We start from the raw sequence: 72,089 nt of genomic DNA on the forward strand, positions 1-72,089 counted from the left end.
TGTTCTGTATCACAAGTGTATGCATTTTGGAAAACAGAGAAAACACTATCAATATTTATACCTGCTTTTATATGGATACTTTGCTCCAATGGGAAAAATGTTTAATTCTACTTAGTGATAAGCATGTTGAAGTACTGGGGGAAGTGTGCAGATGTCTATTACAAACATATTAATATAATAAGATGATAATGGATAGAGAAATGGCTGGATAGATATGTGGTAAGGTGAGTATAATGATATGCAAAATTGGTATAACACTAGATGGATGTTTAATATGAAATTCCTTCAATTTTATTGTGTTTGATATTTTTATAATAAAATATCAGAGGAAAGGATGGAGGATGCAAGTGATTTAGGTTTGATATGCAGGTTTGTAAGACTTTTTTTCTGGGTAAAATGTCCTAGTAAATCTTCCACTACCATTCTTTAATAATCTGAGTAAGACAAGAATACCAAGCACCCACTGGATGCCCTCTACATGCTCGGCCTCCGTCAGGTGCATGGTACATACAATTATAAGATGAAGTGGTTACAGTCTTGCTTATCAATCAAGACCATTCAGTACCATAGCTTCTCTAACAGAGGGGAGGCCACGGTGCTATGGTAACAGAGAATGGCATTGTAGCCAAACTAATGAGTTTTATTTTGGACTGTGGTGTGAAGAATAAAAAAGAATTAAACTGGATGGGGAAGCAGACAGGAGAACAATTAGGAAAGAAAAGTCATTCCAGAGGAATAGTATGTGAGGAAGCATGAATTGTGTAAATGTGGAACAATGGAACGTGCAAAAACTTAAGATGATTTGGGACGATTGCTGAGAAATGGGATTTGAAGGGTAGGAAATGACCATATGGTTAAAGACTCACAGAAAGACAATGACATTTGCGTTTTCAGGAAGACATTGGTGAATGTCAAGAAAGATCACATGTGAATCACCTATTGCTTGAAGATTGCCAATATTCAGTAGCGTAAGGTAGCTGACCTCTTTCTTTGATAAATAAAGAAGGGAAAGCCTTCTCTATGGGGAGAGAAAAGTTTTAAAAAGCATGTGAATCCTTCCCACACATGAACTTTATTTTCATGAATTTCAAAGAAGTGGGGTGGTTGTACCACAGGCATAAGATATCATTTTGATGTATGAAACCTTGCTTCAAAGAAAATCACATCAGACTGCAAAACATGAGCAACCTGAAGTTGTATGTGTGAAGTCTCACAGATCCAAAACTCCCGTCTGAAGGAGAGATACTCGTTGCATTACCTCTCTATCAAGATTTGCTGAGTTGAGCAATTGAATGTTTTATTTGAATAAACATTCTAGTAATGTCAAGATGATCAATTTTAGATCAATCAGAGATGAAAATCAGAGAAAAATTTTAATACTAAGACTATAGGGAAACTTTTTTCCTCTCTACATTCTAGTTATGAACATCAAGTTTCATAACAAGACGAGCTGTGAAATCATGTTTTATTTTTGCTTTGTTTTTGTTGGTGGTACTACAGAAGCACTAAACCACCAGTAAATAGGCTTCCATTTGATGGATTGCCCCGTAAACTAGAGTTTACTATATTTGGAAAACATGAATAAAATCACTACAAGTAAGTTTTATGTTGTAGAATTTAAATATCTTTTTAATGCTTCTGAGAAAGAATGAAGTAATTTTAGATACATCCTGTCCCTCCCTGCCATAGTGCTTTCACTTCCTTAATGCAAGAACAGAAAACATTCTGAAAAATATATGAGCAGTTATGGTTTCCTGCATATTTAAAAGGAAACTGCTCAATCCATCAATGTATTCTTCCTAGGAGAATTGCCTGGAAGGGACAGCCCATGTCCTTTGCTTTTGAGAGAAGCCAGACTGGTTTTGTAAATTGACACTTACTTTCTAAGTCGTCTCTTTGGAAAGGAGTTTTGGTGACTTAGTGGGGACACTTAGTGGTTTTCCATTCTAGGAGGTTTTTACCTCTGATCCCACTGCTGCTTTCCTCTACTTGTCCATTCGCATCTAAATGTAATCTCATCAGCGCCAAAGGTATGATTGGTACCCTGGTCCAAATACTCTTCCATTCTCTGCTTTGAGGATCTGCCATTTCAGAAGTGAATTTCTACTATGAAAGTGACCTGATCCATCTAGACAGGTACAAATCTCCATGTGAAAGGGAGCCTTGAAACAAAAACTCCAAGAAGACTAAAGTATGAGGGATTTTTATATTCTTTAAACCACCCTATTTGCCACTATCTGAAAATCTCTAGTGAATGCAACATTCCTCCTAAAATGCAGACTCGAGAACTAGAACCCTGATATCCATGGGGGTATGAGACATGGACATTAAAATATCTATTTAAAAATTGCAAGATGGATCTGGCATGTCTTTTGAAGTCAAAAAGTAAGAAAGCGGGGGGAAAAAAACAAACAAGCAAGGATGTGGCTTGTCAAAAGGTCACAGGAACCAAAGTAGAAGAGCTCCCAATCATCAAACTAGAAATAAACTAAGAAACAAAATACTGATAGTATTTAATTAAAACTGAAAGTATAAAACCAACATTCGTGATCCCATTCTGACATAAGTAAATGATTGAATAAATAAGTATATGAAGAAGAGAAAACTCTTTCTTATAGAATTTCAATTAACAAGGAAGGAATTAAGGCAAAAGAAAATCATCATTACAACACTAGAATAATAATGGCTGAAGCAAGAGTCCCCATAAATGCTGAAATTAGTGAGAAGAAGTTTAAGGTGAAGTGGGATATTTGTAGTTTCATAGTACAGTAATCCCTAGCTCCTCCATGCACTACTTTGCTTTTTATGATTTACAAATCCTCCACAGTCAGCTTCAGTCTGGAAGCAGATGATTTTCCTTCCAATGAATCACCAGAAGGTCAGTTAGCAATGGCCTCACACTATGTCACATGCATACATCACTCAACTCCCTTTATCTCATCTCATAGGCATTTTATTATCTCATCATCAGAAGAGTGAATGCAGTACAATTAGATATTCAAAAGAGAGACCACATTCACATAACTTACATTACAATCATCATTGTAATTATTCTAGTATTAGAAGCTGCTAGTGTCCTACTATGCCTAATTTATAAATCAAACTATCATTGGTATGCACATAATTTGTCTAGTATACATAGGGCTCATTACTATGTCTGGTTTTAGGCATCCACTAGGGGTTTTTGGAATATATTCTCAGTGAATAAGGGAGGACTACTGTAACTCTCCCCAAAATTTGTTAATTATAAAAAGAAAAATAGTAACATTACAGTGGCATAACCTGAAAGATAACCCTCTCCCAACTGATCAACTTACTTAATTAGTAATAAGATGCATCAACATCATGTACCCCTCACATGATGCATCTATAAGCACATCATGGTAATGGCATATCAGCTTTGTGACATTTTCCCCCAAATCTATAACCTCAATGTAATCATGAAAAAAAATCATTTGAAACCCAATGCAGGAACATGCTATACACTATTTGATCATTCGTCTTTAACAGTGTCAAGGATTTCAAAGAAAGTTAAGGAGAGGATGAGGAACTATCACAGATTGGAGGGGATTATGGGGCATAACAACTAATTGTAATGTAAGACCCTGGATTAGAATAAGCACATTAGTGGGAAGGCTGATAGAATGGAATACAGTTCCAAGTTTAGTTAAAAATGCACCACAGTTAATTTCCTATCTCTGACAAGTGTACCACGCCCCTGGGAGACACAATAGGAAAAGCCGAGTAAAAGGTATATAGGAAGTCTTGTACTAGCTTCAAAACTTTCCGGTAAATTTAGAATTTGTTCAAAATGAAAACGTTTTTTCAAAAATTTAAAGCTCTGCCTAACACTAGGATGCTGTTTCTAACATCCATGTAACATGGATGGCTCATAATGACCTTAAAGCTAGTCATATCAACTTGGTGTTTGTTGCATGAAGAAGGCTCCTGATTCATATTTGTCAACTGTTTTTTTTTTTAAATTAAGTGCAAAAACTTTAATCAATCCTTGTTTTTAAAATACTAATTGGTTTAGTCCTCTATTTTAACCAAAACAGCTCTTTTTAAGTTCTGAGTTTATCATCCACTGTATTACTCCTTCTAACACATAAAATTAGGGAAATTTCAAATTATACCACTGGATTTTTATCTCATGAATATCATAAATATATATTATTCATGAGAATATAGTATATTATTATATGATGTGCATATTATATTGTAAATATCACATGCAGATTTTAAAACTTGGTACTTTCATTGGTTGGTTTGAGAAGGCAACACTAATGCTTACCTTGTCAGCCATTGTGTTTATGAAGCATGTTGTGATTACAGTGTTTTCACACATATTGTGTTATTTGATACAGAACTATGATATTGTGAGAGAAGCATGATAGGATGATCCACTTGAGAGCTGTGTTGGTCTAATACCATGATGGGCCTCCTAGGCATGCCCTCCAGATAAGTCCCTACATTTGTGTCCAGGAGAGCCCTGAGAAGCAACACTGCCATCATAGAATCCACACTTCTGATTGCATAAGAAAGAGTAAGCCCCTTAATTATGAAAACATCAAACTACAAATCGAGATCTGGAAGGGACCTTAATGTGGGATCCAATTTCTCACTAAGGAAAGATGAAAAGACAAAAGCATGGGATTGCTAATGAGCAGTTACTTCTGTCCATGTTTCCGCTCATGGGCAGCTCTCTGCTCCACAAGAGTCCAGATCATTTTTAACATGTCTAGCCATTGACTCAAAATGTGATTTCCTATCAGTATTACCCACTGGTTTTAAATTTCCTTTCTGGAGCTCTACAGTATGTTTAGTTCCCATTCCATGTTCAACCTTTAAGATATGAAGACAGCTAATATTTCTTCCCTTGTTTCCATATATTTCTTTTTCAGAGGGAATATCTCCAGATTCTTCAACCAATACCTTATCTGATATGGTTTCTAGACTTTTAAACTATACTACTTCACCTCTCAAAAACTCTCAAACACATGCAAAGCTTCTCTCAAAATGTGGCAGCTAGAAACAAATCTCAAAATTCTGTTTGTATTCTTATGGGCAATGTGGCTTCCCAAGACTGAAATATATTTCTATTTCCAGTAATCACATCATACTATTGAGTCAGACTGAGCTTGCAATCAACTTTATCTCCATGATCTTTTTCATAGGAATCAAGTCTTCTTCCCCTCCTTCCATACTCTTTCACTTGAACCCATGAGTTAAAAATCCATCAATATGAACTGGATTCAGTTGGATCAGTTCTCTATTGCTGTATAATAAATTGTCCTCAAATCTAGTAGCTTAAAACAATAATAAACACTTACTATTACAGTTTCTGTGGTACAGAAATTTAGAAGTGACTCAGCTAGTTAGTTATGGCTTAGCATCTTTCATAAAGTTGTAGTTAAGATGTTGCAAAGGGCTGAGTGATCTGAAGAGTGGCTGGGACTAAAAGGTCCACTTCCAAGATGGCGCCCTCACATATCTGGAAAGCTGGTATTCTACTGGTAGGAGGTGTCACCTCATCTCCCCTGTGATGCTTGAGTGTCTTCATGACATGGAAACTAGGTTTCCCCAGAGAAAATGTCCTAAGAGGATGACAGAAAAGCTGCCTAGCCATGGAAGTCCCACAGTCTCATCTTCACCATACTTTTTGTCCCACAGATCAGCCCTGTGAAAGAAGTCTGCACAACAGTATGAATAAGGGGAAGCAAGGACTGTTGGGGCCATTTTGGAAGATGGCTACCACAGTGACCCACTGAGTTCTTTTTTGAACCTATATACGTCATGAAACATACTTGTTACCTTTCTTAGACTGTTCATCAATTTGCAAATAACACAAAATTATGTATAACCTAAACTAGTGCTTTTAAAATTGTGCCCAATGAGCATCAAGGGCTATCTACAGGAATCTCCAGAGGTACTCCATGTCCACCACCAGGGAGAGGAGAAGTCAGGATACAAGCTCCAGACACAAGTGTCTGGCTCAACTTAAGCTATATTACTTCTATTCCTTTCCTATGTGAGAGTGTTATATAAAAACACGTCACCAGCAAACAGAGGTGACCTCTTTCTCTCTAATTTGGATGACTTTTATTTCTTTTCTTGCTTAATTGTTCTGTCTGGGACTTTTAGTGCTACGCTGAATAGAAGTGGCAAGAGTGAGTGAGCATCCTTGTCCTATTCCTGATCTTATAGTTTTTAACCATTGAGTATTATGTTACCTACAGGCTTCTCACTTTGTTGAGGTATATTCCTTCTATACATATTTTGTCTAGTGTTTTATCATGAAAGGATATTGGATTTTGTTAAATACTTTTTTTCTGCATCTATTGAATTGATCTTGTTCTTCATTCTGTTCATGGGATGTATCGTATTTATTGGTATGCAGATGTTGAAACAGCCTTGCATCCAGGGATAAATTCCACTTGATCATGATGTAAGATTCTTTGGGTGTGTTGTTGAATTTAGCATGCTACAGGTTTGGGGGATGCTACAGGTTTGGGGGTTTTTTTGAGGATTTTTGCATCTATGTTCATCAGGGTGACTGGCCTGTCATTTTCTTTTCTTGTCTGGCTTTGGTATCAGGGCAATGCTGGCCTTATAAGATAAATTTGGAAGTATTACCTGTTCTTAAATTACTTGGAAATGTTTGAGAAGGCCTGATGTTAATTCTTCTTTAAATGTTTGGTAGAATTCACTTGGGAAGCCATCCGGTCCTGGGCTTTACCTTGTTGAGATTTCTGATTACTGATTGAGTCATCTCAATACATTATCAGTCTATACACAATATCAATATGTTCATATTTCCTATTTCTTCATGATTCAGTCTCAGTATATTGTATATTTCTAAGAATTTATCCATTTTTTCTAAGTTATCCAATCTATTGGTGTATAAATGGTCATAGTTTTCTCTTATAATCCTTCTTATTTTTGTAGTATTGGTTATAATGTCTCCTCTTTCATTTCTAATTGTATTTGAGTCTACTTTTTTTCTTAATCTAACTATATTTTGTCAATTTTTTAAATCTTAAAAAACCAACTTCAGTTTTGCTGAACTTTTCTACTGTTGTTCTAGTTTATATTTCACTTATTTCTGCTCTAATCTTTATTACTTCCTTCCTTATACTAACTTTGGGCCTACTCTGTTTTTCTAGTTTCTTAAGGTATAAATTTAGGTTTTTGTTTTTGTTCTTTTTTTTTGAGTTGCTTGTTTCTTACTATAGGACTTTATTGCTATAAAGTTTCCTCTAAGAACTGCTTTTACTACATCCCAAAAGTTTTGGTATGTTGTGTCCATTTTCATTTGTCTCAAGGTATTTTTTGATTTCCCACTTTGTTTAGAAGAAAACCTACCGAGAAAACTTTTTGATATTGGTCTTGGCAATGATTTCTTGGATTTGATATTAAAATCAATGGCAACAAAACCCAAAATAGACAAATGGGATTACATAAAACTAGAAAGCTGCACAGCAAAGGAAACAACCTACAGAGTGAAAAGGTATTCTTATGTAATGGAAGAAAATATTTGCAAACCATCTGCTGATGAGGGATTAAAACTCAAAATATTTAATTATCTCATGATCCAATAGCAAAAACCTAAAAAACTTGGTTAATAAGCAGGCAAAGGACTTAACATATTTCTCCAAAGAACACATGCAAGTGGCTACCAGGCATATGAAAAAGTGCTCAGTATCACTAATCATCAGGGAAATACAAATCAAAAGCACAATGAGTTAGCACCTTCCACCTGTTAGGATGGCTATTAGCAAATAAATAAGTAGATAAATAAATAAACAAATAAAATAAACAAAAGTGAGTATTGTTGAGGATGTGGAGAAACTGGAATCCTTATACACTGTTGGTGAGAAGTGTCCAACTCTTGATCTTTGCTCACTCAGGTCTTGCTCTCAGGGCCATGACCCCTTCATTGGACTCCACAGTGGGAGCAGACCCTAACTTTAAAAAATGCAAAAATGAACTATAAAAGAACACAAGGAAATGTGTTGGATGGATATGTTTGGTACCTTGCTTGTGGTGATGGTATCACAGGTAACATATATGTCCAAACTCATCAATACCAATATGTATATATTGAATGTGTGTAATTTTTTGTATATCAGTTATACTTCAATAAAGCTAACAAACCACAAGAAACCCACCTTAGATTAAAGGGCCGTTATGTAAAAATCTGCCTGAGAACCACTTTTGCAAAATTGTAAAAATACTGAGGCAGAATCAGATCAAGTACAAAGTGTAGAAATATGTCACAGAGTTTAATTCAAATTGAAATTGATTTATTGAATCAAGAGTCTCCATTTTTCTACCCATATTACTAGATTAAATCCACTTCTCTACATTTTAGTCACATTTACATCTTCAGGAACTTTTCCCTATAGCTGTAATGTATTTGAATTTTAAAAGTATTTTGAGAGAAGCTGGGCTTAACTACAAATCCTAGGTATACTACTCACCTAGATGTGAGGTCATCAGCAGGTGACTTCATCTCCTTTTCACTTTGTCTATTCTGTGTAATGTATGTGATAAGCACTCACACACATGTGCCCTAATTGCTTCTTAAACCCCCTGGAGAAGCAACTAGTTGTGAAACCGGTGTGTAGTGCACAAACATACTCCTCCACCACCCATCCCTTTATGACTTTCCTGGGTCTTGGACTCCTTTCAGAATTTTACTGAGGTCATGATTGGCTTTCCACTGAAAAATGCGGCTATGCACATGCAGAAGACCTGCACTTTATTTTAGAAAGTTTGGGGATCCCTGGGTGGCGCAGCGGTTTGGTGCCTGCCTTTGGCCCAGGGCATGATCCTGGAGACCCGGGATCGAATCCCACATTGGGCTCCTGGTGCATGGAGCCTGCTTCTCCCTCTGCCTGTGTCTCTGCCTCTCTCTCTCTCTCTGTATCTGTCATAAATAAATAAAATATTAAAAAAAAAAAGAAAAGAAAGTTTGTGGGCCAACACCAATGTCTGTGCTGGGAAACCCCACAGTGTGTGTGTGTGTGAGAGAGAGAGAGAGAGAGAGAGAGGGAAGGGGCGGGGGGAATCCCTGGGTGGCTCAGCGGTTTAGCACCTGCTTTTGGCCCCGGGGCACAATCCTGGAGTCCCGGGTCAGGTTCCTGGCATGGAGCCTGCTTCTCCCTCTGCCTGTGTCTCTGCCTCTCTCTCTCTCTCTCTGTCTATCATGAATAAATAAATAAATAAATCTTTAAAAGAGAGAGAGAGAGAGAGCTATAGTGTTTTGTTTGCCATGATTTGTCCTTGGTGAATCCATTCTGCTCTTCCATCATCACATTCTCTTGAAGTGCTCACAATTTCTTAAGTAACCTGTTCCCAAACAGTATAGATGTTAGGATCTACCCTTCCCTTTTAAAAATAATCAGAACACCATCACATCCTATACCTCAGTGTCTCTCCTCTCTCAGCTGCCAGCTTGTCCGAGGAAGCTCTACCCTACCTGTCTGTCCTGCCTCAATCCCTCTCAGCGATGTGGCTGGCCATCGTCTATCTGGCTCTGATGATTCCAACTCATTTGAGGCAACCAACCAGGTGTTTTCCTACCAGCACACCGTTCATGTTTGATCTCTAATTATTTATTCTACCTTTCAGCTTGAAATCTTTCTGCTACACAGATGGAAAAGCAACGCAAAATTGAGAGTCTGGATGTCATTTGTTAACTTTACAATGTAAACATTAAGTATGTCTCCTCCCTCCCTCCCGCCCTCCTTCCTTCTCCCTCTCTTCCAAGTATTGCTTCCCATTTTCAAAATCTCACTCAGTGGAGGTTAAGGGTTGGAATGAGGTGGGTGAGGGCAGAGAGCTCAGGGTTGGGGTTGCCTGCCTTCTCTTATTACAGACTCTTTTGGCCCTTTACTAGTGCACAGGGGTCCATCTTGCAGCTTTGTGATTTCATTGCCAAACAACAACAACAACAACAAACCTTGAGAAAAAGAGACCGTCAATGCAAAAACAAAGAGACAAAAAAAGAGACTGTCAATGCAAAAACAGCAAAGAGGTTTTTGCTGTTTTTGCATCCATGGTTACATGCCATGTCAAATAAGCTGTGAAACCCCCCTCTCGCCTGCTTTACTGTCCCCCTGAGCCCCAGCCTTGAGGTGTCTCTCGGCATCCCGAAGAGCACCTCCCACGTGTTTATTCGCCAGGAGGAGCTCCTGATTCTCCACAACACAGCCTGGCTGTGCGTTCACTTCCCAGCATCTCTATCCCCAGTGCCCTGACTGAGCTGGTCCTGGACCTGCTGATGGCCCAGCCCGGCAGCTGGGGGTTCCCGTGCCCGAAAGCCACCTCAGGAGGACCCGAGTCCCTGTTCACAGACAGCTCAGCCTGGTTCCTGGACAAACCAGAAGGGTCCTGCCTCCCTGCCTGGGCCCCGGCTCTCCTGAGTGACGCTCCCTGAGGACTTGGGTTCCTGCGTCTCCTCTGTCAGCTGCTGGTTCTGCTCTTTCTCCCTCAGAAAGTTGAAAGTTTAGAAGGCCCCTGCTGTCCACGTCCCTTTGGTACTTTGTTTCCAGGGCTCCTGTCTCTGGCCTGTCAGCTGGGCCATGTCCCCACCCCCCACTTTACCTGCAAGGAGCATCTCCCAAAGACTCATCCTTTACCCAAACTTCAGAAACAAGCAAACACAGAGGAAAGCCTCCATGCTCCATACTACTTCACACAAGTGAGTATCTAGAAGGTTCACCTACTTAAAACTTATAAATAACCTACTTCTGGACCCCAACACAGACTAAGGAGACATGGGCAGCCCGGGGTGTTCCAGCAGGATCTCTGGCTCTGTCCTCCATACATGAAGCCCTGCCTTTTCCCAGCCTAGCTGAAATAGGATATTTGAAATGCAATCGATTGAAGGTCCAGCTCAACCCAAATTCCAGGACAGCCCCAGTGACCAAGGAAAGCAAGGAGGACTTTAGGAGGTGCAGTCCCATCAGGAAATGAAATATCAAGTCGGCACTGTTGCTTTTGAAGGCTTCCAGTACACAGTGGCTTTGCTGAGTCCTGGGCTTGCCTGCATGACCTCATCTCCTTTGGTCCACATGACTGGATGTCTGCTTTGCTTTTCTGATTCTAGGGGAGGGAGTGTCTGTGCCACTCCTCCTTGTCCCTTACCCAGGACAGAAGCCAGGGCATGGGTTCACTGCTCAGCCAGCCTGTTAAATCCTGCCTCCCAGGGGTGTTAAACCTGGAACCATAAGAGTGCTTTCAGCTCCCAGAAGTGGAAGGCCTGAAGCCACTCTGGACCCCAGCACCCCTCCCTCCCCTGCTGCTCTGCAGGTGGATCCTACTTTGCCCATCCACACTCCCTAACTCCCTTCTGCCTCACAGTTCTATGACCAGTAAAATGCACCACCTCCCAGTGAGATTCCAAGTGCTTCATGCATGGAACTGCCCTTTCTCTGCACCCTCTGGATCCTACTCTGAGTGACACTGAAAAATCCAAGGCCCTTCAGGGACGGTTTATGGGCTAGTTCTGGGTGTGTGAGCCTGGCCTACTGCAGCCCCACAGCACAGCACAGCTCACCTGCTGCTCTGGATTTTTCTGCTTGTCACAGGACGGGACTCTGGTAATCTGCAGCCCTGCCAGCACAGAGCTTGCAAGCATGCTGGGCTCAGAACACCCGCGATGTTTCATAAATGCTGGCAGCAGTTGTTTGTACAGTGATCAGAAACCCACACTTTAAAAATAGTTTTGGGGATCAGAAATTCCAAATGCTTTGTCAATTTAAATTCCCTCATACTCTCGGGACACCTGGATGGTTCAGTTGGCTGAGCTTACGACTTCAGATTTCAGCTCAGGGTCGTGAAGTCAAGCCCCGAATCTGCTTGAGATCCTTTCCCTCCGCTCCTCCTCCTGCTCATATGCACATGCTCTCTCTCTAAAAATAAATCAATAAAACCTTTAAAATATATTTCCTGGTACTCTCAGGAATCAAAGAGAATTGAGGCAGAAAGGGTGAGAAGGCGTGGACAGTCACCATGTGCTGTTTTCCATCTCATGTTATCACAGATGGCCAGAGATTCCAGTCTGTTCTTTGACCCTCTCTTCTCCTCACTTCCTCTCACAGCTGGTTTCTGAGGCTGTTCCTAAATGGTAATGAAATAGCATGTCAAATAATTAAGCACAATTCCATCCAACTCAACCTACATGTAAGCACGGTAAGTTTAAAGCATAAGAAAAAATAAATTATCTTTAACTCAAATTTATGAAAATTATAAAGAAATCTTTCAAAAATTTTTAGAGAAATTATATTTACCTTGTGATATGAGTGTGTTTTTATATGTTTGAAATGATATTGAGTGGGTGCCTCCAAACTTTAGAATATGGGTGACCAAGAAGGTCTCATAACGAACATGGACCTGCTTGCTAATATCTAAAAAGAGCAGGGTGTCTCAGAGAACAAGAATCAATCAGAAGATAAACTATCTCCATGTATATTACTATCAATAAATAGTATCCTAAGATAGTAAAATGCATATATATAATGTTGGACATTAAATATAAGACATTATATCAATATTTCAGATGGCTGGGTTTTTCAAAATTTTTATACAAGAAATATAGAATCAAGACTTTAGCTATAATATATATGCCACTAGTATATAATCCTGTCCCTTGAGTTTATTTTTGATGTTATAACAAGATGTATCTGGCAGTTCTGAAAACTAGACCCAATAAATATTTACTTGATAAAAAAAAAAAAAGATGTCATTTGTTCAAATAAAGGTGCTAATAGGTGGTTAATTGGTGCATTGCCCTTTCTGGAAAACCACTGCCTTTACTTGTGACTTTCATGTCCAACATCCAAAAAGGGACTGACGTCCATTTTAATGGTCGACACACAGCCCGACCTTTAATTTTCCGCTCCCAAGGCATTTGAAAAAGGAACTCTTGGTGTCAAGAGATCTTCAAGATAGCTACAGGTCCAATCCAGGGGGAGCAAGGATTTCCAGTTAGGTTGCATTAAATTAAACCTTGTCAATTATTTGTCAGGTGGACTGTGCTTTCTGTGCAGCGGTGACATTTCTGTACTTCCGATGGCTTCTCAACAAGTCATGTATTTCAAAGGCAATTGGTCAGTGTAAGGGAAGGAATACTTCTAGGAGTAGCCTTGGAACACTGTTGAGATCAAGCCTAGAATGTTGACAGATGAGAAGAGAAAGAGAGACAGAAAGGATTCAGTTCCACATCACTTGGGATCTTGGAGCTGGGGGACCCCTCTCTTCCTGTAGGCAATCACTACCCTAGAGAGGCCACCCCAGCCCTGATGCCCCCACTCTAGCTTCCCAGGGTGTGGACACAGCTTTCCAGGCACTGGCTTCGGAGGCATTTTAATGTCCCCCAAACCACAGTAGGTCCCCACTAGAGCCCCGGCCTTCAGGCTGTTGGAAAGCAAGCGGGAAGAATAAGAGAGACATAAATGTCTGAAATGTTTGCAATGTTCAAGGAGCTTCGGAAGAAAGAGAAGGGGAATCCGAAAACTGTGTATAAGATCTACCTCCACGCCCCAATCCAGACCTGGGGAATGAGCAAACCAATCAAATTATTACCCAGAAACATCCTTCCCTCATCCCTCATCCCCCATCCCATCAGAACTCTCAGGCCCCATTTTCCATCAGGAATCTGCTGTGTTCTAGACCTAATATGGTAAATCAATCAAGTCCCTGAAATGTTACAGTGATCATGGCTCGTTGTATTTATGTTTCCTGCTAGCACTGCTTTTTTTTCTTAATGTTTTACTTATAATTTATTTGTGTTTTAATCCAGTGGTTTCAGTGATTTAGGTCAGTGGCTGTCAAACATCAGCTCGTTCCAGGATTGCCTGCAAGGCTTGCTTAACGCAGATTTCTCAACATCACCCCCAGAGTTTCTGCTTCTGGGATAAGGTCCAAGAATTTTGCATTCCAACACATTTTCAGGTGATGCTAAAGCTGCCCGTCTGGGTGCCATACTTTAAAACAAAACAACCCAACACTTCTTTACATCAAGTGAGGTCTATAGGTTGTGGAAGAATGCAGCAGATGATTATTTTAAGGGGAAATAAGCAAATATGAGAACTGGATATGATCCATTAATAAAACAGCATAATGCTAATTACTGGGCATTTGTTGTCAATTTTCATGCTAAGTGCTGGGCAGTTAACCAAAACCAACATATGGTTCTCCCATAAAAAACATCCAAACGGAAAGTGAGGGACCCCAGCTTTGGCACAGTTTCTCTGATCAAGCCCCCTCCAGCTTTCCAATGCCTTTCCTCTACCACGTGACCCGCACTTGCACCCCCACCCAGGGAGGGCCCCACAGCAGCAATCTATGCTCACTCTTCCCCTTTATTTTAATTTTTAAAAATTAAACCAGGTGTAGAATCTGGTGATTGATCAGTTCCATACATCACCCAGTGCTCATCACAGGTGCCCTCCTTCATCCCCATCACTCATCCCCCTTCCCTCTGATAAGCATCGCTCTGTTCTCTCTAGTTAAGAGTCTATTTCTTACCGTGTCTCTCTCTCTTTATACCTTTGTTTATTTGATCTGTTTCTTAAATTCCACATATGAGTGAAATCGTATAGTATTTGTCTTTCTCTGACTTATTTTGCTCAGTATTATACACTCTTGCTCCCAACTCCTCCCCTTCTGACAGCAGGGAAGCTAAGGCTCAAAGGCACCTGGGAGCCAGGTGGACCTGTGCCATCCCCCCCAAAAGCAACCTGGTATAATGTGTGCGTGGTGTGCAAAATGGGTGGTGACACAGCAGGACAAAGGGCAAGACCACATTCTCACCCACACATTAATCACCTAAGATAAAGACTAGAGCAGTGTAAACTGACGAGGTCTTCCTCCCCAGGGAAGGAGGTCCTGGAGTGTGTGTGTGTGTTGTGTGTGCAGGTGCCCACATACATGGGTATATGCACTGGTGGAGTCCTTGAGTACTCGGGAGCCCAGTTCTGGGAAGACAGAACCACCCTGCAGAGCTCCTGCACTACAGGGTAGTGGGCTGCAGACAGTGGGGGAGGCGGTATCAACAGAGTGCAGAGAACCCACGGCCCACGGAGGCAGGACGTGGACCTCCGGTTGTGGGCCTCATTGCTGATTTTATTTTGTATGTTCTTAGTTTATACGTTTGAGAGAGGAGACTCATTGTCCTCTGCCCACTCTTCATTGTCTCAGTTTTAAAAGCCAACTTTATTGATCTTGGCTGGGGGCAGTGGTCTTCAAAGTGGTATAGTGCCTCTGGGCTCCTCTAGGGGCCTGTGGAGTCCGCACAATTGCCACAGGAGTACATGATGTCATTAGTCTGTGCTCTCATCCCATGAGTCTATTCATCAAGGTCCATTGCCAGGATTTCAAGTTCTATGTTGCAACTAACCTTTAAGGACTTACTGCTTGTCTCTTTTTGGGGTAACATCAAGGGGAAAATACTCTCCATTTTCTTAGATGCTTAGTTCCCTCTTATCCTAATTTCGTATCCCTAAGTGGCCAGGCTTTCTTCAGTTTCCTCAACTGAAATACCATACTGTAAGAGACTGAATGTAGAAGCAGATATGGGAATCTGCTTATCCCTGGTAAGCCAGCTATTTAAAAATATTTTTTAAAGATTTTATTTATTTATTAAAAATATTTACAGAAATATAAAACTAGGGGATCCTTGGGTGGCTCAGTGGTTTAGCACCTGCCTTTGGCTCAGGGCGTGATCCTGGAGTCCCAGGATCGAGTCCCGTGTCGGGCTCCCTGCATGGAGCCCACTTCTCCCTCTGCCTGTGTCTCTGCCTCTCTCTCTCTCTCTATCATGAATGAATAAATAAAATCTTTAAAAAAAAGAAATATAAAACTCTACCACTCCTCTCACTATTTTGTTTTGGGAGATATAATTATTTTTTTCATAAAATAATTTGTTTATATTGATGTGGAATGGCTTTATCTTTATCATTGTTATTTTAATTAATTAATTTTTACTTTACTTTTTTTTTTCAGAGAGGTAAGGGGGGAAAAGGCAGAGGGAGAGAATTCCAAGCAGACTCCCCACTGAGCCTAGAGCAGAACACAGGGCTCGCTCTCATGACCCTGAGATCATGACCTAAGCCTAAATCAAGAGTTGGATGCTCAACAGACTGAGTCACCCAGGGGCCCCTCTAATTTAAATTCTAATATATTAAATGCAATGGATTTAACCTAAATGAGCAAAACCTATTTGTTGCTGTGAGCCCCTATCCCTTCATGATCCACACCCTCACTGACATTAGAATGACTTCTCTTGCTGAGATTCACAATCATGTAAGGTCAGTGGAGTATTGTCATCCTTCAGCTTTTTGACTTTTGCTTCACCTCAGTATATATAAATGTGTAAGACCCATCCTAAAATGAAAATTACCCATGAGTTCCTCTTTCTAGCAAGATGGGGAGATACCACAGTTGTATCTCCACGTGGCAGCTGGGGAGACGGAGGGTCTCATGAGCCCTCCTGTCTTATGATGGGTGGCACTGCCCAGTTAAATCTGAATTTCAACAAAGAACAAAATATTTCATTCATTGTATGTTTAAATGTCGCGTGCGCCATACTTACACTAAAACACGATTTGCTGTTTTTCTGAAACTCAATTTTAACTGGATGTCCTGTATTTTTATTCGCTAAATCTGAAATCCTAGCTGCTTGAGAAGAGACATTTTATGGCTCAATAAGCACTTTTTGTTTATTCATTGTTTTTCCAAGTATCACTTCCATTGAGTGCTTCACACCTTCTAAGAAAATACAGAAACCAGTTTATTTTTAAGGGATCATGTGAAAGAATGCTTTGAAAAGCATGTCACGGATGGAGACTTTCTAGCACCTTTTTTTTTTTTAATCCTAGCGCAATTTGTTGTCAGATGACGTGTCTCATATATTTATTTAGTTGCTCTGCCCTTAAAAACACGGTTCACCCTCTTGCTCATCCATATGTCTCTCACTTTTATTTTTTGCAAAGTTTCCACATCCCTTTGGCTTCAATTATGTAAATAGAGAGCATATATTTTGTAACTCATGCATTCATTCAATTTGAGGCAACAGGCATGGAACAGTGTGTGCCAGGCGCTTGGCTTGGGGCTGGAAATGTCAGCGTCAAACTAATGTTTGACACATTCTGTGAGTGGACATCACTTCCTGGCTCTCATCTGTGGGGAGACAAACTACAGAAATATCACAGGTCAGGTGGGGTAAATACTGCCAAGGAACATAAAGGTGGCTTCAGTCCTTGGCAATGCGAGGGCATGAGCAGAGTTGGTACTTCAGACAGGGCAACTGAGGAAGGTCTCACCAACAGCATGAGAAGTAAGAGGATGGGCACCAGGACATGTAGGGAAGCTGCCCTGTAGGGAGAAGAGGGAACAGTAGGTGCGAGGGCCTAGACAGGAAAATGGTCATGGGCTTGAGAAAGGGCCAGGAGGCCAGGGGGCTGGGGCGCAGGGAGTGAGGAGGATAGGAAATGCAGTGAGTCAGCAGAGAAGGAAGAATGCATGGTGGGCGGCACGTATGGTGTGTCTTGGACCAGAATAAGGACGTGGCCTTTGCTGTGGGCCAGACGGGGGGGCACCTGCCAGTGGTGCTGAGTGACCATGCTCTGGCTGGGTGTGCCTGGGTGGAAGGCATGCTCTGGGCCCTGAGAGTGAAGGCAGCGAGGCCAGGCAGCAGGTGGTTTCGACAGGAAACCACCCAGGAGAGGAGGAAGCGTGGTCTGGGAGGGAGCAGGGGACGGAGGGGTGGTGCCCAGCTCTGGCTGGCACCCAGAGAAAGGGGGGCATCACACGGGACTCTGGGTTCTCAGCGTCCACATCTGCAAGGATGGATGGAGCCGCATTTCCCGAGATGAGGAAGCTGAGACGAGGAGGTGGCTTGGTCTGGGGGTGGAGGGGGTCACCGGTGCAGGTTATACATGACAAATCAGAGATACTGGCGATGCTGGGCCCAGCGGGAGGCACGAGTCGGGAGTGCACCAGAGAGTGAGAAGGGGAGGCTACAGCGGGAGGAAGGACACCAGGAGGAGGAGTGCCTGACAACCACGCCCGGAAAGTGTTTCAGGGAAGAGCGAGGGAGCAAAGGTTACACGTCACATGCTGATGTCAGACTGAGTAACATGAGAACCGGAATAACAGCTGGATGTGGCAACAGGAGACCCAGTGTCCTTGACCAGAGCTGCACCACGGGGACTGCGGACAGATTGGGGCAAATTCAGGAGAGAATGGAGGGGAGCAGGTGGGCACAGGGACTCCAGACGGGGGTCTCGGAGTTTTGCTGCCCTGGGAGACCATGGCAATGGGGCCCTTACCTGGACCAGGGTATGTTAGGACTTCCCGAGGGACCTGCACAATTGTCAGCACAGGCACCCAGCTTGTTTCCGCTTGGGCTTCCTTCTCCCATTTTGCTTGGGGTGTCAGCTTTACATGGGTCTACTTATGGCCTCTCTGGCTCCCTCCTTATTTTTCTATCATAGAAGTTTCCTCTGATAAAATATTTGCACATTTTTAAAAAAAGATTTTATTTATTTATTCATGAGAGACACAGAGAGAGAGAGGCAGAGACAAAGGCAGAGAGAGAAGCAGGCTCCATGCAGGGAGCCTGATGTGGGACTCGATCTTGGGACTCCAGGACCATGCCCTGGGCCGAAGGCAGGCCATTTAGGGATCCTCAATATTTACACATTTATTTGCATGTCTGCATCCACTTCTTGGAGGACCCAGACTAGCACGAGTGGTACCACTTCTTGACATGGTCCTGGAAGGCGAGACCGGATTCAGGATGGGTTCCCCTCCTCTGGGCAGGTGAAGAAAGGACTGTCCTGGTTTGTGGATGCAACACAGAGAGTCTCTGGCCCAAGGCTGCAGACTGCATTCTAATTGTGCAGTTTATGGTGATTTGGGAAAATGTCTTGCTGGAGGGAAATGCTGGGACAGACACAACCATGCAGGCATTTCAAAAGTATGGGTGGGAGACAGTGCCTACAGAGACAGAGGAGCTGGCTGGTGACCAATACCTTGTGGTGAGTAGCCATAGAAGGGTGATGGGAGATCAAGAGCTGCTACCAAGAAGTTCCTGGCTCCGTGCAAAGCCAGACAGCCCCTCTGCTAACTTATAAAGAGAAGGACAGACCGGAATGGATGGCGGGCTGTAGATTGCACAGCCTGGGCAGGCCTGTCATAGGAACCTCAGGGCTCTGGTGGGGAAAATCTGGAATTTAGAAATATGGGGCAGCATATGAGGATGGAGATACTGACTAAGCATCTGTTCCTGCAGAGAGACAGCCCTTCTGTTGTGTTGACCATGGCCACAGAAGCCCCTCTCTTTCTCAAGGCAACCGGAATCCCCCCCAGCAGCTGCCCCAACTCCTCTGCAGATTGCCCAAATAATAACCAAGTTAAATCTCAGGTTAACCCAGTTAGGGACATTCCGTGCCTGATAAGAGAAAGGCTATATGCTCAAGACATTGCAAAATTTAGTAGGTATAACTGCATGGGTCTAATTATATTTGGACTTTTTTTATGAATACAGTACACTCCTATAAATAAATCTTCTCTCATGATTTTCATAATAACATTTGCTTTCTTCTGGCTTCCTATATTGTAAGACTACAGTATAGAACACATGTAACATACAAAGTATGTGTTAATTGACTGTTTATATTATCAGTAGAGCTTCTGGTCAACAGTAGGCTCTGAGTAATTAAGTTTGGGGGGGGGGGATCCAAAACTTATACTCAGAATTTTGACTGTGCAAGTCATCGTCCCTAACTCTGTGTTATTCAAAGGTCAGCTGTATATCCTGGCTGGTTGGTTCCTTCTGAGAACTCTCTCTTTGGTGTGTAGATGTCCATCTTCTCCCTGCGTCCTCACATGGTCAATCCTCTGTGCGTGTCTATGTTCTAATATTCTCTTCTTATGGACACCAGTCATATTGGATTAGGGCTCACCCTGATGTAACCTCTAATTGATGCAACCTCAAATACCCTTGAAAAGGCCCAGTGTCCAAATATAGTCATATTTTGAGATACTGGGGATTAAGACGTCAGCATGTAAATTTAGGGGGAACACAATTCAGCCCATTACCTAATTAGAACTTCTCTGCCATTGGGTTTTAGGAGAAACTAGCAGAACTTGCTTGATTTCCTTAAGCATATATCAGAAATTTAATTTTTCTCTTCATGTCTTTTGCCCATTTCAGGATTGGATTGTTTGTTTCTTTGGTGTTGAGTTTAATAAGTTCTTTATAGATCTTGGAAACTAGCCCTTTATCTGATACGTCATTTGCAAATATCTTCTCCCATTTTGTAGGTTGTCTTTTAGTTTTGTTGACTGTATCCTTTGCTGTGCAAAAGCTTCTTATCTTATCTTGATGAAGTCCCAATAGTTCATTTTTGCTTTTGTTTCTTTTGCCTTCGTGGATGTATCTTGCAAGAAGTTACTGTGGCCGAGTTCAAAAAGGGTGTTGCCTGTGTTCTCCTCTAGGATTTTGAGGGAATCTTGTCTCACATTTAGATCTTTCATCCATTTTGAGTTTATCTTTGTGTATGGTGAAAGAGAGTGGTCTAGTTTCATTCTTCTGCATGTGGATGTCCAATTTTCCCAGCACCATTTATTGAAGAGACTGGCTTTCTTACAGAGGAAGACATAGACATGGCCAACATGCACATGAGAAAATGCTCTGCATCACTTGCCACCAGGGAAATACAAATCAAAACCACAATGAGATACCACCTCACACCAGTGAGAATGGGGAACATTAACAAGGCAGGAAACCACAAATGTTGGAGAGGATGCGGAGAAAAGGGAACCCTCTCACACTGTTGGTGGGAATGTGAACTGGTGCAGCCACTCTGGAAAACTGTGTGGAGGTTCCTCAAAGAGTTAAAAATAGACCTGCCCTACGACCCAGCAATTGCACTGCTGGGGATTTACCCCAAAGATACAGATGCAATGAAACTCCGGGACACCTGCACCCCGATGTTTCTAGCAGCAATGTCCACAATAGCCAAACTGTGGAAGGAGCCTCGGTGTCCATCGAAAGATGATGGATAAAGAAGATCTGGTCTATGTATACAATGGAATATTACTCAGCCATTAGAAACGACAAATACCCACCATTTTCTTCGACGTGAATGGAACTAGAGGGTATTACACTGAGGGAAATAAGTCAATCGGAGAAGGACAAACATTATATGTTCTCATTCATGTGGGGAATATAAATAATAGTGAAAGGGAATATAAGGGAAGGGAGAAGAAATGTGTGGGAAATATCAGAAAGGGAGACAGAACATAAAGACTAATTCTGGGAAACGAACCAGGGGTGATGGAAGGGGAGGAGGGCGGGGGGTGGGGGTGAATGGGTGACGGGCACTGAGGGGGGCACTTGAGGGGATGAGCACTGGGTGTTATTCTGTATGTTGGTAAATTGAACACCAATAAAAAATAAATTTATTAAAAATAATAATAAAATAAAAAAATAAAAGGCAAAAAAAGAATTTTAATTTTTAAGAGCTTTATAGTATATGTAATTGTGTCAAGACAGACTCCGTTCACTATTTCACACATTTGTGGCTTGCAAGGTTTGTAACTCACTTGAGCCTAGAGAAAGATTAGATTAGTACACTGAAGATCAGTATTCATGGGCAGCAGAGAAATGACTGCAGAACGTGCTGGGAGTAGAGAGCATTGTACTAGATCTTAAATGGAAGAGCAGCTCCTTGGGAAAAGGCCACTTATGGAGGGGACAGGTGATAGGACAAATCCTTTTCATCACATCCCCTAACGGTGCCAGACTCTTCTTCCGTACATGCCTCTGTCCCTGTGCCAATAGTCTTCAATGTCACCGATGGTCTTCAATGTCACAAATGGTGGACATCTTCCCTTGCTCCCACCCTCATGCCTACAAAAACTTTGAGGGCATGATTTGAGTGATTAAATCATGAAAACAAACTAAAATATTAAATGTCTTGAACAACCTTAGCTAGTTTTTCAAGGAGGCAGGCACATATCTGAGCATCTCACCCATTTTTTTCCTGTTTAATAGTTGGCTACATTCTCCAGAGAATTATTCTATCCTTGGACTGTAAGTAGCAGATCCTATAACCAAGGGAGGGAAACCAGGCCATGGTGTAGTCAAAGCAGACTTTTCAAGGACAACTAGGACATTGGCTCAGGTATCGAGAGTACGCCAGTTATCCACTATGGTGTGCAGCTATGGTGTGTGCTGACCTGGGCTGTTCTTCACCATGAGGGCTGGCAATCAGGACTAATGAAAACAGAGCTAGGAGGGGTCCAAAGGCAAACAGCTCAGAAGTCATTAGAGCCTCCAATTACGATAATTAAGGCTGGAAATTGTAGCCATTTTTTCCTCAATGGCAAATCTGTTTAAAAAAAAAAAAAAAAAAAAAACAGCACTCCAGGGCTATTTAAAGTGATTTCCACAAAATGCTCACACCATATAGAATCCGATGTCATGAGGTCTGAGCTGAATGAGCTCCTGATGAGGTATAAGCCCAGAAACTCTGCAAAATTCAGGTAATTCTGTGTCTAACAGAAGAAACTAGGTTAAAATGTTGAGCTTCTATCTCTCACAAACTCATGTGATTTTATACATGTAAGATGTAAATTCAGGATTGAGGGAATTAATTTTTTCCCATATATTTTCTAGCAATTAAGAGTGGGTTTCAGGCATATGATAATGCGAGTTACATATATATTTAAACTGAGAGATATTTAAGGAACATCCCTATAGGGAGATATACTGTCATTGCCTATCAGTAGCTGTGTATTTGGACTCTGTTAGGTACTTCCCACTAGGCCACTGCAGATGCCGTATGAAGGTATACAATACCTATCATTATGACCATTTTAAATCTAATTCATGAAGACACACACACACAGATGCACAGACACACACTCAGACATACAGAGACACACACACATACCTATACGGACACAAACATGCCCAGAGACATACACACATCATATTTTGTATAATAATCTATTTCTAACACTCCAGTTCATAAATCAATAGTGTAAATGCTTTAGGAGTTCTCGAGGATAGAGGCTGTAACTAGGTGATCCTAAAAAAGAAACTGCTCTGTCTGGATGATGAGATGAGATTCTCTGGATGCAATTTCAGCCAGAATGCTTTTCCGTAGTAAGAGCTTTATTTACTGTGCCATGTGGAAGCTGGAATTTCCCAGCAAGAAACTGATTCCCAGCTCTGGACTTACTGGCTGGTCTTGGCTACTTCATTTAACCTGCATCAGAGAACAGTTAACTTGACAGCCCACAGAAGCCAAGAGAAGTTACTATTCGCTGACAGTTTTCAGCGAATAGTAACTTCTGGAAAGAAGAAATCAGAAGGATTTTTATTGCCCCTTGGCCAAAGCCCAAATACAGTGGTTTGGATTCTGTGGTATAAAGAAAGTGGGGAGAAGGTTAGCCTGGAGAGGAAGAGGAGGAAGGCAGGAGGAACAAGAAACCAGAACGAAGAGGAGCCTCCTCTCCAAGCTAGGCCATGGTCTGCATCTCCTAAACTGTCATGCCAGCCTTGGACGACTTCCAAAACTAGACCCCAGTGACAGCCTGTGGTTAGATCACTTACTTTGCAGTCCACACAGGTCACAGAGGGTCAAGAAGGTTTCCATAAATTAATGAGTATCATAGAAGACTATAAAGCCAGCCCCACGAGACAGGACCCCTACTATTTTCTTTGATAAGAGTACTGAGAACAATGGGAAGACAGGCAATCATCTTGCTTATGTCTAGAAACTCATATTTTTTTTAAAAAAATATTTTATTTATTTATGAGAGAGAGAAAGCTAGCGAGAGAGCACACATGAAGGAGGGGAGCAGCAGAGGGAGAATTAGAAGCAGGTTCCCCACTGAACAAGGAGCCTGGCACAGGGGGCTTGATCCCCAGACCCCGGGACCATGAACTGAGCTGAAGGCAGATGCTTCACAGACTGAGCCACCCGGACACCCAGTGAAACTTAGATATTAAATTTCTTCTCATTTATGAAGAGAACCATTAATGACATTGGCCTTGGACTTTGGAGATGCTTGACTTCATGGCTTTACTGCTATGCTTCTTAAGCTCCTGGAGTTCCTGTGTTCTTACCTAGATGTCCAGGAGACTTGCTATGGGATAGGACCCAAATCGGTTTCTCTTTGGCAGGACTCAGTTTCTCTTGTTCTCCCCCCTCACACCACATAAAATCTCTAAGAAGCCCTACAAACATCCTTGTGGAGATGCCAAATTTAAGGTACCAGAGAGCAGAAACTAGACCTACTATATAGTCAGCGGTCATGAGTATATGATAGTAACTGAATTGCAACAACAGTAACTGGATTGGTCTAACGTACTGCTCCACGCCAGCACAGTGCTAGCCACTTTTCATAGCTTCTATCACGTAGCACTCACGAAACCGGCTTGACGTAGGGACCATACTTCTCTGTTTCACACGTGGAGGCGCCCGAGACATGACTAAACACTCAAGTGCATATTCTCAATTACGCACTTCAAACATACTTCACCAGGGTAATATCTCCTCATTAGAGAGACTTGAAGTCAAGAGCTGAATGAATAAATTAATGCATCTTTCTTGTCCCAATTAGGAGTTCCCTGCTAGAAAATGACTGTTTGAGCAACTCACACGAAGATTTAACAGTTCAAAATCCACGAGCCAACTATTATCTGGGAAGAATGTAATAGAGACAACAAATTGGTACGCCGATATTTAACTATTGGTGTGAATTTCAGACCTCAGAAAGACCTCGTTTTTAATATGCTTTTGAATCTTACCCCAAACCTCTGCCTACACAGCAACAGCTTTGACAAGGAGAGAACCCAGTGGGAGGAAGAGAAAGTCATAACGGGGAGTGTTTGTGCAAACTCCGACAAACGGTCCCACTCCGGCACTCACTTACCCACTCAGCAAACCGAAGGAAGCTTTTCCGGAATCTCTACTGGAATAATATTTCTCTCCCCTTTCATTAGAATTGAAAAAGTGAAAGCCAAATTGCAAAGGGATGCCAGCACATCTGATGCAGAGGTATCATTCAGGCTTCAGAATAACACGATGACTTTAAGAAGGTCGCAAGACAGCCTGGCCCCAAATGAGGGTGGTCTGAGAAGTAGGAGGCTCCTGTAAATCATAGTAATCACATAATTTGCCTACCTTAAGTATGATGCAATTAAATGACAAAAACCCCAAATATCAGCGGGGTTCTGCAAATGCCAGGAGAACCATGTAAGAGTTAGTGGAATTTAATAGCTATCTGCAAATCTATGCCGAGGATAAGAAAGAACAACAGTGCTTTCCCTCTAGAGCAACAGTCAATAAACATTATTGATAGTGCGGCCCCTCAGTTAGAATGCCTGAGCCTGCCTGCACCCCCATTCATGTGTGTGCACTTATTGAAAGAAATATGCCCTGTTTATGAGAGTTTCTCACATAGATTCTGGAGCAAGAATCTACATCTGGGTTGGGTCCCAGATCTGCCACCTATTTGCTGTCGACCGTGGTGGTTCATTAATCCAATTGTTGTCTTCCTTGCAGCATCTATAAGATGAGGACAACAATGATGATAGCACTAATATTTGACGTGAGAATTAAATTAATTAACACACTGAAATCTCCTTGAGCAGTGCCTGGCACAAAACGAATGGTACAGAATTTTAGCAATTATTGGAACTGTGTTATATAATTAGTCATATAATTATAATTATATATTTATATGTAACAATTCAGTAGCAATTAAGAGTGGGTTTAAATATAGTTACAATAATTGCTGTTATATAATTAATTACTACATATTAATTAATACATCACATATTAATACAGTATAATAATTGCTAAAACTCCACAGCACTTATTCTGTACCAGGCACTGCTTAAAGTAATACATATACATAAATTATAATATTTAAATATGGTTGATCCTTGAGTACACATGAGTTTGAATGGCGTGGGTCTACTTATACATGAATTTGTAAAAAATATAGTACAGTACTACATGTGTATTTTCTCTTATGATTTTCTTTTCTCTTACCTAAAGAATACAGTATATAATACATATAATTTACAAAATATATATTAATCAACTGTTCATATGATGACTAAGGCTTCCACTCAACAATAGGCTATTAGTTAAACTTTAGGAGAGTCAAAAGTTACATGCAGATTTTTCACTACTTGGGGGTTAATGCCTCTAACCCCTCACATTGTTCAAGGGTCAATCATATATTACATATTATAATATTTAAATATTTATGTTTTTTACATATTTATATATATACATACATGAAGGAAGAGACTTTTAAAGGATGCATTAAACCTAAATAGGAACACAGCTTATATGTTTTTCTCTAGCACTCCAATGGATGACTTGGATGCTCATTGGTGAGTGCACATTCTAGTCTGGAAACCATTTTTTTAGGTCAGGAACCTGCAAATGTTTTCTAGAAGAGGCTAGGTAGTAAATATTTTAGCATCTATAGGTCACACAGTCTTCGTAGCAAATATTCAACTCTGCCATTGTAGCACAAGAGTAGCAACAGGCAATTTATAAATGAATGGGCTCAGGTATGTTCCAGTAAAACGTTATTTACAAAAACAGGTATCAAGCCACGTTTGGCCCAAGGGCCACAGTCTTCCCATCCCTACCTGAGAGGAAAGAATTAAGACAAATATATGAAGGTTATAGGGAGTCAGGTTTCAGCGTATCATGAACAAAAATAACGCATCAATTATCAGCTCTGTTGCTAATGAACTTCCCAATACTGAAATTATTTAAGTAGAGGCTGGAGGAGAAACTCCCATGGGTCATTTTGTAGGGATTCTGAGTTATATGGGTGAAGTTAGACACAGAGACTTTTACAGACCCTTCTAAACCTAAGACTAATTATTTGTATTCTGATTAATGGTTGCCTTTTCACAAATCCAAGCATATAGAGTCAACTGATGTTTGATAAGGGCACCAAGAATACATTACAGGTAAAAGTTATTTTCTTCAATAACTGGTGTTGGGAACACTGGGTATCCACACGCAAAAGAAAAAAATTGGACCCTTATCTTGCACCGTATACAAAAATCAACTCAAAGTTTAAAGACTTAAATCTGAGACCTGAAACTAAAACTCCTAGAAAAAAAAAAAAAAAAACATAGGGAAAAAGCTCCTTGACATTGGCTGTGGCAATGATATTTTTGATAAGACACCAAGAGCTCAGGCAACAAAGGCAGAAATAAACAAGTGGGACTACATCAAACTGAAATGTTTCTGCACAGTAAAGGAAGTAATCAATAGTGACTCTTCAATTTGCACTCTCTTCTCTGTCTTCCTCTCAGTGGATATCTGAGATGAGCAGATATTCATGTATTCTATAGAAGCCTCAGATTTTTACTTCTTTTATTAGAAAAAAAAAAAAAAACATTGAATTTCTTCAGGGCTACAGAAGCTAACTCTGCTTCCTTCTGTGCCCCCAAAACAGGCCTGGGCACTCTGTCCATAGTGTCAACTTTTGTTCTCTTGCTTTTACCTTTTCCTTCACCATTTCACTCTTGGGGTGGGAACCAATGTTCATCTCCAAAGATATAACCATGCTGATAAGAATGTGGGATTCATGCTCCAAATCCTTATGAAGAGGTCTCTACTTTCTCTGTATCTGGCTGTCCAGGTGTCATTCTGATTGGTCTGAAAACATGTGAAGCTGTCTCAATGGAGGATGAGAATGCTCTTCATGTCAGAGTGTTTTATGAACTGTCAATGCTATAGGCTACATGTCTTTCAAGCTACATGTCTCCCGTACCTCAACCTCCACCTCAAATAAGACTATTGAGAAATATCATGTTTAATTACCTTGTAGTTTCTAGATGATGCATGTTCCATCTATGAACATTAAGTAGGTGAATGTTCCACTTCTGATGATAAACTTTTATATTATTGAGGCACAGTAAAAAGACAACATGGATGTCCTCTGATAATTATTAACCACCAAAAATATCATTTGCAATTGATTAATTGCCAAGTGTCTGCCAAACATTAGTTTTTGTCTGTCCCATAATATTTCAAAAAATGTGTTTCAATCCCTGATTTACTGATGAGAAAGTTGAGGTTTAGGAGATTAAGTGATTTCTCCAAGGTGACACAGCTGATAAAGGGCAGAGCTGCAATCTTTACTGTTATGCCTAAAAGGTGTCTTATTAAATCTTCAATCCAGAGAGAAGAAAAAAAAAAAAAAAGAAGATAGGCAGGCAGAGGAAAGCCATCATCTGTGATGTAGGAGTTAAGGCATGTGTTGGGATGTGAGAAATTATCTTTCCTCACCTAATCCTTTATGTCAAGTGCTGAATGTAATGCCTTACCATGGGTTGAAAATGATGATATATAGGATTTACTCTCTGATATAAGTCTGATAATTACAGTCCCAATTTTACCATAAAGAAAATGGGTTTCTAAAGAGATCAAGTAATTGTTTCAAACTCACAATCCTTATACATTAGAAAGCCAGAATTAGAAACTGCAGCTATAACCCAGACAGTGGGTTTCAACTTGCTTCATTTGTAATAATTTTTTAAAGGACTTTATCTAAGTTTACAGACCCTAAGCTCTAAGGAGATTATGATATGCCATCCTCTATCCAAATTAACTCAAATTCAAACACTGCTAAAATACAGAGAGGCTGATAAAGTTCTGGTTTGACATTCATTTTCTTGAAACATCAAATAATGAATTATTTTAAATACTTTCAATCCCTTTTTCTGTTTTGTCATTTCCTTCCATATTTGTGCAGTTAGCCTCTTCAGAAATCCAGGTCCACCCCTACAGTCCTCAACCTCAGTTCATCATCATCCTGTTTGGAGTGAAACACACTGAAGGTGCACCAGAGTCATGGTGACACCTGCTAGTACCCACCACAAGTGGCTTCCAGACCACATCTGTCATGGTGCCATGTGAGTTGTGTGGAGTATGCAGTGGCTTTGCTGACTTCTCCTGTGGTCTCTGCTCTCCTGCCTTTGACTTTTGTCTTCTTATGACTTTTTGGCCCATATCTTCTTCCAGACCACTATGGGAGCATGAATTTGGGAGGCTGACCACTCCCCAATTAACTTAATTAGCATCTCACCATTTGCCATCTGCATATATGGTCTCTCATTTGCCCTCCAGTATCTTCTGTCACCCCTCCTATTTCTAGAGTGGCTTTGTCCCAGGTTTGCCATCTGCAGCCTCCTGGGGCATCCCAGGAAGTTACTTACCTACCAGTTGTCCTCGTCTGCTCCCATAAGGGTGAGCCAAATGGGCTCCGACAACTTTTTCCAACACTGGAATTCATGGTCCCAGATGAAATAAATTTACATCTTGTAGGTTTATTTTGTTTGATTGTTTAGAGATCAATCATTATTGACTATGTTTTGGCAGTGCTTGGGCCCACTGTGTCTACTTGGTGCCACAGGCTGCCCGTCCAGGGAAGCGAGACAAGAACAAACAGCAGGTAGCTACGGGTTGTCAAAGCTGGGAGAAAGGTTAGATGGTTTAACAAGTTCCCTGTTTTAATAGCTGAGAAAAATAGGGATGCCTTGTCCAGATGTACACAACTACATTTTAGGAAGCTTAACTCCAACATTGACGTTCTGAATTTCAGTCAAGCAGAATTTATACAAAATAACACAGACTATATTTCCTTTGGCAAGATGGTGATACAGCTGTTGCCTGTATCTGGTGTCTGTCCTTTCTACTTTTGGAAACCCTAACATATTTTTAGTTCCCCAAAGACCCCACTTCTGACCCTTCAAACAACATATCAGCCTTTCATACCCCTTTTTTCAACCCTCTCTCCTTGCTAGAATGAAATCACAATATAGCAATACTGCAGTTTAAATTTGGGTTCCAGAAAAACCTGTGGCCAGCTCCTTTGTAATCCATTCCAAGGAATATAATGCTTAATCTCTTTCATGGTAGAAATATCAGACAGTGTGACCAGTCTGTGAAGATGAACTCTTTGTCAGAGAAGCCTTCCAATCACAATTTATAATTGACCGCACCATTTACATATCCTCATTAACATAGTTACTAACCCATGTGCACAGAGCTCTCCATCAGCATCTGGTAATAGCAAATATGCCACATGGAGAGATATAGGAGCAACTAGATGAAAACATTACCTAAACTTCAGCTCTGCCATATGGGCACGATCTCACTCTAACTGGAAAGGAAGGGAAATGTCATATCAGTAATAAAACATATAACTCTTGTCCTCCTGTTGCTTCCTCCACGATGACACCACCATATGAGTAAAGCTCAGTTTGTAAGTATATCTTCCAAGTGTCATCAGGGCAATTAGCAGGAAAGACCTTGAGAGAAGACAAATTTGCCCTTTATTCAGGACTTAAAAAAAAAAACCAAAACCCTTTCTTTGACTTGGACATGATAAAGAGATGAGGGTAGAGGTGTCAGGCTCTCTATTTCCTCAGCCTTTACATTAAAATAGAGGGACTTTGGGACCAGTTATTAAATCAGCCTTTGGAGAAAAGACAATGAATTCTAGAAGCCTCATCTCAGCAACCAGTGTGATTTCACGAAGAAAGGGTTATGCTTCACTAGCTTGTTAAGAATTCTTTGAGTTTCACTGTCACTTAATCAAAGCAACTGTAATGAAATTGCATACAATACAGCAGCAGAGCAATCATACTGCTTTCTAACAAGTTTCTCTGTGTCAAATTAAACTTCATTCAAAGGACAAAAGCATGTGATATTAGCCAAGTGCAAGAAATTTGAATAATGCTGCAAAAGGCACACTATTACAGAACCTAGAAGCTAAACTTCCCAAATCTGGAAAAGACCTTCAAGATTACATATTCAGAACTCCATATTTTATAGTAAAAAATTCCAGAAAGTCTGATTCACATCCTTAGGACACAGAGGCAGGTCTAGAAATCAGACGCTAACTCCAAGGACTCTTCCTCCTGCCCATGGTTGTCTTTCCCTTTCTAAATAAGAGCACATTTCCCCCAGGTTCTGTGGGAGTCTTGGTACAGGATGACACAATGTCGTCCTTCATACTAATGAGGTGAATAATGATACTGAAAATGATATTCTTCAGTTTGGTTGATTATACTAAATAGTGTAACCTCAGCAAAGAATGATAACAAGAAATTGATAACTCTGGATGTTAATTATATATATATAGTTGTTTGTTTGTTTGTTTGTTTGTTTTTTTCCAGCAAAACAATGAATGTTTTCTTCACTGAGGGTTCTCTTTTTGCTAGCAACACCATCATTGGGAGGTCATTTCAAATCTTTCTGCCTCAAATTTTCAATCATATTATCCTTCAACTCCAAATCATAGTAAGGACTCTGTGATCAAAATCCTTACTTTATGGATGGCAATGGAGGCCTCAGCTGGCTGTGACTCACCCAGGGTCTCATGGCTGTTACCATGTGTGTCTGAGCAGGTGACACATTTAGGACAAGGACATGGGTAAATAGACACAGAGATAGACTTTTCTGAGAATTACCTGCTTCTCAAGGACTGGGCTTCTCTAAACTTGCTCAAATAAATCGCAGGCTAGCACCTCATGGAGAATCACTGCTATACCGTCCAACTGACCCTTCTGTTCGGCCTCAATCCCGATGACCATCAGGATTTAATCATCCCTGGTTATTTAAACACCCAATGCTAAGGGTTACCATGGCAAACAGACTCCCCATAAGGATGGCCAGGATATTATTTCTTCCCAGAGCTAGCACAGTGCCCTTCCTACTGTGACAAGCTCTCTTGTACCAATACCCCCCAACACCTGCATGAATTTCCCAGGGCTAATGCACCCAGGTTCCACAAACTGGGTGCCTTAGAAAACAGGACTTTATTGTCTCACAGTTCTGGAGGCTAGAGATTAGAAATCAATGTGTCATCAGGGTCATGCTCCCCTGAAGCCTGGAGGGGAGAGCCCTTCTTCTCCTCTTCTCACATTCAGTGTTTGCCAACTGTCCCTGGCCCTCGGCTGCAACCTCTGCCTCTTCCATCTGCGCTCACAGTCTCTCTCCCCTCCTGAGTTCCCAAACTGGAGTAAAGACCCACCCTTATCCAAGGTGCTCCTTTCTTAACTTCATGGACCATATCTGCAACAACCCTATTTCCCAATAAGGCCACATACTGAGATTCTGGAGTTAGGACTTCACTATATCTATTTGAGGGGGTACAGCTGGGTGTCGCTATGCAGAAAGGTGCCATCTCCATGCACCCTGTCTTCACAAGACACTGTTTTCCAGCCAAGCCAGCACTTCCTGTCACTCTCAGGCAGATCTTTGCCTTGAGAAATCCATAGTCACAAAGTGCCGCCTCAAGAGGGCAGTGCAGAGAAGAATCCAGAAAGTTTTTAAATCCAAGCTTGTGCAAATTGGCAGCTCATTTAGCAGCCGCTCTTCTAAGAAATGTGTTTAGGTCTGCTGCAGTCATGTGACAGAGGCCACCATGTTCCCTGCCGGTTTGCTGTGCCTTCTGAGTAGGGCACCTGCCAGGAGCTCCTCTTACATTGGCTGGGTGCACCACAGCTCACACTGGCAGCCCACATGTGATGGGATTGCACTGGGGTGGAAACTGAACAATGGTCTGACTCAGGCATTACCCCCAGGGAGCCTTCAGTGTAGAAGAGAACTCACATAAGGATCTGTGATAGGTTACGTTCACATGTACGTGCCTATGTTTTTGTTTTGTTTTGTTTTGTTTTTTTTGCCTATGGCTTTTATAGACAAAGTACTGTGGGGCCCAGAACACTGAAGGATTAATTCTGCATTCAGAGTAAGAAAGAAAACTAGAGAAATGCATTTTATCTGGATCTCAAAGTCAGGGGATGGTAGCAGAGGAATGTTCATTTTGGTCATGATGGGCAGGCCATTGTCCAACTGGACAAAATAGGTAAGATGGCTCTTTCAGGATGTGGGCCACACCCAACACAGGGCTGCAATCCTGGTGAGAAAGGAAGCACAGGGAAGGAGCCCCACATTCACACCAGATTCCTGGTGTGGAGGAAGAGGGCCTGGGAAGGAAAGTGCTGTGTCACACTGGGTGGAGGGAAATGTGTGTGAAGCATGCTAAGGTGGCTGGACATGGTGGCAGGGTCCAGATGAGGGATAAGCAGAGAGGGAATGCTAGATGTCTGCACACATATTCCCCGAGATCCTCAGTGAGCCCCAAGCTATGCACAGGTCTACAGAAAGAGTAGCAAGGACAGTTATGTGGAACCTAAGTGCTGGGCAGAAATTAAAGGCCACAGGATGTGAGGAGAAGTTGGAATTGGTGCTTAGCACAAGAGTAGAGACCTTGGTGAGTTCTCTAGTGGTGACCCTAAAAAAGCCACTCCATAATAAAATGAGAAAAAATGGAATTAAACACTCCTTAACTAAGCCTAAGACCAAGCCCTAGCAAGAGAAAAGTGATCCACTTTTAAGGAATTTAACTGCCTCCAAACATAAAACCCAACACTCTTCAGAGGAAGATAACATCATACAGATGTACTACAATATATAACCTACAATCTCCAGCTGACAGCAAAGAAAACCTTCACTGGATATTATGATACACAGGAAAAAGTGAATTAAAGTAGAATGATGAGTTACTAGAAATAGATAAAAATTTGATAGCTTGTGTATTTTTTGTTGATTTGCTAATCTTTTCGTCTGCTATTAAGCCCATCCAATAAGTCTTCATTTCCAGTATTTTGAAATTTGATTCTAAGCTTTTAAGTGTGACAGTTTCCTTTTTTCTTTTCTTCCTCCCTCCCTTCCTTTTCTCCTTCCTTCTCTCCTTTCTTCTTTCTTTCCTTTCTTTTTTTTCTTGCTGAAATGTTCCATCTTTTTACCTAATTCGACTATTCTTTCATTAAGTCCTTTAAAATATTTTATATAGCTATTATCGTTCTTGTCTGCCAATTCCAAAATCTGTGTCATTTCTGAATCTGCTTCTACTGTCAAATTTTTCTTTTGATTATAGGTCACATTTTTCTCCTTCTTCATGTCACACAATTATTTTTTTCTCTTGCGTGCTGGATATTGTGCAAAAAGAGCAGTAGAAACTGAGGTTGAGGACATTCTTCCCTAGTAAAGGCTCACTGTTTGCTCGGTCAGGCAACTAGGGTAAGGCTCTGCTTTCTTCAAGCTAATGAGGAGATGATCTGGGTTGGAGCTGGGCAGTCTCTAATGATTTTTGCTCATCTCCAGTGTCTTTAGAGTGGGATCAGACATCACGCTCCCTCCATAGGCACCTTTGTATCTCTACATCATACAGTTATGAGATCCTTCTCCCTGTTCCAATCCAACTTCCACTTCCTGCATCATTTCATTCAGTGAAAATCCCAAGGTGCAGAATTTTTGGGTCATAGTGCTTGCTCTGTGTTGTGGATCCTTCCCCTGCAGGGTCATTAAAAATTCAGCTATTTTCTCCTGAGCCTGCAATGTACCACTGCCTACTCAGTGCTCTTCCTTGGCTGTGTTTCCAGACTTGGCAAATAGCCTGCAGAAATAAAGTGACTGCTTACCTGGGAAGGCTTTGTTCCTGTCTGGAAGATAGTTTATTCTATTTCTTGGTATTCAATGCTCTTTTATCTGAAATTTGAAAATTTAACCTATGTTTCATCAATGTTACAGCAAGATCTTTATTTTTATTTTTATTTATTTATGATAGTCACAGAGAGAGAGAGAGAGAACGAGAGAGAGAGAGAGAGGCAGAGACACAAGCAGGCTCCATGCACCGGGAGCCCGACGTGGGATTCGATCCAGGGTCTCCAGGATCGCGCCCTGGGCCAAAGGCAGGCGCTAAACCGCTGCGCCACCCAGGGTTCCCCACAGCAAGATCTTTTACGAATTTCTCTATCCTTGCTAGATGCAGTACTCACGTGGTAGTGTCTTAACTAATGAATATCCAAGGTCCCCGAATTTGTCTTCAAATGTTCCCCAGTTCAATGACCATATAAGGAAGATGAGCTAAAATTGTATTTTCAGAAATCTTATCCTTGTGTCCTCATACATATGATTAGCAGATTTGGAGTTGAAAACAAGACTGGAAGGTATCGTAGTTTCTTAGTTTCATCCACCTCTGGGCCCTCTGCTGCTTGCTTTACCAGTTAACTGTGAGCCATCACCGTGTCACAGGACATGACAGGTCCAAATCCTTCACCACCTGCTAGTCTTCTAGCGACTGCTCCTAGGGCAGGTTAGTGACCAGCAAGACTGCTTCCTCCCAACGCCTATGGCCAGCTCTCTGTGGGCACAGGCCACAGCCACAGCATGGCCCAAGATGCAGAGCATGGATGGACTTCTTCAGTAGTGCTCAAGTGGTGAGTTATGCCACCTGGAAGTACTTCGGGCAATGGCGGGGAACAAATAGATACACATCTTCTTGCTACTTCTGATGGACTTTTCCAAAGCGTGATTTTCTGGGAAGCCTTCGACAGACATGCTGGATTTCTGTGTGAATGCACCTGTGAAGTTCCCAGCAGTGACTCTGCGTGTACCTACCAATGAGGTGGTGAGTGCATCCATGCCTTACCTGTACTTCTGCCCTTCCTGCTTCACATTCCTTTTCTCTCTCTGGAACTGCTTCTTGGAAACAAAACTTCTCCAGCTGATTGTTTCTTTTAGCTCTGGTTTCTGGAGAAGCTGGGTTAAGATCATCTGACTCATGCATTTTAAAGTCATGGCAGGGAAAGGAGGGAGTAAAAACAAATTGCACCACTCTTGATGTTGCAGCAAATATCTTCTCGAACAAGTGAGATACAGTTAGCTGCCAAGAGTTGTCTCAACCCATTCATGTGGCAAGAGCTCCTTCCGTCTCTAGGGGAGTAAGAAACACATTCCATTTATACACATCTTTGTTTTTAAGGTTTACAACAATGACATAGGTGAAAATCCAAAATTGGTATGCATCAGGGAGCAGAATTTGTTTCTCTTCTCTTTTTTCTGATCCATTGACTTTCTGGATTTCTACCCCCATTCATTGAAAAGTTAGCAAAAAAGTGATAGGACAATATCTTAACAACTGAATCCAGAAGAAAGGCTTTCACTCATGAAACTGCCATGAGTAGCTGAATTAACATGCATCACGCATAATCTTTCTGAGCCTTGATTTCCTCATCAGATTAAATAAAGAGTGAATGAAATAGGTGTGTGAAAACTCCTCTCAGCACATAGTAGGCACTCAGCAGTGTCAACCTAATTTGAATCCCTGTGTTTATTTCAAACAAATTGCTTTGCTTTATGTGGCTTTTGGAAGGATGTCCTATTCCACCTCTGGGTACTAATTGCCTTTTCAGATTACGTATCTCATTAAGCTTTGTATATCTTCATTTCTAGCACCGGTAATAATGGAGTGCTCAGTCATTGTTATATTCACTATCCTGACAACATTTATTAAAATGAAGCAATTAAGTATTGTCTTAAATGGAGTTTAGAGGTAGGGCTCATTAGACTCAGGCTCATTACAATTAACTTAAATGATAAATGCAAAATTATTTCATCCCAGCTCAACCCTGAAAATTGGTTCAACTGTATTTCTCTAGAGCTGGCTTTCCTGCCTCACATAAGAGCAAAACTAGTTTGAAACATTTCAGTGAAACACAGTATTCATTAAAAGGATATTATTAAAAATGTAAAGCCCCAAATTGGCTCACAGGGGTTCCTGCACTGTTAACATCTGAACCCTGGCATACCTTACTTTGCAGGCTGCCACATAATTGGGCTCGGGGGCTCCCTTAAGTGGAGGTAAAGAAGGAAACAGGCCCAGCTTTAAATGGCCTGAGTGTTCATTTGCATTCGGCTGCACAGGCAATGAGTCCCCTTTGCAGGCAGTGATAAGAATGACAGGGCATAAGAGACGTCCCTCCTTCTGTGGATCTGCTTCGAGGAAGTCAGGGCTCTCCACCTTAATCGGTCATCGTGGAGAATTGCTCCCTTGCCAGGCTGCAGACATTGGGCCGAGTGTTTAGAGAGTTTTATTCTGTTCAGTTTATTCTGAACAGTTCTTGTGAAAGGAAATACAAGTAGAGAGGGATCCCATCCAAATTCTCCTCCCCACCCCAACTCAGCACATAGGAAACTTCTGGAAAGACATCATTCCAGAGTGACAGTGTGGATGTTAGGGTCAGACGGACTGTACGTTATTTCTGGAGGTGCCAATGGTTTCCTGTGTGATCTTCTAGACATTTACAGTTTCACAAAGCCTCAAAGCCTTTTATGGTCTGAAAATGGAAATAATGTATAATCTTCCCAAATGTGGGAATAGATAAGATAATGAATAAAAACCCTTACTTAGCACAGTCTCTAGCACATACTACATGATAGACAAATGTTTCTTCTTCCCTTGACTTCTATGGGTTATATCAAACATTCATTATGGTTTGGAAGATATAATGTGGGTGCTGTGTATACTGGATGGTGTGTGTATTGGGCATTGTATGCATTGGATGCTGTATTGTATGCACTGGGTGCTGTAATATATGCACTGGGTGCTGTACTGTATGTACGAGATGCTGTATGCACTGGGTGCTGTATGTACAGGATGCTATGTGCCCTGGGTGCTGTATGTGCTGGATGCTATATGTACAGGATGCTGTATGCACTGGATGCTCTATTGGATGTATGGATGCTGTATGCATTGGATGCGTATTTATTGGATGTTGTATATACTGGATGCTGTGTGCACTAGACACTGTATGCACTAGATACAGTATGACTGGATGCTGTATTGTATGTATGGGATGCTCTATCTGCTGGATGCTGTATGTACAGGATGCTGCCTTGGATGTACTGAACATTGTATGCATTGGACGTTGTACACTGCTGGATGCTGTATTGGGTATACTGGATCCTGTATGCACTAAATGCTGTATTGTGTGTACTGGATGCTGTATTCACTAGACATTGAATGCACTGGGTGCTCTATGTACTGGATGCTATATGCACTGGATGCTCTATTGGATGTATGGATGCTGTATACATTGGGTATTGTATGCACTGGATGCTGTATGCACTGGATGCTGTATTGGATGTATGGATGCTGTATGCACTGCATGTTGTATTGTATGTACTGGATGCTGTATTACTGTATGCTTTATGCACTGGATGTTTTATGCGCTGGATGCTGTGTATTGGATGTACTAGAGTGTCTGGCACATGTGAATCTTGTATATTATATTTTATCTTTGCTTCTCTCATCTGGATGACTATGTGCTTTGGTTTTTGATTCAGATCATAAAGCCTCCCTCATATGGTCCCTGAAATCTCTCTAATAATCAGATGACAAATTAAAATATTTTTGCCTCTCAGCGATCATGATTTGAATGTGACCTAAGAAAAAAAATTATAGAAAATCTTGCTTTCTGACAACAAAACTGAATATGAAATAGGTTGAGTGGCATTCGGGTGCTGAGATGGGAGAAGAATGCATCAGCTAACAGAAAACCAGATATATCATAGTTTAAAATAATCAGGTTTAGTATTTTCTTTCCCATTAAAACCATCTGCTATTCAGTAGTCTAGGGTTTTGAATGAAATGGTTCAATAATGCTATTAGGGTCTCAGGGTCTTTGTATCTTTCTTCTCTGCTGTTATTAGCTGGCTGCCTTTTATCCTGATGTTTGCTGCCTCATTGTTACAATGATTGGTGGAGCCTGGGGAAGAAGCCTGTGCGTTAGCTCCAAGACAGGATGGGAAGGCAAGAATAAAACATTTATATCTCCCTAAAAAGGGGCAGTCTTTTTCCTCCACCAAGATTTGTTAAATGGATAATCTCTAAGCATCAAAAAGGGAATACTATATGGCCATACATATGAGACACATGTCCACACTATGGATCTGAGGAGTGACTGGCTCCTTGCAGTGGTGGCAGTGGCACCTGGCAGTCTGTGCTCAGTGGTGACAGCCCAGGGATACACCAGCTATGCTCTTTCATTTTGCATTTCATGTTCTTTGCATTTTGCAGTTGGAGGATCTAGCTGAGGAGAGGAAATTGAGGAAACACTCAGGGTATGGCAAAGTGTGCAAAGCCTAGGCTCAATGTCTGTGAGCATGTTGTGATTCAGCACAGAAACAGAGATTAAGCAGCTTCAGCCGGTGCCTTTGGACAATGGACCTGAATTCTTCATCAACACCCAACTGGGGGTGCCAGGAAAGAAAGCTGCTGCTGTAAAGAGAAGGAACAATATCCTCAAACCTGAGACCCTGGAAGAGGAAGCATATTCAGAATGCTGGAATAAGGATCTCTGAGAACCTGTGCCCCCCTAATGCAAACAAGAACACCGGCAAAAATTGTCCAAAGAAACATTTTTAAAGCTCTGGACAATCCAAGGAGTGCTCATCCAAGAAAATGATGGGCTTTCACTCACTAAGAACAGCAACCCTGTGTGTTTAACTTGCACTGTACCACCCACCTCAACCAACAGCCCGAAATAGCACTATGTGTGGAAACCAGGAGCTCCCCAAGAAGCCCTTCTCAGAGAAGTGCCATCGTTTGGCCCAACTGGCAGCTTCCTTCAATATGTCCCCCAGGAGGACTTGTCTTATCTGGCCTGAGTCAGAGCTTGCTCAGTGCAAACAATGCTTTCTCTGGAGACCTCTGCCGAAAATATTCCAGCAATGTTTGACATTACAGCTGCTTGAGGCAGTGACAATAGTTAGAATAAACAAGTGGTTGGTGGAAAAACTAAAGGTAAAGCTGGGGAGTGGGATGGGAAGGCTTTGAAAAGGTCCGACATACCCCTGGGGGTCAGGAAGGCCACACACATGCTCAAGGAAGGTCTGAGAGACTCTGATTTCCAGGGTGTGAGCCAGCAGGAAATGAAGGCTAAGGCGGGGCTGTGGGTGCCTGAGTATGGAAGGTGCTGAGGTGCAAAAGTGGAGAGACATGTTGGTTCAAGGTGTTCAAAGACATGATGGCATCTAAGGAAACCTCTGGCCAGTCATTAGCTGACTACTAAGTCCACAGCAGAGACTTCCAAGGCGACACATGACAAAGAATGCTGATGTCTTTGAATTAATTCCAAAGGTCCCCAAACAATGACGAACGACAACCCCTAGGATAAGACATCAATGACATATTTCCAGAGTTACCACATTATAATACTTAAATTGATCAGCATTAAATAAGAAATTAGGAGAAAAGTGGTGGCAGGGACAAAAGAGGGCATGTTGCATACACAGGAAAATAAGCAGTCAGGGAACCTGCCCCTGAGGAAGCCCAGATGTTGGACTTCTCGAATGAAAAACTCACATCACTTATTTTAAATATTTTCAAAAAATGAAATGCAGCCATATCTAAAGAACTAAGGAAAATTATGAGAATACCTTATGAAGTAACTACAAATAGATACATAGAGATGTATTTCTTTTTTAAAAAGATTTATTTATTTATTCATGAGAGATACGGAGAGAGAGGCAGAGGCACAGGCAGAGGGAGAAGCAGGCTCCCTGTGAGGAGCCCGATGCAGGACTCAATCCCAGGACCCCATGATCACACCCTGAGCTGAAGGCAGAGGCTCAACCGCTGAGCCACCCAGGTGATCCCAGAGATGTATTTCTAAATGGGAATTCTAGAGTAAAACCCACGACAAAGGAGTCACCACAGGGGCCCAGCGATATGCACTGTTGGTGGGCTCACAGCTGCTTTATAAAATGGTCTGGCAGTTCTTCAAAATGTTAAACATAGAGTCACCATATGACCCCCAATTCCACTACTGCGTATGCACCTGCTTTGGCTCCATAATGAATTAGCTCCGGCTCTGTCACATAAACCAATACAGATCTGTTCTCTATTGTCACTGTAAGCCAGAAGCCCAGCACAGGTCTCTGCGGGCTCGCGGCACGCTGTCACCAGGGCTGTGTCCCTTCTCAGGGCTCCAGGTGACAGTCGCCTCTCCTCTTCCCCACACTTCCCTGACTCTGGCCACGTCCCCTTCACCTTCCGAGCCAGACACAGCAGTTGCGTCTTTCTCATTTCATCTCACTCTGATTTCCTGCTCTCCCTCCTTCTTCCACTACTGAGGACCCTTGTGATTACACTGCACCTACATGGATAATCCAGGGCAAACTCAGCATTTTATATTCAGCTGATTTGGCAACTTTCGTTCCCCTTTGCTAGGTAGCAAAACATAGTCAGGGATAAGAACACACATGGTTTTTGCAGGTTCGGGGGCGGACATTGTTCTGCCTACCACAACACCCAAGATAATTGAAAACATGTATTCATGCAAAAAATCCGTACAAGAATGTTCATAGCAGAATTATTTGTAATAGCCAAAAGTTGGAAACAACCCAAATGTCTGTCAACTAATAAACGGATAAATGAAATGTGGAATTTTATTCACAGAATTGAAGGAAGTACTTACAGGTGCTACTGCATGGATATAACTCAAAAACGGTATCTATTTAAAGGAGCCAGTCACAAAAGGCCACATCCTGTACAATATACGGATTGTTCAGAATAGACAAGTCCTTTGGAGGAGGAAATGTAATAGTGACGGCCAGGTATTGGGAGAAGGGCAGCACTGGGGAGTGCTAGTCGATGAGCACGGGGTTTCTTTTTGGGCTGATCAAAATGTTCTGAGATTAGATAGTGGTGATGTTTGCGTAACTCCGCAAATGCACTAAACGACACTGAATTCTACCCATTAAAGGAGTGTGATTTACGGTATGCTAATTGCATCGCAATAAAGCTGTTAATAAAATGTATGAAATCTCTGAGAGGACTTCCAGACCACACTGAATTCTGAGTCCCCCGGACAGATGCTCGCGGAGTAACTAGAAATGCCACTAAGCACTTGCTTGGCTCACATCCGCTGGGACTTGGCACTTGTGACTTGCTTCTCACACTCAAGGATGGGGGCAGGGCCTACACTGCGCAGAGTTCAAGAGCATACGTTTTATTGTTGCTGTTGCTGTTTTATGTTTTGTTGGAAATCAGGCGAGCTAAAGTTCAGATCCCAGCTCAACTATTTCTAACTCGGGGACTCTAGCAAGTTATTTCACTTTTAGGTTTTCCCTCATCGTGAGATTGAAATCACTGCAAGACCTTCACGAAGCTGCAGTGTGGAGGAAAAGTCTGTACTTGTAGCATACACTCTCAGAAGAGGTGGCATGGCCCCCCAGGAGTGAGAAGGATTCTCAGAAGGACACGGAATCTCAGACATTACAATGGTGTGTGTCCCACTGAAACTCAGCACCCCCCCGCCCCCGACGAAATCCTAGGCCTTAGCCATGTCATAAGGCTGGGAAGGCCAATCAGGGAATAAATGTCTAAAAAGGCGTCATTGAGAGTTGATGGCTCAATGGAATCATTGAAATCAATGAAAATCATGATGGAGTCTCCTTCTCCATTCTTAGGCCAAGACGAACTATTGTATCCAAGTTACAGGCTGCGGGGCCATCTGGAGAACGAAGGGGCTTCTGCCTGCAGCCCAAATCCTGCATTTCCAGGAACATGCCATTTGACTTGAAATATAGAAACAGCAACAGAGAAAACAAATCCATCCAATGAGCATTCCTCTCCTTGTAGCACATCAATGAGCCTGTGGTTTCTTCTACTAAGAGGGGGACTGCGAGTGCTTATTGTCCCTCCACCATCCCGGCTTCAGCGAGATGGGACAGGTGATTGATGGTGAAATCCTCCTCCACTTTATGGACCATGCAGGCTGGGTGGAGGCGACCTGTGGGGCACCCCTCCCTCCGAAGTCCTCATGGGACCCTCTGCTACATTCGGTGTCCTCTCTCTGTCCCAGGTCCCCAGGGCTGCCTCTCTCTCCCCATACCCCACTCAGCCAAGTGGATCCCAAAGGTCAGGTTGTAAATACCAAAGATGGAAAGTATCCATCAAACATAAAGAAAGTTAAATATTTTATTAAGAATCGGATGGCTGTACCTAGTGGGCATTCACATGTGTAAACCTAAATCTTCAGAGGTGTTTTTAGAGCCAAAATCTTCACTGTCCATTGATTATTTCATTTCTCTCTAACAACTTACCTCCAAGAATACCAGCGATTTGTGTAAAAATTGAATGCAGTGTAAGAAGATGCGTCCTTTAATGATGTCATGTTTCCTTTAACAAATATTTGTTGAGTCTTAGGTGTGTGCAGGCATTGTCCTCGGTGTTGGGGTTACAGAGGTGAGCCTGATAAATACATCCTTGACTTTATGAGACTTGGATTCCTATGTGTGTGTTGGGGGGATGGGGGATCAGAAATGAATGAATAAATATATATCACTAATCATGAGGTAAACAAATACTGTGAAGAAAACTACAACAATGGCCAGAATGAAACTTGGGCTCTACTTAAAATGTTCATACACAGCATCTCTAAAAAAGGTAACATTTGAGAGATGAGAGAACCAAGGAGTGTCTTCAAGGAAATGGTGCTCCAAGAAGGGGGAAGCAGGCATAAAAGCCCTGAGCTGGAGATGTATGGCTGGCGGGTCTGTAGGGTCTTCTGGAGGCCAGTGTAGGCTACAGCTCAAGGTATATACAAAAACCTACACCCCCACCCCAACATGCACGTCATTTCAGCTAATATGAAGTTATAGTCGATAGCATTTTATTTCACGGAATGGAGTCTTTTACTTAGTTTCTTTCCAACTCTCCAATTACTTTTTTTTTTCTTTTAAGAGAGAGACAGAGAATGGAGGCAAAGGGAGAGTGAGAATCTGAAGCAGGATCCACAACCACCACGGAGCCTGACACAGGGCTCAATCTCATGATCTTGAGATCATGACCTGAGTGGAAACCAAGAGTTAGACACTCAACCATGAGCCACCCAGGCATCCCTCTCCAATTCCTTTTTAATGTCCCAGAATAGGGGTTCTCCAGAACACTGTAAGAACTCTGCATTCACACGTTGGAGACTCTGAAAATTCAGTGCCAGGTGACATGTGCATATGACATTTTAGGCTACCCACATAGAATGTACATACTCACCTACTTTTGGAAATCCTGAATTTGGTCTGGGAGGTCTCTTTCCGCCTGTGCAATTAGCCATACAATTTATGATTTCTCCATTAGTTCCTGCTTTCCCCACCTCATAAGAGATAATCTGATGTGTAATATGTATACTCAGCTCTGCCCTGGTGATTCTTGTCCTTCCAGTTAAAGGATACAGAGTTTTCTGGGATGATAACAACAAAATGTGCCATTTATAGTGTATATCGAGTGCAGAGCCCTATGCTAGCTGCTTTAAATGTCTTATTTTAGTAATTATCTTAGCAGTTTGTATCCTAGATATATTTTTAAATTATTATTTACATGTTACAGTTGCTAAAATGCTAACTAACTAACAAAGGTGAAGGACCAAGTGGGAGGCCAAACTAGATTGGATATTTGGGCGTCTCAGTCTTGAGCACTGTCTGAACATTGGCACGAAGCCTCCATGGGGTGGCAGGAATCGAAATGAGAGAAGCATCACCACCATCCTGATGCCCATGTGCCTCCCCCGAGTCTCAGACGGCCAGAGGCTGGCAGGTCTTATCTTGGGCATTTGCTCAACAGGTGAGCAGAACCTGGATATCCCCACAGAACCGGGAGCAGAGGCTGGATGTACAGCAGCCACAGAGCCCAGGAAGGCTAGATGGTCCCCGCTGTACCCTGTCTGCTTATATGTGACACAAGTAAACTTTCTTTGACTTTAATTGTACCTGACAGGCAGGGACAAATATGTTTACTTTTGCTTTAGCAACACTTCAGTGGTATCGGGGAACCTTCGAATATGGCAGTTAAAGGATTCTCCACCCAGTTGCTATGAGAGGGAAGTCAGCTTCCTCCCATTGGTTTCTCTCTGACTCTGTCTCTCCTTGCATCTCTCTCTCTCTCTTTCTGTGTGTGTGTGTGTGTGTGTGTGTGTGTGTATCCTTCAACATCTCTAAGAGAGTCATTTTCTACTATTTTTCTTGTGGTGTAATTAAAATACAACAGGTACTAATTAAATTCAAAAGTTCCATATGCTTGGCATGTAGCTATGTAATCTTCATCAAAATAGCATGTAAAACATTTCCATCACCTCAGGGACTATCCTTGTCACTGTTTCTGGTCAATCTCCCTCAGCTCCTAGAAACGACCACTTTCTGATTTCCATCATAAACAGTTTCTGCTGGTTCTTGGGACACAATATCAATAGAATCATGCAATTTTGTGTCTGACTTTCTTGGCTCAGTAGAATGCTTTTGAGATTCACCCCAGTGTTGCCCATGTCAATAGTTTTTGTTCCTTTTATTTGTCACGATATATTTTATTACATAAAGATTCAACATTTTAAAAAAATTCTATTTTCCTGTGGATGGGTGAATGAGTTGTTTACCTATTTGGTCCTCTTTTGACTAAAACTACTCTCGGCCTTCTTATATTAAGAGTTATTTGAGGACATATGTTTTCAACAGTTTTTTTTTTAATTTATTTTTTATTGGTGTTCAATTTACTAACATACAGAATAACACCCAGTGCCCGTCACCCATTCACTCCCACCCCCCAACCTCCTCTCCTTCCACCACCCCTAGTTCATTTCCCAGAGTTAGGAGTCTTTACGTTCTGTCTCCCTTTCTGATATTTCCCACACATTTCTTCTCCCTTCCCTTATATTCCCTTTCACTATTATTTATATTCCCCAAATGAATGAGACCATATAATGTTTGTCCTTCTCCGACTGACTTACTTCACTCAGCATAATACCCTCCAGTTCCATCCACGTTGAAGCAAATGGTGGGTATTTGTCATTTCTAATGGCTGAGGAATATTCCATTGTATACATAAACCACATCTTCTTTATCCATTCATCTTTCGTTGGACACCGAAGCTCCTTCCGCAGTTTGACTATCGTGGCCATTGCTGCTATAAACATCGGGGTGCAGGTGTCCCGGCGTTTCATTGCATTTGTATCTTTGGGGTAAATCCCCAACAGTGCAATTGCTGGGTCGTAGGGCAGGTCTATTTTTAACTCTTTGAGGAACCTCCACATAGTTTTCCAGAGTGGCTGCACCAGTTCACATTCCCACCAACAGTGTATGAGGGTTCCCTTTTCTCCACATCCTCTCCAACATTTGTTGTTTCCTGCCTTGTTAATTTGCCCCATTCTAACTGATATAATAAAATGCAGTATTTAAGGTGTATAATGAGATCATTTTGGCCAAGAAAACCACCAATACCACCACAATCAAAATGATGAACACATCCATCTCCTCAAAATTCTCTATAGCTGCTTGTAATCGCAGCTCCCTGCTGCCCCATCGCCATCCACAACCAATCACTGAAGGACTTTCTGTCTTTATAGATTAGTTTGAACTCCCTAGATTATGAAAAGGGAATCATAGATGATCATTTTATAATTTTCAATGAAGGTGTTTTATAAACAGCCCTAATAATTACCCATAACTGTCAAGGCTCTACTCACTTAATTCCACGTCCGATCATTCTAAGGCGTTAGAACTCTAAACTACCCATAGAGAGTGGACTTCCTGCCATCACAACATGGGCTTCGTTGGGTCTAGACGTTGAGATGTTCACTCTACTGTTATAGACTTGTCTCGTAGGGGAAAAAAGAAAAGAAAACAAATGTTTGTTCTTGCTTTCTTGGTACTTCCTGGCCAAACATTAAAAATGCAAAATGAAATTGCTATCGTCACATTATTCCCTTGCACGTTATTTACTAAATGGAGTAAGCATTTATCTCCTGGCAACTGTTTGGAAATGCTTTCTCTGTCCCCATTCCATCCCCTTTCTATTACACGGCATTTGTAGCTTGAAGAGCCTCTGTCTTTCAACATCACAAAGCACATGCTTCCCAGAGAACAACGTGTGTCTTGGCTCAGTGGACAGTGGCCAGAGTGTGAAGAAAGGGAAACTGCAGAAGGAGGCCACCTTTGAGAATCCCCGCGTTGTTGCTGTGTGCTGTGATGGGCCCCTCTTCCGCTCCTCTTCGCAGGCTTGTCTGTCCTCCTGTTCATCTGTCAACTAGCCCATGGTCCTCTACTGATTCTTAGTTCCCACAAGTTTTTGCACATGCGAGAGGCACAGCAAGAGAACCAAAACAAAACATAATAATCCTTCCATGACTTAGTATCAGCTTCATGACGAGGGGCAGACATACATAGTCTAGAGGTGGATGGAGACAGGTTCTATGGTGCTACAGGAGTGAAGGAGATGCAATGATGAGATCATGGTCCTTAGGACTTTATGACCCCACATGAAATCTGATGAAATACCAAGAGATCATAGAATTGCAGGTGACGGACCAACATTACACAAACTCAAAAAAGATGGATGTAGAAAAGTCAGAATAACAGCTTATGAGGAGGTTACAGTGTATCAAGCGGGTGTCTACCTGCACAGATCAGGACCAACGTGTACCACGTTTGTGCAGGACCAATGTGTACCATGTTCTGGGGGAGTCAAGAGGAATGTCACTGGCTGATATCATCGCTCTAAAGGTTATGGAAGAGGATGAACCTGCTGTTCCAACCTCTGACCTTTGAGTGTGAGATGCCCCGGGCAGTATTCAGATGGACGCCCGGAGTGGCTGTCTTTGGACATGATGTTTTCATATTTGCATGAATGATTCCCACATGAATACAGTTACTGACGTAAGAAAAATGTATTACTTACAACTGAAACTGTGACAAATAAGAGACAATATTATTGGGGTGCCTGGGTGGCTCAGTGGTTGAGCATCTGCCTTTGGCTCAGGGCGTGATCCTGGGGTCCTGGGATCAAGCCCTGCATTGGGGTCCCCGCAGAAAGTCTGCTTCTTCCTCTGCCTGTGTCTCTGCCTCTCTCTCTGTGTCTCTAATGAATAAATAAATGAAATCTTTAAAAAAAAAGAGAGAGAATGTTATTGGACATTTATTACACCAGATACTGTTCAAAGTGCTTTATGTATATTGACTTATAATTCTCATGACAATGTAATTCTCCTGACAAACTCGTCGGGAGACTGAGGCACAGAGAAACCGTTTCTCCAGCCTGCAGGAGCTGGAATTGATACCCACACAGTGCGTGTCCATCCGGAGCCCCAGCCCACACTCACCACGTATCAATCAGACTCCAGTTCAGATCTCAGCCTGCAAGCCTTTTAAGGTAATGCTGTATTTTCATAATTGATTGTAAATTGATTTTCTAGATTAGTTCCCAGGAGTGGTTCCCAGCTACACAGAAGGTATTTACCGTTGCCACCGTATATTCCCAGACCCTTTGTGTGGTTTCCATATTAAAAGGGAGTAATTTTAAATTGCCTCTGACGTTATTATATAGCAGACCGTAGTTTATCATCCCTGCTTTTCCACTTAGGTTTCAGTATTGTTCTACTTAAAAACCCAAGATTTCAACACTCCCGGATTTCATCCGCCTGGCACGAGGTCCCAGGAACATTTTACAAAGGCATAGCTGGACTGAGGAAGCTGGTCTCCCACAGGACTCAGGAGCATGGTCAAGTCCATGAGGATGCCTTGCAGAAAGATGACCAACTTCCAGGAAAATAAAAGTTTGTGTTTCTTCCAGGATGATTTTGTAAGAACCTGCACCATTGCCTTGAGAAGTTTGGGAGCTTCCCTCATAGAAAATTGTGCAAGGGGCAATGTTTATTTTTGCAGGTTGCAAAGTAACCAGAAAAAGATCTTATTCAGGACTAACTTCTTTCCAGGGCAGCTCCAGTATTCACAGGGTAGCATCCATATACAGTTGACAATTGGGGAAAATATCTTTCCCATATAAAAGTACCACCGACATTGGTCCTGCTGCATTGTCCACAATGTTCTCACTTAGACTTTGTTTTAAGCTTTTTAGGATCTAGGATCCTCTTGGGAGTCTGGTAAAAGTTACACACAATTTCCCTCTAAAATTCTTGTGTTCGTGTATCTAAACACATACGTGCACAGGGCTCTGTATTCAAATCCAAGAGTTTCAGCCCCAAGCTGAGAACCCTGTGATGGAGAGATCTTCCCTTCTATTAAAATTTTACTGTTTCTAGAAACAGGCTTTTCAAATGAAATCTCTCTGGCATGCCCTTCTGGCAGGAATTCAAAACCTCACACCTATCAGGGTAACTGAAATAAAAAACACAAGAAATAACAGGTGTTGGAGAGGATGCAAAGAAAGGGAAAGAAACCCTCTTACACTGTTGGTGGGAATGCAAACTGGTATAGCCACTGTGGAAAACAGTATGGAGGGTCCTCAAAAAATTAAAAATTGAATTATCTTATGATCCAGCAGTCACACTACTATTTACCCGAAGAAAACAAGAACAGCAACTCAAAGGGATACACGTACCCCTATTCTTATTGCAGCATTATTTACAATAGACAAACTATGGAAGCAGCTTAAGTGTCCATCGATAGATGAAAGGATAAAGAAGATGTGATATATATATATATATATATATATATATAATTGATAATATAATAGATGCATAGTATATATATCTAATAGATATATTATATATATAATGGAATATTATTCAGTCATAGAAAAGCATGAAATCTTGCCATTTGCAATGCCATGGATGGAGCTGGAGGGTATTATGCTAAGCAAAATAAATCAATCAGAGAAGGACAATTGCCATATGATCTCACTCATATGTGGAATTTAAGAAACAAAACAAATAAGCAAAGGAAAAAAAGGAGGTAAACCAAGAAACAGACTCTTAACTCTAGAGAACAAACTGATGGTCGCCAAAGGGGAGGTGGGCGGGGGGTAGGAGGAGATGGGTGAAGGGGATTAAGAGCACACTTAACATGAGGAGCACTGAGTAGTGTGCAGAATTGCTGAATCACTATACTGCACTCCTGAAACTAATATTAACACTGCATGTTAACTGTATTGGAACTAAAATAACAATTTAAAAAATAAAATAGAAAAGTCAAAAACAAATAAAAAATAAATAAAATGTAACCCCTGCAATGAGTAATACTCCAAAGTCTTTCTATGCACCACTGTGTCAGAGATTGGCAAACCAGGCACTGCTTGATTCTGGTGATGGAGAGTTGCTTCAGGGACAGGAAGATTACCTTCAGTCACATCATGAGAAAGGAGATGTCACCTAGAGTCAGACCCAGGTCAGCTTTTTATGATGGGGTCAGAGCAGAGGGCATCTAAGTCTGATCACTTTCCTTCACTTCCCTGTTGTCTTTCTTACTAATCTCTGAATTCACTGAGGTCGGAAGCTGTGTTTCCATAGTTCTTAAACCCAGAGTCTGATTCTATGTGCCGGGTGCTGATAATTCTTACAAGAGTTCTGTGAGATACCGTTCCACTTTTACATGTCAGTAAACTGAGGCCCAAAAAGATTAAATGGCTTGTCCAAGGTCACCTAATTCATAAATTAGGACCAATCCCACCCTGGTCCTTCTGATAACCCACCTCAGGTGTGCTCTGTCGACCTTAGAGACTCAAGAACAGGTAACAAAACGAAACCAACATCATGAAGCAGATATGATGTAGTGATGATATAATACACAGAGTTAGGGCAGATATAATACACAGATTTTCAGACTCACCTGTGGCTGCTGTGATGGGCCAAGACATTTTTCAAAAAACTATGTAAATATTATCTAGAATTACCAGTAAAACATTCAATTCTAAGCACTGTTATTTTTGCCTAAGACTAAAAGCTTTTACAGCTTTTAGTTACCTAAAGAGTCGATTATTAAGGGTTATTAAAATTAACATTCATAAATGAAAATGAGCCCAGTGGTGGGTCCCCCAATACCCTTATTCAGTATTCTACAAAGAAGCGTGGTTTCCATGAAATGTCTAGCGCTTCCAGAAAGCAGATATACCTATGGAAAGTTACGTTTCTCTACTTTCAGGAAGGACTCTGTAATCATTACAACAGTGTTGGGTTAATTACGATGTCCAATTGCTGTTATGTTTGCTTTGGTGTTACAAATTCCTATTACTTTACATTTTTATCAGTTCCATTTTTTAATAGTGTCTAATTCCCATAAAATGAGTAGAGATGAATGTCTGCATCAGCAATATTTGTGTCTGGATTTTACAATAAATAGACCTTAAGTGCATCCATATTGTAACTCAAATATTAATCACCATCCTCAAACTGTCAATGACAAATAATCCATGGAAATATTCAGGTTCAGTGGTTTATCATTATCTTTATTTTTTCCCTCCACAGAAAGTTGGATCTGCACTGGTTAGTCAACTGTCCCCACTAAACTGATGGGCTACGAGGAAAAAACATTTGGTTACTGCTGCATTAGAATATATGACAATGTATATACATATATTATTATTATTTAAATATTTTATTCATTTATCCATGAGAGGCACAGAGACAGAGGCAGAGGGAAAAGCAGGCTCCCTGTGGGGAGCTCGATGCAGGACTTGATCCCGGGACCCCGGGACCCCGGGACCACGTGCTGAGCCAAAGGCAGAGGCTCAACCACTGAGCCACCCAGGCGCCCCCATATACACATATTAAATGTCAGACTAAATGTACATGTGGTGCTGAGATCAATGTAGATCTGAATCATCTGAGTTTCATTGAGGCAGTAGATTTTGAGTGTTCTGCATTTAGGAACAGGCTGTTGGGTCGCTGACTAAGTGAGTGACTGGCAGGGAGGGGACCTTGCCAGAGGGTTAGGTGTGGCCCGAACCCAGAGCAGAGTGGAGACTTTCAGCCAAGGCAGTGGGCTGAGCAAAGGCTTTGGCTGGAAAGTGAGGTGTCTGCAGCACAGTAAGAGCATGGGCCCAGGGGAGACATATGGAGCCCAGAGGGCCGTGGGGGTAAGATGAGGTCAGGAGGGCGCGGTCCCGCTGTCACATTCTGGAAGCTGCAAGTAGTCTAGAAGGGCCGGAGCAGCAGCCAAGGCTGCTCCCTCAAGCACCACCTTGTGCCATTCCTGCTTCCCGCCTGGACTCCCCACAGCCCTGAACCAGGGGGACACTCAGCATCTTCATGAACGACTGGCTCATTTGGGAAGAAAGTGATTCCTAGTGAAGTGAGCAGACACATCCCAGCTCATCTGAATGCCACAGGGCTCCTGGGGTGGGGTCTGAGCTCCGGGAGGCAGTTCTCTCTTTCTGGTGCTGGATCCAATCAGAAAAGAACACTCTCGTAAGGAAACTGCTGGATTTTCCATTTTTCACTGGAATCAGGCTCTGGAGATTACTTTCCCTGTGAACTCCAAATTCCACTGTGGCTCTGGTTGCAGCATGTTTAATTAATTGGAATGAACAAATGGTTAATAAGGCTTACAGCCATATTGTTTATGAATTAGTTTTGAAAGTTCATAAAATATAAAGGAACATGAGCTACTAAAGATAAAAGGCCCATGTGTAAACCACTGAACCCAAGAAAAAGAGTTTGATTTAAAAAAAATTCATGAACAAGTGTTTGAATCTCTCCTCCATTGCCTCTCTTTCTCCTTCAAAATTAAGCATCAGTGGTAAATTTTGTGTTTATTTTTCCTTGTTTTTCTTTGCAATTTTACTAAATACATGTGTTCCCAAAACACATCAGCTTTATTTGTTTTGGAGCTTTTAAAATGATTTGATGGTATATGATGAAATCATATCACTTGCTTTTTAAAAATGTCTCATTTTTAATTTTTAAAAAGTAGGCTTTATGTCCAATGTGAGGCTTGGACCCTTGACCCTGAGATCAAGGGGTAGCATGCTTGACTGACTGAGCCAACCATGTGCCCCGCTTGCTTTTTTCAAAAAAATTTTTTATTTGAATTCAATTTAGTTAACATATAGTGTATTCTTAGCTTCAGGGGTAAAATTTTTTTTTTAAGATTTTATTTATTTATTTGACAGAGAGAGAGCACAAGCAGGGAGAGTAGCAGAGAGAGAGGGAGAAGCAGGCTCCCTGCTGAGCAGGGATCCTGATGCGGAGCTCGATCCCAGGACCTCGGGATTATGACCTGAGCCACAGGCAGATGCTTAACCCACTGAGCCACCCAGGTACCAGGGTTAGAATTTAGTGATTCATTAGTTGCATATAACAGCCAGTGCTCATCACATCAAGCGCCCTCCTTCCATGCCCATCACCTAGTTACCCCATACCCCCAACCCTCCTCCCTAGATTATTCACCACAACCAAGTGGTATTTATTCCTGGGCTTCAGGGGTTCAACATTTGCATATCAATCAGCATGATACACCACATTAATAGAAGAAAATATAAGAACCATATGATCCTCTCCACAGATGCATAAAAAGAATGACAAAATACAATATCCTTTCTGGATAAAAACCCTGCACCACACAGGGATAGAGGGAACATACATCAACATCATGAAAGCCAAATAGGAGAGACCCACAGCGAGTATCATCCTCAGTGGAGAAGAATTGAGAGCTTTTCCCCTGAGGTCAGGTCCACGGCAGGGATGCCCACTCTCACTACTGTTGTTCAACATCACTGGAGTCCTAGCCTCAGCAATCAGACCACGAAAAGAAATAAAAGGCATCCAAATCAGCAAAGAAGATGTCATACTTTCATTCTTTGCAGATAACGTGATACTCTATGAAGAAAACCCAAAAGATCCCACCAAAAAATTGCTAGAATTGATACAGGAATATATAAAATCAACACATACAAGTCAGTTGCTTTTCTATACACTAACAATGAAGCAGCAGAGAGATAAGTCAAGGAACCGATCCCATTTACAATTGTACCAAAAACCATAAGATACATAGGAAAAAACCCAACCACAGAAATAACAGATCTGTGCTTTTTTTTTTTCCAAAAGGAATTTATATATAAAAGAATCACTCATGTGGCCACATATTGCTCAGATTTATTAATTTTTACTGTTTCATATCATCCTTCTGTATGAATATGAGTAAACCATGGGATATTTATTCATTATTGATGAACACTTAGATTTTTCCAGTTTTGGGGTTTTCCTGTTGTGTTGATCTTGCCATCACGGCCCATGCAGCTTGTCTCCTGGGCAATGGGAGTGTCTTTCTAGAAGCCATAACTAAGAACCTCAGCGCTCAGGAGAGAACTTGTCCATTCTGTCCTTTCCTCCTGAGAATAGTCCTTTGGGTCTCGATGCTCCTGGGGAAACCATGTGAGAAAGCACAGAACACATCCAGCACAAACATCTGAAAGCTTATCCTAAAAGGACCCGTCCTGCAGATGACAAGGCTCTTCAGAGGCGCTAACATAGGAGACTATTGAGATGTCACTTGGGAGGCCTATCTCACTGGAATTTTACTCTTAGAGATTCATTCCTTTGCATCAAGCAGCACCTTCTGCACTGCTCTTCCTTCAGCCCATCCAATTGGGGTGAGGGCAGCTGAAGAGATGCTAGGGTAGCAGGGAGGAGGAAGAGGAGCACAGGGGAATCAGGCTTCAGCCGGACCTTCATGAGGACAAGTTTGTCAATAAGAGATTAATCATGGACATAAGCTCAGCGGCAGACATACAGACGTGCGACTCTTTGAGGTCAGAGAACAAGGGGTGTGGGTTGTGTCACCCTTCAGTCTGCATTTCCCGGTTATGGCGCATTCCATGTTAAGGCCTCCTTTGTCCTGAGTAAGAATGACGGACTGCCACACTCCTGGTCACTCCCTGCTCTGAGGAATATGATTCTAATCTCTTCTCCAGGTTTGCAGGAACGTCTGCTTCTCAGCCTTTACGTCTAGCTTGGGTGTCCCCTCTTCCTGGGGGTGAATCCTCTGATGTCACCTGCAATCTGCCCCCCGCCCACCTCCCCCCCGCCACCACTTGCCACCTTCACGGACTGTGTCCTCCCCATAGTCGTCTTGTTCTGTCTCCCCCGTGTGCCTGGCCCCTGGTTGTGGGAGTTCAACTACCTTGCTGCCGCTTTGCACACGTACGGGATTTGGATAAATACGTGTTGAATAAATACATTTTTAAATTCTTGCTCTTGGGAGACCCACAGATAGCAGATAGGAGACCTCAATTTTTACATGATTGTTTGTACTGCAGTGAGCAGCAGGCCGTATCTACAGAATCCAAACTGAACCATGTGGTTTTTACACAAATGTGGAAATGTGGATTGCTGAAAACTGGTAACGAAGCAGGCTGCTCCCGTTTTCTGGAAAACTATGGATAATGATAAAACGTGCTTCTCTGCTTCCGCACTTTGTATTATTTTTAGCCAAACCCTGACAACATGCAGATAAAATTGGCATTGTGTCAAAAAAGAGAGAGAGAGAGAGAGAGAGACAGAGAGAGAGAGAGAGACAGAGAACTCTGTTCTCTTGCAATTACTTGGAACAGATTTAGATACTAATGGAGACGAACATTGCTAGCAGGTACACAAGGCATACTGCCAAGAGAAGTCCATGCCTAAGAAACATTAGCAGCATCATTAAGAAGCCTGCTTTAAATATTTATGTAATTTCTTATTTTTAATAGAGGCAAAAGAATTCACAATAACCCAGACTACTCTCCTTTCTCAATACAGATAAATTTGTGGGCTTGTATATTAGAATAACGTAAAAAAGCTTTTATTTTATTTTATTTTATTTTTTTTTAATTTATTTTTTATTGGTGTTCAATTTACTAACATACAGAATAACCCCCAGTGCCCGTCACCATTCACTCCCACCCCCCGCCCTCCTCCCCTTCTACCACCCCTAGTTCGTTTCCCAGAGTTAGCAGTCTTTACGTTCTGTCTCCCTTTCTGATATTTCCCACACATTTCTTCTCCCTTCCCTTATATTCCCTTTCACTATTATTTATATTCCCCAAATGAATGAGAACATATAATGTTTGTCCTTCTCCGACTGACTTACTTCACTCAGCATAATACCCTCCAGTTCCATCCACGTTGAAGCAAATGGTGGGTATTTGTCATTTCTAATAGCTGAGTAATATTCCATTGTATACATAAACCACATCTTCTTTATCCATTCATCTTTCGATGGACACCGAGGCTCCTTCCACAGTTTGGCTATCGTGGCCATTGCTGCTATAAACATCGGGGTGCAGGTGTCCCGGCGTTTCATTGCATTTGTATCTTTGGGGTAAATCCCCAACAGTGCAATTGCTGGGTCGTAGGGCAGGTCTATTTTTAACTCTTTGAGGAACCTCCACACAGTTTTCCAGAGTGGCTGCACCAGTTCACATTCCCACCAACAGTGTAAGAGGGTTCCCTTTTCTCCGCATCCTCTCCAACATTTGTTGTTTCCTGCCTTGTTAATGTTCCCCATTCTCACTGGTGTGAGGTGGTATCTCATTGTGGTTTTGATTTGTATTTCCCTGATGGCAAGTGATGCAGAGCATTTTCTCATATGCATGTTGGCCATGTCTAGGTCTTCCTCTGTGAGATTTCTGTTCATGTCTTTTGCCCATTTCATGATTGGATTGTTTGTTTCTTTGGTGTTGAGTTTAATAAGTTCTTTATAGATCTTGGAAACTAGCCCTTTATCTGATATGTCATTTGCAAATATCTTCTCCCATTCTGTAGGTTGTCTTTGAGTTTTGTTGACTGTATCCTTTGCTGTGCAAAAGCTTCTTATCTTGATGAAGTCCCAATAGTTCATTTTTGCTTTTGTTTCTTTTGCCTTCGTGGATGTATCTTGCAAGAAGTTACTATGGCCGAGTTCAAAAAGGGTGTTGCCTGTGTTCTTCTCTAGGATTTTGATGGAATCTTGTCTCACATTTAGATCTTTCATCTATTCTTGATGCATGCAACCCCTATGTGCATCCATATGTATCCAGCTTCTAAAGATTATCCTCTTGTGCGTGTCCTCTGAATAGTTGGCTTAGAGAATATCACTAGCTCTGATTTGGCCCCAATTTATGCACAGGGATGGATTTTTCCTAGGGCCAGTCTTAACGAGTGCCCCACGTAGGTGACTACCTGTGTGGTCCTAAATAGTCGATGGGCCCAAATACCCTTCCATTAGAAGAGCATCTTCCTTTAGATCTTGAGTTTCCAGCCTGTGACATATGGCAGGTAACATCATGATAGAATAATTCCATATATGTATTATAGGGAGATGAAACCAGGGAGGAGGGTTGGGGCAACACTGATAAATTTTACAAGAGCTGCTGCATGGTGCAGAGGTGCCTAAGTCACACTTTTGCAGAAGCAGAAATGGTTCTTACATGTGAGATGAGAGCCCTAAATCTGACTCATCTGTGGGCTGCACCAAAATTATGCTACCATGAAAGGAATAAAAACATTACCCCTTTAAGAACGATTTCCCCTCCAAAAAGCATTGCTAGAGTTCAGAAACTTCCAGTGGAAGCTCTGGTTCTGGGAATAAACTTGGATAAAAGATTTGTCTTCTAGCATCTTCTCTCTATATTTTCCTTTGAAGAGTCTGATGTGTGGATACATGTTGTATTTTTGTTTCTTATATGTCAAAGCAGAATAAGATTCCTTTCATCTGATTTACTTGTCTTTAGTGCAGAGTCACTTCTACCTGATTCAAGGTAGAAGAAAGAAATACTGAAATTCAGGGCGATCCCATTGCGTCTATATGCACTATCCTGTGTTACTGTTTCTTGTCCCTGCGCCCCCGTGCTGTGTCAGGGACTCTGTCTGGCATCACGCATCTCAAGCAGCCAAAAAAAGTTTCTCTTTGTGACTTTCCTCAATTACACTGTTTTCTTGAGATTGTGAAGTTTTGTGGGTAAAATATGAAGCAATTAGCAAATTCATGATGGTGCCATTGTTTTCTGAAATTGCGAGGTCAAGTAGCCACTGTGAAAGGAGGGGGCTTTATTTAAAGGTTCATGAAAGGACTGAGGGCAACTATTCACATTGTACCCTTTGCCCACCATCTGGCTTGCCCATTATTCACTCAGAGCAGCAGAACGGCCTCCTGGGGAGCTAGGTCAGGCAGGGCCATGAAGAGGAAGGAAGTTATGGTGGACTTTCATGGTGTTCTGGGAATACCAGGATGTCTAAACAAACATCAGGACATCACGTTTAATATACAGATAGATCTATCCTCGGACACATGGCCAAAGAACTACCCAGTACTCCACAAGTCGTGAGCAAGAGAAAGAAGGAAGAGAAAGAGAAAGAAATAAAGAATTTTAAGTCATATTTTCAAATGTCAAAAGATATTTAAATTTTCTGGAGGGCTTGGAAAAATAGACTGTTGGGTCCTATACCCAGAATTTCTGGCTCAGTCTGAAATGGCTTCAAGAATTGGGATTTATAACAAGTTCCAAGGTGCTGGTAATACTGCTGGTCCAAGGCCCCCTCTGAAAACCTCTGATGTGACATATATGAACGTAAGGCTCTTTTCCCACAAAAAGATATGGCCAGTATCACTGCTAATGTGAAAGACTGAATGTTTCTGAGATTGGAAACAGACAAGGATGTCCACCCTCCCCGTGTGTGAGTGTGTGTGTGTGTGTCTGTGTATGTATGTGTGTGTATGTTTGTGAGAGAGGGAGGGAGGGAGAGAGAGAGAGTCTACTTAGAAAATCCCAAGGAATCCACAAATTACCAACTATTGATAGCAGGTGAGTTCAACAAAGCTGTAGGACACAAGGGCACTTCTACGTATTACCAACGAGCAATTGGAAACTAAAATTTAAAGATAATATCACTCAAATATTATTCTGATAAAATTACCAAAATATGTGCATTTCCCACACACTAAAAATTATAAAACGTTGCTGAAATTGTAGACAACCTACATAAATTAGATTTACCACATTTATGAAATGAAAAACTCAATGTTGTTTAAGATGTCATTTCTCCCAAATTGATTTATGAATAATCCCAATCAAAACCTCTCAGGACTTTGCTGACTTTGAGACTTTAATGGTATCCACAGTAAGCAAGACAAGGTGGTATTGCCATACCACCATATATGGGCAGCCATATATATATCATGGAACAGAGAAACAAGTCCCCAAATGTCTTAACATCCATATAATCAATGGATTTTGGGAGGCAGAAGTCCCAAAGTATTCTAATGGGGGAAAAGGTTGTCTCTTCAATAGATTCTGCCGCGAAAAAAAATAGATAAGCATATGGATGAAGATGATCCTTAATATCTACTTGACACCATTCACAAGAGTTACCTTGTAATCAATCATATCTCTAAATGTAGAAACTAAAACATGAAACTTGAGAAAGAAACCATGAGAGATGTCTTACTGAACTTGGATTAGGCAACGACTTTTTTTTAAAAATTTTTATTTATTTATGATAGTCACACAGAGAGAGAGAGAGAGGCAGAGACATAGGTAGAGGGGGAAGCAGGCTCCATGCACCGGGAGCCTGACGTGGGATTAGATCCCGGGTCTCCAGGATCCCGCCCTGGGCCAAAGGCAGGCGCCAAACCGCTGCGCCACCCAGGGATCCCAGGCAATGACTTTTCAAATAGGATTGATAAAATCATAGCCACACAACAAGGAAAGAGAAATTAGGTCTTACCGGAATGCACAATGCGGGTCCGACGGCCCGACTGGCTGCGGAGCCTGCATCTCAGCCGCCAGGGCCGGGCTGCCTGAAGCCAGGGAGCCCTTCTGAAGCCTCCCAGACACTCATTCGGTGGCCCCTGGAGAGGATGCGACTGCGCGGGGAGCCAGGTAAGGGCAAAGTGGGGCCCAGCAGGTAGGTTTTGTGAAGTCCCACAACTTAGTCCTCAGTGCTGGACTTCCTTGGCCCTTGGATTATTGCAAATTGTTGCTGCTGTTTAATAAGCAGGAAGATGTCTTATGTCCCTGTGGAATGTCCTCTCGCACAGGGCCCTGGGGACGGGTGGTATCAAGTCCTACCCGTACACCTGTGGCTATCGGGTGTGCGGACTTTGTTGTCATTGACTTCACACTGACGAAACCGGACTTTGTCCCGCACGCACAGAATACACAGGAGAGCCAGCAGTTTACAAACCGCTGTCCCAGGAAGAACTGCAAAGGATAAAGAATAAGAAAAACCAGAAGCACGATGAGCAAAACCAGAAAACGCCAGAATGGTGCAAACATTTGGCTAGCGTACGTGCTGTACAAGAAAACACCTTGTCCTTGCTGTAGGTCTGTCTCAGCACTACCAGCCCCAGAGGTTTAAAAATGACCGAGTATTTGGGAGAAGTTTGGTAAAATGCATGAAGTCGTCATCAATCGCAGCATGTCCCGGGCAAGCTCAGGAAACCCACACCTGCTCAGAAGGGGCTCTCGGAGCCATAAAGCGTGTCACCAATGCGGCAGTAGGTGGCGGGACATCTACAGCATCTCAGGGACAAGTAAAGACTGCAGTTACTCCCCAGAGGATTGGCCTCCAAAGCCTGACCGTGTGTATCTACACACGCTAATTGGGGACAAGGAGGCCAGCTTCACCAAAGGGGACATGCAGGTCAGTGAGTATTGAGAATATGGACAGAAGCTACTCTGGGAGCTTTACACGTTAAACGCCAGCCATCTTCCACTACACATGGGTCCCGTGGATAAGAATCAGAGCAGGTGACACCACTGCAGAGGTAGATCCCCACCGACGAAGCTCAGGTTTTCCCAGAGTGGGGAAAGCTGGGAATTCACAGTGGATGTCTACACCATGCACATAGTTTGTCCAGATTCAGCGCAGAGCAAGCACACTGGCTCCTCTAGGTCGTGGTCTCCTGGGTCACAGTTGTCATTCTGATGACTTCTGCTGTCCCAGTGCTTCCCAGGTGAGCTCCCTCCTTCCCCAGCTCCACACTGCCCTGGGGACCGGCCCACAGAAGCAATCCCAGTGCCATCCCCGGAGCTGGCAGGCAGCGTTTGGTGTCGGTTCATCTAAACAACCAACTTGGGTATTGATCCCTTGGGTGGCGCTCGGAAAGCCTTCGCAGACCCGGCTGCCAGGAGCTGCCAGTCCAAGACCAGCCTTCCCTTTTGCCCTCACCTCTTCACACGCTAACCACCAGGGTCGGGCGCTGGGTCTCGCATCCCCAGGCACCCACAAGCCCAACTCTCAGGAGTATGCTGTCAGTCTTGCCGCAGAGCTTCCCACAATGTCAGCAGCAGCAACGAGAGTGAATAATTCATCCGGTTTTGCAGGCTGGGCAGCCCGCTATCTCTGGGGGGCCTTTCCACCCAAGTGCATTACGTACTTGAAGCACAGAGCAAACCCCACCTCAAATGATAATTCCTGGACTTGAATCTCCCTCCGTGCAGGATGCTCCAGGTGGGGAAGAAGGGGTGAAGTTTTCCACCATGCCACTGTCAGCCTCTTCCTGTTCATCACAGAGAGGACAGCAGCTTGCCAGTGTCCACAGCACAACAGAGTGGGAGGATGGGCCTCTGGGGTGCTTGCAGGGCAGTGGATTTCCACGCGATTCCTCCTGAACTACACCCCAAAGGTCCCTTATGAACTTTCCTCATGCCTCCAACTACTGTTAGCTTCTGGTGGTTAAAATATTTCTTCATTAGGCCCATAATGCACTGTATCAGCCTAGTAATTTTGGCATTGTTTCTCCTGAATGATACTATTTTTAACTTGAAAAATTAAACATATAGTACTAATTAAGATCCCAGATGAGATTGGCTAGAATTGTTCTGATTTTGGCTCTCTTACTGCAAATGTGCAAAGATAATGATAGCTCCTTTGTTTTCTGATTTGTTGGGGGGGAAATGGTAATATCCTAATATATTCATGAAAAATTTGAAAATTAAGAAGATAATGTCTATTTCATTCTATGAATACTGGAGAAGAAGGAATATATATATATAGCAAAATTGGTGGTGTCGCTTAATGCCCAGAGAGACATGGTCAGCATTATTTTTGGTTGTATGGATTTTAGTTGTATGCATTTTAGTTGATGCCTATATTAGGCATCACACATTTAGAAACTGTTTTTGAAAAAAATAAAAAAGAAACTGTTTTTGTTGTCTCTCATTTGCACATCTGCACTTTCTTTCTGAATGGCTATTAATTATACAGGAAAGGTTCAAAGATGACTATTATAGGACCAAATGCAATATCTCTTATTGTACTCCCTAGCATAATAGCAGATGCCTTGTAAAGAGAATTTTATCCTACAGTTGGCTTACTGGAAAGCTGAAAGGACTGTAACATTTTTATGGAACAAACAGAGGTTCTATGAGATGTCTGCTTGGAAACTTCATTGTTTAATAATTGAAATTTGATAATAAAACGATATGACAAGTACTGGGCCAGGATGAGACTTGGGTGGAGAAGAGATTGGGGATCCTCTAAAATCAGACCATGTACATTGTCATAAATCATTTTAGTTGGTCACAGAGCAGAGTGGAGTACTTTATTAGGACATAATGTGAAGTGACGCTTTGGGATACCATGCAATTTCTTGAAACAGTTTTAAGACTGATAATGAAATAAAACAAATCAGTTCTGAGCTGGACAAAAGTCGATTCAGAACATACAATGGTGTTCTGCCTAAATGAAGCCTCTGGGGACAAAGGGGAAAGTCAAATCTTCTCTAGGGATTTTCAAAAAACAATTGTGATAGAAGATATGCCTTTTTTAGATTTTATTTTATTTACTTTTAATATTTTATTTAAATTTGGGGCACCTGGGTGGTTCAGTGGTTGAACATCTGCCTTTGCAAAGCTCAGGGGGTGATCCTGGAGTCCTGGGATCGAGTTGCACATCGGGCTCCCCGCATGGAGCCTCCTTCTCCCTCTGCCTGTGTCTCTGCCTCTCTCTCTCTGTGTCTTCATGAATAAATAAAATATTTTTTTAAGAAAAGAAAATAAACAATTTGACTTTAAAAATAGGCAAGAAATTTGGAATAGACACTTTATCAAAAATGATGACTGCCAAAAAGCACAGGGTGCTCCATATCTTTAAGTTGTGAAGGAAGTTTTTAGACTCTAATGACATACTATCATATAATTACCAGAAGGGCTATATGTTAGGAAAGCAACAAGTTTTGGTGAAGACGTGGAGCAATTTGAATGCTCAGGAACACAGCTGTTTCCATTTCTCGAAATACTGGCAGGAATATGAAATGGCACAAACCGTGTGACGGTTTCTTATGAAGTTAAACATATACTTACCCTAAAACTCAGTGGTCCCTGTCTTCGGCACTTTCCCCAAAGAGATGAAAATATGTTCACACAAATACGCATACTCAAATGTTCATGACACGTTTATTCATGTTAGCCCCAGATTAAATGCAACCCCAAAGCCATTAACCAGTAAGAAGATAAACTGGGATATTCCTCAAGTAGACTACTCCTTGTCAGTAAAATCAAACCAACTGCTGATACATGCAACAACAGGAATGAGTACCTAAAGCATCATATGAGGAAGCCAGTGTGTATACACATACACACACACACACACACACACACTCAATGATTCCATTTATATGAAGTAACAGAAAAGGCAAAACTCTTAAGATGGCTGAGCACCAAGCATTAAGGGAAGACTTTCCAGGGTGATGGAAATGTTCTTTCTCACGATTGTGGTGACAGTTATATGACTCCCTGCATTTATCAAAACTCATCAAACTCTACCCTCAAAATTGCCGAATTTCATATCTATTTTAATTCAGTAAGTCTGATTTTATTTAATTTTTTAAAGATTTTATTTATTCATGAGAGAGACAGAGAGAGAGAGCCAGAGACATAGGCAGAAGGAGAAGCAGACTCCATGCAGGGAGCCCGATGTGGGACTTGATCCTGGGACTCCAGAATCACATGCTGAGTCAAAGGCAGACGCTTAACCACTGAGCCACCCAGGCATCCCAGTAAGTCTGATTTAAAAAGTAATTAGCCTGGCTTGGTTATGCAGTTCATGAAATAAAACTGTTAAGCTCGTAGTTTTACAAGGCACTTCGCATGTCTCTACAAGGGAAGAAAGGAGGAAATGTGTCCTCAACATGCATAACAACCCCATCCGGTGTATTTAGGCAATCTGTATAAATTCCAAGCCCTTCTTTACCCCCCACCTTTGCTGTCTTCTAGTGCTGAGCCACCATGGGCAGTGGTGTGTCAGTGAGGGGCGGGTGCACGGATCAAACCTCCTCCCAGAAGAGCCTGCCTCTTGGCTCCCAGGATGTGGGCAGCATCCAGTGGCAGCACGTCCTACTGCAGGTAAACCTTCAGCACACATGCCCAGGCTGGGCAAGGGCCACAGGGCTGGGGGGCTCCTGCCCTCTCCTTGATGCATAGTCTACACTCCAAGTCTCTCCATCTGGGTTGTCTGAGACTTTTCAGACCTTTATTATGGTCTGAGTGCCTCATTGTCCAGTTCTGCTTCATCATTTTTATTTTTCACAGTATTACCCCCCAGGCACCCTCCGGTATTGCAAACCCCACCACCTGACTGCTTCAGAGCACCTGACCTGATGCACTTCCAGAGTAACATGGCTGTTTTTATTAGGAAGCGCTTGGTCTTATAAAAACCATGGGGTTCAGCAACCATCCTGGGATATCCGATGTGCTTACCCTGTCATGATACTTTGTGTGTGCGTGTGCACGTGTGTGTGTGCGCCTGTTTACAGGCAGGCACACAGGCTGCTGTTCATGCTGTGCATCTGAAAAAAGGAGCAACCCTCTTCCCCTCATAGGTACTTACATAATACTAAATGTCTGGAGTCAAAATGCCATTCTGTTGAAAGAAGTTTATGTATTTATTTATTTTTAAGATTTTATGTATTTATTCATGAGAGACACAGAGAGAGAGGCAGAGACACAGGAAGAGGGAGAAACAGGCTCCCTGCAGGGAGGCCGATATGGGACTCGATCCCAGGACCCCGGGCTCACACCTTGAGCCAAAGGCAGATGCTCAGCCACTGAGCCACCCCGGTGTAAAAGAAGTTTATTTTAAGCTATGGCCAAGTAGTCATAGAAAAGTCATCTGAAGAGAGGAAGAATGGTTAATGGGATGTCAAACAAAGAGAAGTCAGAGAGTCTGCCCAAAGTCAAATACCTCTTCCCTAAATCAGCTGCCTGTGAACTAAAAGAAAACCTCGTATCCACCACCCTATAGCAAGTGGCACTGTCTGGCTTTGGTCCCCTCCAGCCATCTTCTCTGCCATCGATTAGGTACTTATGTCATAGGACAAGCAGAGCTACTCGCCCCAGGCCAACTGCTTCCTCACTCTCTCTGGAAAGCTATGGGGATGAGAATGAATCCCCAAATGGCTCACCGAGATCCAACACCAGCTTGTGTGCGGGTGAGAGTGTACATGCAGGAAGACAGACACACAAATGCAAACTACCGCCTCAGCACCATATTGCCAGGCTAACAGCTCCCAAGGATTTGCTGAAATCCTGATTCTTCAGATTCTTCATCGTGTGAGACAGGACGGGACTTCTTGGGAAGAAAATTCACACTTGAGATAAAACGTATGCCTCTGACAAACCTAATGATGTTATCCCAACAGTCTTCTGCAAATGTGAGGATCAAGACGGAGCCCATAGCCATTCCTGGAAGGACGAATGAACCAGAAGCACAAGCCTGAATCACGGGAAGTGCCTGGAGAGGCAGCTGAAGCCAGATGGAATGCAGGAGACAGAGCAAGGGAGGGGGAAGGACGCAGGGGCGTCCCTGGGTGTACACTGTCCCCCACACCACCCTGCTCTCCGCTGGATGCAGGGGAGGCCAATGGAAGTTCAAACACCCAGGCCTCCTCTCCGCCTGGCTCTTGGTTCTGAACCAGTCACGACTGAGGAGGTTCAAGGAAAAGTGGTATGCCCGACCTAAACCAGGTTCCAAAAGTAGGCTTTGGCTCAGATGACTGAAAACTCCGAGGCTTGGGCTGCCATCAGGCATGACACGGTGATGCCATATGATGCCACCCCAACCTCGCGATGGGGCAGGTCCACCAGCCTTTCCACATGCTGTCCTCTCTGCACGGGTTCACTCCCTGCCCACCACCCCAGCCTGGCCTCCCTCTCAGCTTCACCCCAACAGGGAAGGGTGCATTTCTCTCCCCATGTTAAAAATATATGCATGTTCTGGGCCCACCACTGGTTTAAGTTAGATAATGTACCCATCCTTGGATCAAAGGTTTGAAGGAAGGTTTGATTCGTGTGAACGGGCTGATCCCAGGTGCAGAGGAAGGGTCACAGTTGACCTTGTCGCAGGGCCTGGAGGTGGGAGGCTGGCCCTCCAGAAGCTCCCAGGTAGTGGTTTATCAGACAAAGGTTGCATGGATGGTGGATCAGGTAAGTGGATGTTGTGACAAAAAGAACTGTCTAGAATATTCCACTGGTCTCTCAGTAAAAGAGGAGCTAAGGGCAGCCTCAGAGTTCCCAGGGTGATGGGGTGGCTCTGTACAAGGTAGGGCTCAGGCGGGATGGGGCCCCAGAGGTGGGGGGCCAGAGAGCGGAGTCAGAAGCAGCTGTGGTCTTTGTGATTCCAGAGCCACCGAACAGTAAGACACACCACTAATATTAGCTGGAAATGGGAGTCCCTCCCCCAGCACACACACAGGCACTGTGGCTTCCCTACAGCAGAGCCTTCAGGAACTAATGAACAAATTTCTGACCCTACAGGACAGAAAAGCCGTAAATACACACATAGACACAGATACATACACATGGACACACATACTGTACATACACTACACATATACACAGACACACAAACATACACACCCCATACATACACCACCTGCATACTGCACACACATCATACATACACCACGTGCATACTACATACAACCTATATACATATACCACACACACCACACACACACCTCCATACACACCCCCCACACACACACACACCTCCATACACCACCACTGCCCTTTAAGACATAGCACCCGAAGCCTCTTGTCACCAGGACATTTGCAGGCAGCTGTGACTCCCAGATGGGCCTGTGATCACCCTGATATGTTCTTCGTGGGCACCCAGCTCCCCTGGGCCACAGAGCCTCTGGAGTGGAGACTTCAGGGATCCCCTGTTCTCCCCCTGACACGGCAGCCCAGCTGAAGAGAAGCCAGCCATCTGGGGGAACCGTCAGACAAGAGGGCTGTTTTGCAGCAGCCCCCAGGCCCCAGAGACTCTGCACCCTTGGCCGCAGTGTAAGCCCATGGGATCGTCTCATGCAAAGGGAGAGTGTGACGGGCACGAGGGATTTCTGGCTGGTGATGTTACAGGTGAGACGGGAGAGACCTTCATGTTGATGCTGGGGTGGGGGAGAAGTATTGCACCAGTGCCCAGGAAGCTGTAGGCCCAAAAGGAAAAGAGCCTGACGTGGGAGGAGGTGGGGGGTTCCCCACAGGAGGCCAGAGGGAGTGGTCGGCTCCATGGGTGGGCGGATGGTGGAGGGGACAGGGCCTCGGTCTGGCTCCTTAGAAGGAGGCTGAGCATGGGCCCCGGACCTTGCCGTGGAGCCTCATCCACATGGGTTAGAGGGCCCCCCCTGTACACCCCCACTGCTTCCAGTCCTAGCTCTGAGCCAAGTGTTGTCACCTTACAGAAATGATTCCGGAAGTGGGGCTCATGAGCCAATGGCCAGAGTGGGAGGACCAGGAGCTGTGGGAGCCCGGGACTCTGCACTGAGAGCACATGCACTTCAAATCTTGGGTGAAGTTTATTTTCCATTGTAAAATCAATATATGCTCACTGTCCACTGCCTAGGAAGTACAGAAAGGGTGAAGAACAGAAGCACATATTAATTCCATCACTGAAAGGCAATTATTATTAATAATATATTTAAAAGACGATCATGATTAATAATACATTTATTTCCTTCTGGTTCTTATCCTATGCAAAGGGGAGATCACATTACCCCAAAAGTGCAGGATATGAACTTGTGCCTTTAACGAATTGCAAGTGGTACAATTCATTCAGAGGGGGAAAAAAAAAGGTATGTTTCTTTAATTCCAAAATTGGAGGTCTTTCCAGCTCAGGAGCATCGTAACTTCTTACATAGAAACACAACATCAGACACTCAACGACTTTCTAGAAGAGCCTGTGCCCTCAATTTATTACTGCCTACACAAGCAAAAAAATCTGCAAATGTAATAAACAACTCCTTCTTTTTAAATACGACTTAGCCCAGGATAATTACCCATGAAGCGATTCATTTTGAATTTGCCACAACCAGGGACAAAAGGAGGAATTACGCGAGTGTCCACTGCACTAAGTATTTACATTGCGAAGAGTTCCAGAACAATCCTGAGAACTTCCTCTGGCAGGGACTCCGGTGACAATCCTTTCAGAGATGGAAATCCCCCATGCTTCCTTGATCTAGGCTGTACCATGTTCATCAAAGCACTTTTCACCTGGTCTCCTATCGTGTATTTAGCTGCCCGCTGTCTGGTAGAGGCCTACCATGAGGAATAGTCAAATTCTTCGTCTGCTCATCCCCATTTGCAATCCCAGCACCAGGAAAGTGTCTGGCACACACAAAGCATTCTCAGTAGATACTATGCTGAGTGTTGAGTTTTTAAAATGATTTAACCTCCCTAGAGAATATTGCAGGGAGAGCAGGGAGGACGACCCAAGATTTTAGCATCATCTAGTACTCAGTTGGATCCACTACTTTAAGCAATTTCTTATGGAAAATACTATCTCCCCAGATGAGGCAGTCTTTTGGGCTTCTCTCCCTACCCCCCAGTGTCCCTGTTCTTCCTTGAAATGCCATTTAGATGGATGGGTGTGTGTGTGGGTTATTCTGTTGAGTTCCCCTCCCAGAGCCAGTCTCCATCCTTTCCCACAGGTCTGTGCTCCCAGTAGGAGGACACTACAAACTACATACCTGGGACCCCTTGAACTCTGTCTTCTGGTTGGGATTGGCCAATGGAGGGAGATTAGTAGGAGATAAAAAACACAGGAGGATGATGTGTTTACATATTTTCCTCCCATTTCTTCCTTTCTTGGCCACGTGGTTTTTCTGACAGTAGCCACATAGTTCTACCTCTTCTCTTGTTGGGCATCCCCTCTTCCATGGCTCCAGCCCCACTAGGTTCCAACAATTTCCTCCCCTCATCCTTTCCAGTCTAGGCTTGGTAACCATTTCCTGCTCTTGCTGCCCTGAAAGAGATTCCACTTCTTTTGTTGGATCTCTTAAATCTGCTCACCCCCTGAAAGAGACACATCTTGAAATTCTCTTCAAATCCTGAGCTTCCTGTAGCTTCTGTCTCCAGCTTCTGGATCCTCTCCTGGACACATAAGGAGCCTGGATGTCCTCATGGCATGAAGAGGAAGGTGTGTCCCCAGGCTCATGTTGTCTCAGACTGTAAGTACTGAGGAGCCCTGGGACACACTTACTGTGCCTCTGCTACCTCAGCTGAGGCTGTGGTTGCTGTAACACATGGCCCCTTGCTGTCTTAACAAGCCCAGCACATGGTGGTCTTTCCTGCTGCTCGGACAGCCTGCCCTTCCTCCAAATGAGGCTGTTTTCCATGCAATTCCAGGTGGATTCACAGCCACCAACCCAGCTCCTCCTGGAGATCAACAGAAGCCTCGAGCCCCCCCACCACACACACACATCATGGGGAGTCATATTTTGTTTTGCTTTGTCCCCTCCCTACACCCAAATCCCACAAGTCTGTCTTCTCTCACATTTTCAGATGGGGAATGGAGTGAAGGCTCTTGTGCTTTCAAATATTTCTCAACCACTTGAGCACAGCATAAACTTCCAGGTCTTTGGTCTGGTCAGGGAGGTCTTGCTTACTTCCAGGTCTTAACCTTTTCCTCTCAGGGCTGAAGAGACAGGATTCATCCTTCCCACCCCTGTCTTGTTAGTGACTCAGTTTTCTATGCCCCATTCTTTACTCTCCTGGAGGTCCAATCAATCTCACCCTCTTCTTCCTTCAAGGAATTTTCTTACACAGTTATGGGAACTGCCACATCCCAAATCTGTGGGGCAGACTGGAGATTTAGGCAAGAGTTGATATTGCACTCTTGAGTCTGATTCCCCAGGTCAGCAGGTGGGAAACTTGAGCAGAGTTTTCTGAAGAATTTGTTAAGACAATTCCTTCTGCAGAAAACCCCAATTCTTAGTCTGGAAGCCATCTACTGATTGGGTGAGGCCCACCTCCCATACGGAGATAATCACCTTGACTCAAAGTCTGCTGATTTAAATGTTTTTTTTTTTTTATTGGTGTTCAATTTACTAACATACAGAATAACCCCCAGTGCCCGTCACCCATTCACTCCCACCCCCCGCCCTCCTCCCCTTCCACCACCCCTAGTTCGTTTCCCAGAGTTAGCAGTCTTTACGTTCTGTCTCCCTTTCTGATATTTCCCACACATTTCTTCCCCCTTCCCTTATATTCCCTTTCACTATTATTTATATTAAGCTTTTGCACAGCAAAGGATACAGTCAACAAAACTCAAAGACAACCTACAGAATGGGAGAAGATATTTGCAAATGACATATCAGATAAAGGGCTAGTTTCCAAGATCTATAAAGAACTTCTTAAACTCAACACCAAAGAAACAAACAATCCAATCATGAAATGAGCAAAAGACATGAATAAATGTTAATCACATCTTTAAAAATGCCTTCACAGCAACATCTAGAACAATGTTTGACCAAACAACTGGGCACCACAGCCCAGCCATGCTGACATATAGCGTTAGCTATCATGCTGACTTATTTAATGGTTTTATTTTTATTTATTCGGTGGGGCAGGGGGGAGCACAAGCAGGGGGAGGAGCAGAAGATGAGGGAAAAGTAGACTCCCCTGCTGAGCAGGGAGCCGGATGTGGGGCTCGATCTCATAACCTGAGCTGAAACCAAGACCCAAACGGTTAACCTGAGCTGAAACCAAGACCCAAACGGTTAACCAACTGAGCCACTCGGCTGTCCCTAGATTTCAGTTTTAAAAAGAAATCTCTACACCCAATATGGGGCTTGAACTCACAACCCCAAGTCCAAGAGTCACAGACTCCACTGAGCCAGCCAGGCACCCCCTTGATCCATGCATGTAGAGGAATTCCTTAACATAGAAATAGAGGACGATTTAGTAGGAAAAGAAAAGAGTGACTTTGATGGGGCTCCATAAAGACTGTTTTAGTTGGGGAGTTATTTTTTACAGGTTAAAAGAATAAAAATAACTTTCAAATTGATGTTTGTCTCTCTATATATATGTGAGAAATTCCTAGCTGTGAAAGGAGATCAAAGGGCAAGCCAAAAAAGAGATTTTTGTACTGTTATATTTTATTCTGCGTTTTCCCACTGGTTAGATTTACGTTCCTGAGATATGAAAAGGAGATGAATGTGTTCTTATTCATGTATGGGCATGGGTGTTGTCTAAAGGTACAGATGAAATGAGATGGAGCTTATTATCTGAAGAGGTGGAAGTATGTGTTTTGATAAAACTCTTGACTGTGATTTTTCCTTGTAATTATCAGATCAATATAAAGAAGTTATGCAGCTAGGGTAATGAGAAGAAATGAATTTGTCAGAATGTATTGGGTTTATATAAAAAAATAAATAAATATTCACTTAGAACACTAGAGACTTTAGTTCGGTAAGCAATTATACAATACATTCTATGCTGCATTAATTTATTTGTTTATATTTTCTGGAACATTTATAAAGACTGTAAAATGATCTAAAGTATTATTTTGATAATACTTCTGATAAGTATTGGAAACTAAAACACAAAACCTGGAGAAAACATTCAAATACTCATATCCTACCAATCCTACCGAAACGTAAGAGCAATATGTCTTCTGGAGCCAGTTCCGCTTTTAGTTCTCATCCACTCTTAGACATACTCATACTCAAGGACCACTGAAGGCCAAACTGCCTTATGAGGTTGTGTATCAACATTGTGAATGTGTGTGTGCATATAGGCACATGCTCACGTGCATGCATGCAGGTCATGGCAGGGACAAGAGACAGCTGGAGGAGGGCTGTAAGGATAGATAAGACATAGGGTGGGTACTAGGTCCAACATGGTTTTCATCCCCACTTCCTTCATTCTTTCAGGGAGACAGTATAATCTTCTTCTTAAGTGAAGATTATACTGACACATCCAAACCTGGGACGTCCTATGGTGACTTTGAAGCCAATTCTTTAGACAAGACCCATTAACCAGCTAGATCTTTGAGATAAACCCTTGAGCTCATGTCACCTCTGAGAGAAGTATGATCGCTGAACTCAACTTTCCAATCTTCAAGCACTTGAACTCAATTAAGCAGCGGTGTACAAGCTGTGCCAGACAATACTGATGTGAGCACTTCAAAATTGCAT

The sequence above is a fragment of the Canis lupus genome, chromosome 16 (assembly GCF_011100685.1).
Source record: "Canis lupus familiaris isolate Mischka breed German Shepherd chromosome 16, alternate assembly UU_Cfam_GSD_1.0, whole genome shotgun sequence".
NCBI classification, from domain to species: domain Eukaryota; kingdom Metazoa; phylum Chordata; class Mammalia; order Carnivora; family Canidae; genus Canis; species Canis lupus.